At 50.4% G+C, this 70,680-nt stretch overlaps 1 protein-coding gene and 2 pseudogenes across 1 annotated transcript; 1 reads left to right on the forward strand and 2 right to left on the reverse strand.

The window, feature by feature from the left end:
• Positions 1 to 307: 307 nt before the first annotated feature.
• Positions 308 to 1,714, forward strand: LOC119001378 (rhomboid domain-containing protein 3-like; annotated as a pseudogene).
• A 9,281-nt stretch (positions 1,715 to 10,995) lies between these two features.
• On the reverse strand, positions 10,996 to 52,480 carry KCNK12 (potassium two pore domain channel subfamily K member 12). The gene is made up of 2 exons (XM_037066848.1): positions 50,889 to 52,480; positions 10,996 to 13,083 (listed from the first exon to the last, which is right to left on the reverse strand). Exons 1-2 carry the CDS (start codon positions 51,277 to 51,279, stop codon positions 12,182 to 12,184), a joined length of 1,293 nt encoding a protein of 430 aa, XP_036922743.1. The 5' UTR covers positions 51,280 to 52,480; the 3' UTR covers positions 10,996 to 12,181.
• LOC119001414 (40S ribosomal protein S23-like) lies at positions 25,284 to 25,790 on the reverse strand (annotated as a pseudogene).
• Positions 52,481 to 70,680: the final 18,200 nt, after the last annotated feature.

Consider the following 70,680-nt stretch of genomic DNA (forward strand, 5'->3'; position numbering starts at 1 on the left):
GGCCTCCATGGGAAGCTAGAGTCCCTATTCCCAGCTAGGTGCCCCACCCGGCGCTTGGTGGGCTGGGGGGTGAGGGGGTGCACTCTGCAAATGGGCAACCAAGGACCAAGGAATTTGAGTACTTTTCCTAGTCACAAAGCTGAGTCCGACCCACACCTTGGGACTCCCCACTCTCTCCATTACCCTGAAGACTCTCCCAGGTCCTTCCCATTCTGCCCTCCGGCTTCACAATAAGGGCAAGACTTTCTTAATCCCCATTTTACAGAAAAGGAAGGAGAGACTCAGAGTTGGACAGCTTGCCCAAGGATGCACCACGGGAAGAAGTGGATGCTGGAATGTTCCTGTGGAAAGGGGGGCTAGGGCCAGAGGGGCTGTGCTGGGGCTCTGTGGAAGCATGCAGCCCCAAGACTGCCCTTGACCACCTTCAGCCAAGCCATGTATGACAGAAGCCCCCCTTGCCTACTGTCCCCAAGTGCTGCCTCTTGCCTCCTCAGTCCTGATGCTGCTAGTGAGCAGTCTGTGGCTGGTGGGGCTAGCCCCAGGCTTGCCCCGGCCCTAGAGCTGCTGCTGGACCCCTGGCAAACACAGTGGCTGCTGGCCCATGCTGTGGGCCACATGGCCCTACCCAGCCTGTTCTTGAGTCTGTTGCTCCTGCCCACAGTGGGCTGGTGGCAGGAGTGCCACCTGGGCACACTGTGGTCCCTGCATGCCTCCACCCTGCTCAACCTGGCTGCTGGCAGGCCTCAGGGCGTTCAGTGCAGCTGGTGGCTGCAGGTACATGCCTGTCCATCTGGCCATCCTGGCGGGGCAGGGTTAGCACCCTAGATGGCCCCATGGGGCCACCATGGCTGTCTCCATGGCTACTGCTCATCCTGACACTATTGCTCACCTCCGAGCCACCTTTCCCGCATCCCTTCTGTGGTCTCCTTGCTGGCCTGGCTGACATAGCTGAGGTCTTCCAATGGCTCGGAGCGGTGGCTGCAGGTGCTGCAGAAGGGCTTTTTGTGCAGGGTCTTGGCGGAGTGCTGGCTGCTCAGGCTCCTTCCCACCCCAGGCAACGTGGCTGCGCTGCCTTCCACCCTTCCTGGAGTGAGGCTTTCACCCCTGGACCTCCTCACGTGGCCTCCCTAGGCTTTGGTCCCACAGCAAAGATTCAGCCCTATTTCCGCCAGGCCTGGGGCCCATGCAGCTGACCTGGGATGGGTCTGCAGAGGTTGGCCTGGCCTGGACCAGGCCCAGATTCCCCACAGGGACCCTACGGTGGGCAGTCCTAGATGAGCAGATGCTGCAGGAGGGGATCCAGGCCTCGCTCCTTGAGGGGCAAGTCCAGGTTCCCAAGAGCTCACTATGGCTGCCTAAGTCTTCTGTCTCCTCTTCGGGCTGCAGCAGCTGGAGTACATGGGCTTTCCCACAGAGCAGGCAGTTGGTGGCGCTAGCAGCCACAGGTCACATTGAGGGTGCTGTGTCACTGCTGGTCAGTGGGGAGGTGGGTGCTGAGGCCCTGGTGGCTGAGGCCCTGGTGACTGAGGAGAAGGGTGGGCCTGCTCACCCTGAGGGTCCTGGGCCCTCCTAGCCACAGGCCCTCCCTCAGGTGACAAGAGGCCTGGCCTATGTGTCAGTAGTCCGAGTGCCAGCAGGCCAAGTCACAGTGGGTGCAGGACAAGCCCCACAGCACCCGGTACTGGCGCTGCTTGGAATAAAACCAGTTCACTTTCTAAAAAGAAGAAGAAGAAGAGGAAGAGGAAGTGAAAGGAAGGAAGGAAGGAAGAAAGGAAGAAGAAGAAGAAGAAGAAGGAAGAAGAAGAAACTCACAATGGCCTCTAGATTCCTTCCTGTTGCGGTGCTAGATGGCAGACCAGCCCTCAAGAACCTGCGGCCGTCAGAGGGAGGGGTGGGTGCAGTCGTCACCAAAACCTGCTGTACTTACGTCAACCCTTCAGGTCACATAGACAAACACATCAGAAAAATCTATGGCCAGCCTACCTGGCTTCCCAACTTTGGAAAGAGGACCCCACTGCCAGTCCCATCCGGGGTGCTGCGAAGTCCGCTCTCCCGCCACTGCCTGGTTTCTACTCCTCCTTGGGCCTCTCGCAGTTACAGTCCTCCTCATCTTTGGGCCATGACTGTTTAGCCCCCTTCTCAAATTTGTTGCCTCTAGGATACAACAGTTGCATATCACGATGCTGCAGGGATTCTGGCCCATCCCAGCATGGGGAGAGTCACCCAGCAGCCTCCCTGTTCCAGTCTCAGACCCAGTCCCTTGTCTCCCTCATATCAGGCAGGGGCCATGACCCTTGTCGGCAGGAAGCAACTACTGAAGATCCACTGACCAACCTCCCAAATCACCCCTAAAAGACTTCAGGGACGGGAGTCTCTGAGGGGGAAATGCAGGTTAGTGAGAAGCTAGAAAAATGGCTTAGCAAGTGGAATAGGGAAACTGAGACCGATGGCCAAGCAGTTTCTAGCCAGATAGAGAGGGACACCAGGGTAGAAAGCCCCCGGGCCCTGCAGAGGGCAACGCTGGCAAAACAAGGACCTTGCTCCTAGGGTCCCCTTCCCTCCCAGGACTTTCCTTCCTGGAGATAACATCTAGGAGATAACAGGTAGGCAGGCCTCTGTTGTATTTCCCCTCCAGACCCAGAAAAGCAGCCAAACCAGACCCGGGACACCGCAGCTGACCTCAGGAGCAGCTGCATCAGGTAATGACCCCTGCCTTGGAGCCCACAAATCCATTTGAGATCACCACCCTGAGAGGGCTCACCCGCAAAGCTGATGACAGAACTGGATTCAGACCCTCCTCTGGGACCTCCTCTCAGCGCACCACCATTAGAAGATTTTAGGGTGGAGGATCCAGTGCACGCTTTCCCTCCCCATCCTGGGAGCCCACTCACACCTGTCCCCTCCCCTCTTCTCCCACAAACCTGCATCTCCTAAACTCTAGGAAAGCCTGCCAGACTTGTAACCAGGGCAGCAATGGGCAGCGGCAGTTCGTCTGGGGCAACCCCCTGAACCTGTCTCCAAGGCCCCCTTTTCTCTGACTTCTCAGTGAGCTAAAGCCGCCCTGCCTAGGCTCATTTCTTCTCTGTAACATTCCCAGAAAGCCAGGGCAGCCTCGCTTAGGCCCTGCAGTTGCTTCTTCTATGCTAATTCCTTCCTTGTTTCTTTGTCCCCAGCTTTAATAAATGTACCCTCATAATCACCCGGACTCACGTTATGAAATCTTTCTGTACATAGTCAAGAACCCACACACTACCGGAAGGTCCAAGTCAGGCCCCTTAAGGGCCAGGTCCCCCTTTCTAGTAACATGGGAGAGTGGCTGGCCCAGGCTGGAATCTGGCCATGTCCATAGGCTGCTTTTCTGTGTGGCTGTAAGCAGCTTCCCAGCTGGGTGAGCCCAAGCAGGCAATGAAAGGCCAGTGGTGCTTGGCTTACCCCTTCTGTGGCCAGATGGCTTATTTCACCACTGTCTCCGAGGTGCCCCTGGGACACAGCAGCAACTCTCTGGGGTTTCTATTGCAGGAGTGAGGCCCTAAATGACATCAGTGGTAGAGCAGCCAGGTGTGAACCCAACTTGGAGTCTGTGTGCGGCCAGGGGCTGCAGTCACAAGTCCGAAAGGACCCAGGGTGGGGGTGGGGGCTCACAGGAGGCGGGGGAGGTGTTGGTGCTTCAGGGAAAGAGGCTGAGGGGGACTGCAACGCTCAGAGAAGGCTGCACCCTAAGCTGCATCCAGGCCCCAAAGCTTGATTCTGCCACAGCCTTCGCATCATTCTTGTTGGGTGAATAAAATTCCAGAATTATAGTCTCCCTCTTTTTATTGTTTTAATTTTTAACCTTTGGAAATGGAAATCCTTTATTGGGGAGAGTGGGGTGAGGATAAGTGGGCTTGGAGGAGCAGATATTCCAAGATTCTGGAACAGAGAGGCTCTCTGGCTCTAGCCAGTACTGTTGCCTGCTGCCCTCTCGCTGTGGACGCTGCAAAGAGAAGTGGGGGAAGCTGGGATATGAGAGAGGCAGACAGATTGAGAGGCCCCTGCAAATGCTGGGATGTTTGGTTAATAGTGTTGGAAGCTGATGGGGAGGGCAGAGACCCTGTCACATAAATATTAAGTCAACAAATATTAAGCGTTTGTTAGAAATGTGTCAGGGGATGGCTAAAGATTTGTGTTTTAAGGGAAGGAGTGTTCGAGCTTACACTCAGCTTCAGTTCTCTGAATGCGGAGTCAGCAAGGTTGATCCGTGATGTGCACAAATGGCCTTTCCGGTGGCCTCGATCTGGTTATGGAGGTTCCCGTCTCCCTTTGCCGGGAGCCATCAGAAACTCTCAGTCATTTACACTTCGGTGTGAATATGTAGCTGTACTCTCTCCCAGAGCTATCTGCATTCCAGGACTAAACTTCCCCCCCAAATTGCTGTTGCTGTAAAAGGCATTTCAGCCCCCCAAGGAGCAAGGAAGGGGTTTATTTTGGGTAAAGAAACAGTGTTAGCCAAATTTTTCCAGTTGCAAGTTTACCTAATTCAGCCCACAGGCAAAGGTGGAAATTGCTGGCTGACTCACACTGGGGGGGGAAAAGCTGAGGAGGCTCCCGGATGTGGAGGGAGCCCTGCAGGCAGGCAGGCCGGCCTCTGCGTCCCTCCGCACCGCGGCCTCCTGCCTTCCTGCAGGCAGACGCTCCACCCGGCAGAGGGCGCTGTGGGAGGATGGACTTTATGGAGCTGATCTGGGGCAGCTTTTGGTGAAGGAGCAGGGAGGATGGAGAGTGGGTTAAAGAGGTCTAGAAGCTCTGGTGATAACTGGAACACGGGGCATGTGCTCAGTGCGATGGAAGAGCTAAACTTTTTAAAGTATCTTTTTTTTTTTTTAGATTTTATTTATTTTTAGAGAAAGGGGAAAGGAAGGAGAAAGAGGAAGGAAAACATCAATGTGCGGTTGCCTCTCACATGCCCCCTACTGGGGACCTGGCCTGCAGCCCAGGCATGTGCCCTGACTGGGAATCAAACCAGCAACTCCGGTTCGCAGGCTCGCATTCAATCCGCTGAGCTAACCGGCCAGGATGGAAGAGCTAAATTTTGAAGTTTAATTTAAATTCATTTAACATTAAGTAGTTGTGTGTGGTCACTGGCTACTGTAGAGAATGGACTTTATTTGTTCCAGAGGAAGTAGAGACTAATGACAGCAGAGACCTGGAGGTGCAAGGGTTTGGTATGTGTGTGGAATGTGCAGCTTTCAGCAGGGAGCTGGCCAGTCCTCAGTGGGACACATGTCCTTCCATCCTGCATCCAGATGGCAGGTCCTGCTCCGGTTGGTCCTTGGAGAAAGAAGTGGCCACGGAGAAAGAAGTTGTCCCCGTTGGGTCAGGCACTGGGCAGATGTTTTCTAAGGGAAGTTCCTCATAGGAGTCCCCTGCGACTCTCACAGTTCTCCCCGGCTCCCTCCTGAGCCCGAGTGCACATCAAACACCAGTCCCTCATTTTGCTGACATGGGAAGGAGCCTCAGTGAGGGGAAGGGGTCTGCTCACAGCCCCAGAAGGGAGCAGAAGCAACCTCTCATTACCCAGCATTCGTTGCCTTGTGGTTAAGCCTTTCTTTAGAGATTCCACCAACATCCTTCCTGTGAACATTTCCCTCGAAATGGAGTGGGAAGGGGCCAGGAATGTGGTTTTCTTTGCCCAGACTTCAGTTGTTATAGTCAGGGCAGCGCTGTGCAGACGCCAGTCCTGTGGATGATGAGAACTCAGTTCCCGACTCTCTCTCATCCTGCTCCTTCTGCCGGGACACGTCCCGCACTACCCCTGCCCCGTCCCCGCAGCAGGCTCAGGGGGCTCCCTCTCCCGCTCAGCTTGGACAGCCTGCCCCTGAGAGCCTCCCCTGACACCCCGGATAGCCTGTCCTTGGGTGCGGCCCGCAGCCCAGGCTGCCCCTCTCCTGCCTGCCATGCTCACTGCCCTGTCGGCCTCTCCTGAGTCCAGAGTTCAGGGACAGTGAGGGCTGGGCTGGCTTTCTCACCGTCCCTCCAGCCTCTAACACAGGGTGCCAGGCCCCACACTAGACAAACTCCTCAACCTCTCTGACCCAGGACAAAATGGGAGAAAAGGACTGAATCCCTCGGGTTGACAGGGCATAGAGAGGTAAATACGCAAATATCTTGTCCAAGGGCCTCACTGATTATAGGCGAGTTCCTTTTTCTTATCTTCTCATCAGGAAAACCTATTTTCACGGAAAGGTAACTGACTGTGGAAGGGGGAGGGTTGGCAGTCCATTCTGGGAGGCCGGTGGGCAGCCTAAAATGTCATGGAAATCACAGGCCTTAGAAGCTGAAAGGAAGGCAGGCACCAGTTCATGCAGCTGAAACGCCTGCCTGAGCTGATCACACAGCTGGGGCGAAAGACCCAAAGGGAGAAGAGGGCTGATGGGTGAATTGCGCCCAGACCCCTCCGCTGCCAATGAGTCTCAGCAGAAGCAGGAAAATTGAAAGGTTTCTTTCAGAAAGACCGTAGGCCCGTGTTTATCATATTACTGGGGGTGATTCATAGGCAGGTCATGAAATCAGTTTAGTAGCTTTGACCAGCATTACAAAGACCAGAAAGACCAAAAGACCAGAGTGGTTGTCGCTGCAGCTGAAGGAAACCTTTTGGGTTGAGGGGGGGCTAGAGAGTGATTTTGCAGATTGAGGTAGGTTGGGCAGGACTTGAGTGGCCTGCCAATTACTTCTCATCTATAGGGCAACCTGAAGGAAAAAGGAAGACTTGGGGAGGGTGGGCGGAGCCTCAGTGGGGCTTGCCTGGTCATGATGGCAATTAAGGCGGTGTCAAAAAGGAGAGGCATTGTGGACAGAAGTAATCACCCAGGCGGAGCCTTCTCCCCCAGCTGGCCCTGCAGGAAGGGTCTCCACCAGAAGTGACGGGGGCTGCCTGGTCCCTTAGTACATGAAATGCCTCTTACAATGGTGACACTGCATTTATGGAGCACTTTACACTTTTCAGTTCCCGGCCTCTCATTTACTTTTCACAAGACTCCTGGGAGGTGGGAGGGGGATGGGAAACAATATCAGTATCCCATTTTAGAGATGGGGAAACTGAGGATCTGAGCAAGCAGAGTGACTGCCAGACCCAGGCCTAGAGTTCAGACTTCCCAATTTCTGAATGGGTGCCCTTCCCACACAGCAGGATGAGGGCTCCGTGTTTAGAGTGTGGGTACAAGACCTTGGTTGCCCGTTAGAATCACCTTAACAGCCTCCCAAATATGCCAGTGCCCTCCCGCACTCCCCTTAGACCAGTGAAATCAGAATCTCAGGGGGGTGGGGCTGGGGGCTGGGCATCAGCATCTTTAAAGCTGCCTCTGGAACCGGTTGGGAACCAGGGCCACAGTGGGGGCCCATCCCCCAACCACCCCGGCTCCAGTTTCCTGGGCTCTTCTGCCTTCTTTCCAGCCCTGGCTCTCAGAAACTGGCCTTGGCCCAGCCTGGCCAGGCTACCTGTGAGCTTCCTCGGTGGCCTCCCCCTGCCCCCTCCCCCCAACTCATATAGACGTCACTGTTGTTTTGTAGAACAACCCCTCTGGGAGCTGCCACTTAAGCCCGATCCTCCAAGCTGAAGTCCCCTGGGGCCCCTGAGATGAGGTTTGAGCGGGGAGATGGGGAAGCAGGTGGTTCTGACAGACAGAAAGCAAACAGCTCACGGGGTGGCAGGCTGCATTTATTCATGGTTAATTCAGACACCCTTCAAGTCCTCTCTTGGCGTGCTGCTCAGAAAAATAAATGTATTATTTAAGAAACCCTGCAGGCTTGCCCCGCATGCTCTACCCACCCCTCCTGAGAGAACATGGAGCATAGAAAATAATGTGTAAAGCCAGGGGGAGCTTTCTAGGGAGCAGGGGGAGGGAGGAGGCTAGAAGATAGGGGACGTGGGGCTTGGGTCAGGTTAGAGCAGAAATCTCATCCTTTCTCAGTGCACAATGAGACCGGGTGGGTGTGGGGCTGCGAAGGGACCTCGATGGAGCTGTGACGCTGCACGCACCTGAAGGCGCCATAGCTGCTCCAGGGGCAAGAGTCCAGGCCCTGAGTCCATGCTGATGCGCCGTCCTGGGGTGGGGAGTGGCCTCAGCGGCCCTCCGTCCCTTCCCACCCCACAGCATGGAGCGAGCCTGTTACATGTAACCACCGCAACAAAGAAGCCCCAGCTCCTCTTCTGGACTCAGAAGTGCCCTAAGCGATCTGTCTGGATGTGCTTTCCAGACGGTGTGCATGTGGAATTGTGCTTTTTGTTTGTTAAGAAAGTAAAAAGTTACAGTAAGACGAAACCACCTGACCCACAGCCCCTGCGGTCTCTGCCTCCGTGGGCTGCCATCTGCCTGGGTTCCCTGGAAGCTTCTCCTTTGGCCCTGAGAGCTCAGTCACCCCTCATCCAAAGCACGCAGGGAGAGGGCCTCTGCTAGCAAGCCTCACTGAGGGTCACGGGAGCCTGGGTAAATTTAGCAGCCCTTTGCCCGGGCTTCACTTGGGTTTGGACGCGGGCTTCTGTGTAAAACACCATGCAAAGTGTACATAAAATCCCTCAGGGCAGAGCAGAATTTTCCAGGCTCTTGTAGATCTCCAGTGAGTTAAAAATGGAAACTCTTTCTCCTTACAGTGGCCCAGACTAAAATTTTTCCTTGGGGAATGGGGCTAGCTGCTCTTCATAAGGCCGATGAGTGTGTGTTTGCTGTGATGCGTGATTCCCAGGACTGTCAGGCATTTTCCACGAGCTGAGTGCTCAAGGATGCCTGAGACTTCTGCCTCCCTTACCAGAGCAGGAAGCTCTGGCTTCAGTCAGAGGACTAGGGGCGTGGTCAGGAAGTCACCTGGCCTTATTAGCAAGCAAGGACCCCATGGGTAGCTTCTCTACTTCTCTGCTAAGCTCTGAGAAGGCTTGGCTATTCACCAAGACCCCAGCCTCTGCATGGCCACAGCTGGGAGGCAAGGGCTTCTTAAAAGCCTGTGCCTAAAATAAAATAAATAATAAATAATATAGTAAATAAAATTTAAAAAGTAAAATGTAAAATTTAAAAAATTGAAAAAAAGCCCGTGCTGTTTCTGAGGGGTGAGTGTGTGGGCCTAAGGTTAGGAAGCAATGTCTGGCGCCTGGGGAGTTGTAGACTGCACTGAGCAAGCTGCAGGTCAAACCAGAGACCCCCACATGGTGGGCGAGGCCACAGTGTCTAAGAAAATGGAGCCCTTTCTTAGCCTGAGGTTCTAAAGAATCTGCACCACAGAAGGGGGCCCTCATCAGTGTCGCTGTTTCTGAAATGAGAGGAAGCCCCCACCCCTGCTTGTTAAGGAGTTCTGGTTCTCCATGCCCACCCTCAAGCAGGGTGTCATACAAGCCCTTTAGGTGTGGGTCTAGGCTTCATGAATCCCCCTGAACTTGGGAGCCTGACTTTCCCCAGAAGCACTGAGCCCTTTGGCCTGAAGTGATGGACAGTGATGGGGGAGGGACCAGGAGAACTTGGGTAAAAATACACACCTGCCACTGGCTCCTGAGCTACCATTGTATGTTGGAGGTTTGTGTTTCTCTGGGAGGTTGCTGAGAGGGAATGGTCCCTCCCTGCCTCCTCAAACCACAACTCGGGTTCCTTCGGAAGCTTGCCCAGGCTGCCCACAATCACCTCCTTCCAAAGGCAAAGCATTGGAAAGGGAGCGACAACAGCTAAAGCTGAGGCGTGAGCACTTTAGCAGAAACTTTAGGGAAAGCTGCTGACAAAGAAGATTGCCAAAGAAGGTTTTGAGATTTTTCTTCTCGGGAGGCAGGTCCTGTTTCCTCCTGTGGGGATGGGATTCTGGGTAGTCCTGTGTGCCAGTCAACGGGATCACCTGGCCACCTCTTTGGCCCATCTAGTGCAAAGAGCCTTGAAGGCTGGGTCACAAGCCCCCTGTGCTGTCTTGGGGGCTCACTCACTCCTTCCAGGCAGGCTGCTGTTTCGCTTGCTATTGAGACCTCGTGGTCTAGGTGCCTCTATCATGGGGAGCTCTACCTTCCCGCCTGGGTGGCTCAGATCCCCAAGTTATTTCTCGTTGCCTAGGTGACACCTCTAATTGGATGCCTTTTAATCTTTTGCTCTTTTAAAGGGATACATCTGACACTTTATTTAGGTCCTGTGAGAGGACCCTGCCCTAGAAAACATGTGCCTGAGTGTGCAGTGCCTCCAGCGTGACCAGAGCCGTCACTGAGACACAGGCAGGGGGCTCAGGAGCTGGCCCGACAGTTGACAGTTGTGGTGCATCCTCTGGAGGCGCGGCCCCCAGGACGCCTTCCTTTCAGAGGAAGCAGCCTGACTTCTCTCCGGCCACTCTACCTCACTGGCTTTACCCCAATCCCAGGGCTTGTGTTTTCAAACCTATTTCAGCACAAACTAGAAATTACCCAAAGTAGCTGGAGAGCCACTGAGATCCCAACTTATTTTTTTTCTTTCTGCCATGAACTGGAAGGGGAAAGAAGAGGCTGACATTTAAGTGTGACTCTTAATAGTAGTGTGTGTGTGTTCCAGGCTCACATGCTTCCCTCACTGCCACGGAGAGAGATCTCATGGCTTTCGATGCCTTTTGGTGGTGTGAGGTGTCCAGTGCTTTCCTAAGACTTCCTGTCAGAAGATTATATATATATATATATATATATATATATATATATATATATGTGTGTGTGTGTGTGTGTGTGTGTGTGTGTGTGTGTGTGTGCCTGACTAGACTATTGCATTTGTCCTTGGAATCATCATCTTTGCAGATGAGACAATGGGCTGAAAGGGTGTTGCTCTTTCATATTCCAAGATCCTTATCCTTTCAATAAAGGATGGGCATCTGACCTTCCTCCGGGGCAATGTGGCAGAGGGTGAGTCTGGGAGAACCTGTCTGTCAGCTTGAGGATCATTCAGAGCAAAATCTGAATCCTTTGGTTCTCAGGCCAGCGCTCAATCCACTGAGCTACACCAACCAGGGCTAAAATCTGAATCCTAAAACTGCTCCCATCTTGCTGTTCCACCAGCTCCCTCCCTATCATGTGTAGAGGAAACAACTTCACTTAATTACCAGTTGGAGGCCAAATAAGGTTTAGAATGGGATGTGCCCTCAAAACACTATGCGCTCTGGAGCCAAGTTCTCTGACAGTTACAGGACGGCTGCTTTGACTTCCTGGTGCCGTGGCACCCGGCCTCAAGGGTGCAGCTGGCGCAGCCCTGATTTGGAGAAGGAGGGGAGGGCTGGAGGCTGAGCTCTGCATCATCAGGCTCTTGAAAAGGGAAAAACGTTGAACTGATCAATGGCAGTTGAGAAAAAAATACACACTAGCAAAGCAAAATGGATGATGCTCGTGAAAGAGAGGAGGGTTGGGAGATTCAGAGATGTAAGGGGAGCCTCTGAGATCAGGCAGCTGAAGCAGAGCAGGGCTCCTGCAGCCCAGTGCTCCCCTCCCGGCAGGCAGGCCACTCCAGATTTCCTTCATTCAAAGTAGCTGCCCCGTGTGCTGTGCTAAGTGAACCACAGGCTGAGAAAGGCCAGCTAAGCCCCTTACCACTGCAATTTCCAAACCTCGGGGAAACGCCGCAGTCCGCAAGTTGGTTCTATGTTGCATCTCATTGCGTAATACTACACCATTCTGTGTGTAGCGGCTGTGCTATATATACACATCAGGAGGTAACAGATGGCTCTCCCCACCCCCACCTGTCAAAACTGTGACTATATCACTTCTGACGACCAGAAGGAAGCTGCTAGGCTGGGCCAGGATTCTAAATGCTGCGGAGGTAATTCAGAGCCATGTAAAATTGCACCATATGTTTTGGGGTTGCCGACTGCTTATGTGCATGGGGACAGGGTTTCATGCCAGTCTGCAAAACCTAGGGCTGACACTCTCCTCGCTGCGGTATGCACCCGGTGAGGGGTTGGGTGCCACTTTTTCTTTCCCTGGAGGAGAATCTACTTGGGGCCACGGTTCTCCAACAGGGGACCCACAAGTAAAATAGGTTCCCCCCAAACCTGTCACTGATAACATCAGGCCTGGCCAAATAGTATTTCTTTAAAAATTTTTTTTGGTTTCATTTTATTGGATAAAGATTAAGAAAGCGCCAGCGTCTGAGAGAAGAAAAGCAAGCCACGCCTGGTGTGCCGCCAGCCTGGCGAGGGTCTCTGGCGCAGCAAGAAGGGCAGGCGGGCGGGCAGTCTACCTGGAGGCGCTGGTCTCGGCCAGGCGGTTGTTCATGATGCCCAGCGCACCCACGCCGCCCGAGAAGCCGTTCTGGCGCGTGTTGACGCACACGCTGCGCGGGTAGCCGTTGGCCGTCTCGGACAGCTGCTTCTGCAGCAGCGCCAGCGATACCTTGTTGGAGGCGGTGAGGTCGCGCATGGAGATGAGCTCGCCCGACAGGCGGCGACCCTCGGCGTCGCTGTCGGCGGCCGCGGGGTCGACGCCGAGCGCAGCCAGGCGGCGGCGCAGCCGGGAGCCGGGGGTGATGGCGTTGCGCCGTGCCAGGGGTGCGCCAGGTGCGGGGCAGCAGCGGGCGCAGCAGCGACAGCTCAGCTTTCGCAGCATCCAGTTGAGCACCTGCTTGATGAGGATGGAGATAACATTGAAGAGAGAATAGATGCAGCACACACCGAGCAGGATGAAGAGGAAGTTTCCCAGGCGGTAGAGTCCCTGGTTCCTGTAGGCGGCGTGCTGGCTGCTCACCAGGTCCCCGAAGCCGATGGTGCTGAAGGTGACGAAGCAGAAGTACAGTGAGTCCATGTAGTCCCAGCCCTCCACGCTGGTGTACATGGCCGAGGCGCAGCACGACAGCAGCACGGCGAACAGGCCCAGAATCAGCAACACGTGGTACACTGAGGGCTTCCAGCCCGCCAGGCAGTCGGCCTCCGAGAGCGCCGAGCCGTGGCGGAAGGTGGCAGGCAGCAGGCCACTGCGGCGCAGCTGACGCTCCCGGCAGGTGCGCATGATGAAGGCCAGCAGCGAGATGATGCGCTCCAGGAACAGGTTGAAAAACAAGATGGTCCCAGCACAGCCGAAAAGCCCGTAGGCAATGAGGAAAGCCTTCCCGCCCACAGTGGCGGGTGTGGTCATGCCGAAACCTGCAGAGACAGGACAAGGGTCAGCGAGGTCCTGGGTGAAAAGGAGGTCCTTACCGGGTGGGTGCTCTGAGTATGCAGGTGATGACGTGGCTTCTACCTTGGCATGGTGATGACGTGGCTTCTACCGTGGCATGGCTCAAACAGAGAGGAGTTAGTATTTAGACATTTCTCTCCCTTAGTGGCATTAGACATTATTCCTGATTTTGTTAGCCCATAAACTGTTGGAGGAGACATAGCCCCTCCTGTGGGGGAGCTTAAGTTCAAATGGGCAGGCCAAGCCCTGGCTGGTGTAGCTTCCTGAGTTGAGTGCCAGCCTAGGAACCCAAACCTTGCCAGTTCAATTCCCAGTCAGGGCATGTGCATTGGTTGCATCCGGGTCCCTAGTTGGAGGTCTGTGAGAGGCAACCAGTCCATGTATCTCTCGCACATTGATGTTTCTCTCCCTCTTTCACCCTCCTCCCCGCTCTCTCTAAAAACAAACAAAATCTTTAAAAAACAGGTGGGGCACGATGGTTACTAGGAAGGACTGATCAGGACACAAAACAGAAACCACTGCACCCGTGCAAACCACTTGCTTTTGTAGGAGGTGCCTACAAAGCAAGTGTCATCTGCTCTTTGATTCCTCGAATCGGTTTTTTAATGTAGCCAGTGGCACCCTTAGGCCTTATCAGGATAGCATTCCATTAAAGGTTTCATTTTATATGGGACTTCTGGGGACCAGGTAGAGGGTATTCAGTCCAGGGAGCTATATTTGGTGGTTTCTGAAAAGAGGCTTATGGAACCGACAAAAGGATTGAGAGTGAGTCCACAATCTTCAGAGAGTAAACATGGTTTTGCTGTTGAGTGCCAGCTTCTTCTCACCCAAGGACCACCATCATCCCTGCTCTCACTCGAGAATGGAAAGGTTATGGTCCAGTGCGGTCCTGCGCTGCTTCTGTCGTGGCAGATCGGCTCTGTGCCTGGGCAGCCGTTGTTTATTGCTTCGAGCTCTTATAATTAAGTCTTAATTCACCCACGTACTCAAAGCACAGCCTTTAAAGGAGATTCTTTATCAGTTGATTTCTGCAGAAGGCTTGGCTTCCCACCAGTGGGCTCAGCCCATGCCACGCAGGGCAGCCCAGAGAGGTAGCTCTCAGCCTGCTGCCAGCTTTAGTTTCTTTGTGGCATTCACGGCTGCCTGACTCTGGTTCTAAGAGGGGATTTAATCTCTTGGTGGGAAGAGTCACTGCTGCTTGGAGTATGAGTTGAAAATGAATCACCTGCCTGAGTGGCACTATGGCACCTTTCAACACCTCTGCAGCAAAAGGTCAGGGGCATCCCTCTTTAATTCGTACCCGATGTCAAGAGGGCTACCTGCGCACTGCTAGTGGGGTCGGGCAGCCCTGGGAAGGAGGACGTAGAGTTTCATCTCTGGGCTTACCATTTCCTGAAAAGGGCCCGAGAAAAAAAAATTTTCAGACTAATTCCTTAAACCTGTGTGCTAATCAGTCTCTAGATTCCCTGGAAAAAGTGCCCACTCACCTGGCCGTGGTCTTGATCTTCTGCCTAGTGGCTCAAGCTAGGAGACAATGTTATGATCGTGAACCCACATTGAGGAAGATGGATTATATCCCTAGATTCACAATTTGGCCACAAGACAGTGAAAGACCAAATTAGCCATGTAATCAGGACTGTCTTCCCAGAGCACCACAAAAGCCTCCATTGCTCTTAGAGAACCAAACTGCAGTCCTTCAGGGCTGGGGCTCAGTCATGACTCCTGTCCCCAAGAGTCCTCTCTCCTCTTGTGGCTCTCTTCCCGGTGCCTGTTGCTGGGGACAGGGGCCACTGCTCCTGCTTGAACGTTCCCACCAAGGTGGACACATCACCTGTGGCTCGGCACAGCTAAGAAAGGTGAGGCTACTCAAACCAGACTCAATGCAGGGCTTGGGCACAGTGGGAGGAATGAGACGCAGAGGGTATCACTGTTTCTGGCTAACAGTCATCTTGCTAGTTGCTGACAAGCAGGGTTTTCATCTGCCCCTTGGGGTACCCACAGGACTGCCCCTGCCTGACCCACCCTCTGAGTCAAAGGTCACCTCTTCCTTCTCCCAGAGCATCCTCAGATCCCTGCAAACTCCTCCTGTCTGGACTCTTGGATCCCACCCCAGGCTTCCATTTGGAGTCGGGTCTCTTGTTGAGCATGTGTCCCCCTGGGTGTCCCTGAATGATGGAACCAGAGTGAGACCTGTTTCTCTACTCCCCTTTCTCCTTCCCCACAGAGGTATGTATGGCCTTTTGCTAGGGCCTCTACATCGCAGCACCACCAGACACGCAGCTGTGAGACCAACGTCCACCATTCATCCCTCAGCAGACAGTGACAAGGGTTTGGCAGGCTTCCTACTAGGCTCAGGGATGTGGCGGAAAACAAGACAGGCGCCTTCTCTGCCCTCAAAGAGTCTCTGGGCTGCCTTCTCAGAGGTTTTGTGCAAATGCTCACCCCTCTGCTGTAAGCAGCTCATCCCCGGGCCAGGGCACAGCTTTGCCCTTCTGCCTCCGAGGAGAGGCTGGGCCAGGACTTGTCCTGGGGTCTCCTCATGGTCATGACTGCAGGCCTAAAATGAGGCCAAATGCTTGACTGGCAGTGGCACTGTCTTCCCAGAAGTGGACAGGCAGGTCACAAGGTTCTCTGACAACGCAGAAGACACTCGATGCAAATATCCCCCTCACTGCTCCAGGTCTGACACCCGTGCCCACTTTGCCTCCCTCCAGGCCACACTGTCGGCTCAGCTCAGGAGACAGGTGGAGGGGGCACGGTTTCCCCTCCTTCCCCACTAATAGACTCAGAACTCGGGGGGATGCCGAGGCCCCAGGGTCAGGCTTCTTGCTGAGGGGAGTGAGGTCCCTGCCTGGGCTGCTGCCTAGCCAGATGCTTCCCAGAGAGGAGGAGCATCCCCCACGCTCTGATAATCTGCAGGGGGTCAGGCTGCTCCAAAGAGGGGCCTCGAGGCTTCAGGATGAGAGGAGACAGACCCAGCCACCCTGAAAATCCTCTTCTTCCCCAATCACACCCTGCAGAGGCGTAATCTGTCCCCAGCTTTGCACCAAGCCTGCTATTTTGTTTATGCCACAATTGATCTGCCATCCCGGTTTGCAAAGAGCAGACATTTGGGGGCTTTATTATGCCACTTTGACAAAAGCTGTTAAGCTCATTCCCACAGCCTGTCTGGTGCCGCCTTCGCAAATGGGGGCCCTGGTGACAGGGCCTCTGGAGTTTTCAGCTCGAAGAGCCTGGAATTGAGACAGGGAGGCCAGCACTGAACTGCATCATGGGCCGTGGGTGGAGCCTCTGTGACACATCCCTCTGGTGGCACCTCCAGTCCCTTTAGCCACCCTGTGAGGGAGGCATCATCAACCCGAACAAAGCAGGCCAGGACATGGGCCAAGGGCATGGAGGGTACTTGCCCACATCACAGTTTTTAAGCTTTTTCTGAGCTGACCCTGAAGCCCTTCCCGCTGCGCCAGAAGATGGGAAGTCTTGGTTCATCACCTTAGCTGCCTTGTCCTGTTGGCTCTGTAACGTCAGCTCTGAGGGGGAGAGATAGAACTGATCCAGGATACCTGTGAGAGTCACAGGACGCTGCTAATAGTTCCCCAGGGACAGCATGTATAAACCAGGGCTGTTCCAAGCAACCAGATGTATGATTCAAATGCAGATTCCAAGGCAAGTCCCACTCCAGAGGTTTAGTTAGTACATTGAGCTCTATTTCCAGGCTCTCTGCCAGGTCAGAAGAGGGGCCCAGGAACCTGCATTTGGCAAGTGTCTCCTGATGATTCTGAGGCAAATGGCTAGGACGCTTCCTTTAAGAAAGAATGTTGTATCCCTGATGACCCTTCTGGGTGGAATCTGACTCGCACTGTTCTCTTAAAGGTTCATTATTATCAGGACTCTTTCTACTCTCCAGAGAATTAGGCACTGACAGTTACGTGCTGAGCGAATGACGGAAAGTAAACATTTTAAGAACTTCTAAAGGCTGGGAGTTAAATACCAGAAAGAGCAGGAAAACCGACATGTGCTGTCAGAGAGCAGGGGAGGAAAAGGAAGTGTTAGGATTGCCAGATACAATACAGGATGCTGCGTTAAGTATTACTATCACGTCAAGTGATGAATTCTTTTTTAGTGTGTCTCCCATGTGATTCGTTGTTTATCTGAAGTTCAAATTGCACTGGGAGTCCTGTATTTTTATTTGCTAAGTCGGACAATCCTGCCATGGGCCCGTGTGTCTATAAGGTGCTCTCCTCTGAGAAGCCCTTCCCAATATCCCCATCTCCTCCCATCCTTCCTGATGGGCCCGAGGAGGGATTAACAGCCTCTCTTTAACAACTAAGCAGTCTGAAGCTCACACCCAAGGCCCGCTCGGCAGCCAGGCCCGCCAGTGCCCCTCTCTCTCCAAAGAGGGAACAGAGGGAGCTGTGAGGTGGGCTGGGGGGTGAAGGGTGGGGCATTGGGCTGCTCCGTGACTGGAGCCCAGATCCTGAATGCCAGGAAGGAAAAGGGGGCTTCTGGCGACGCTCCATGGAGGAGTGCTGGACTTGAGAGAACACTGGGCTGGAGAGCCTTCCCTAGGACAGGAGCTCCAGCGCCAGAACCTCGGCGCTGTCCGTGTGTCCTTGTGCAAGTCACTCTTCAGGGGAAGACATGCAGCCTAGAGAAGTCCCAGGCCCCTTGGGAGAAGTGGGGCTGGAAGAATGGCTGGGGAGAGTCGTGAGAGCACTCCATGAGGGAGGAGAACGCGGAGGGGGTAATAATAGCTGACGTGTGTGGAGCCCTCGCTGTTTCCAGGCACTTTGCCAAGACTTCACGTCTATCAGTGCATTTCGCCCTCACAACAATTCTGTGAGACACTCATTCATTCTAAGTCACACCTTTTCCCCTTGAATTTCAACCTCCCTGAAATCAGGATGGATTTTACAATCAATGACCCAACAGTTCATATGATAGCATTGTAAATTCTTAATGGTAGGCCATAATGGTACATTTATAATTGATGGAGATTTGATGAATGACAGAGGAGTCATTATCATCCTCAACTGTGAGATGAGTAAATGAAGCCACATTTAATAGATAAAGACACTGAGGTTAAATCACTTGCTCAGACCACAGAACAAGCAAGTGGCGGAGCCCAGACTAAAAAGTAGAGGAAGCAGCCTGTGACGTGATGAGGGAGAAGCCCAATGCATAAGAGCTCAGAAAAAGAAGAAGTGGGTTGCTTCTGGCTGGTACAGCACGTTTTCACTCTGGCTGCACAACAGAATCACCTGGGAAACAAAACCATCCCCAAGGCCCAGGCACAGCCAGACCAGCTCAGGGCAGGGTCAGGGTCAGGGCTGAAGTCCTTTTGGTAGAGTGACTGGGGAAAGAGAGAGAGAGGAAGAGGTATTTGGGTTCAGTCCAGACGGTGGGTGAGATTTTGAGAGGGAGGAGTAGAGACGTGGCTTGAGCAAGGCGTGGCCTGCTGCGAGAGTGCACAGGGCTGGCTGTGTGGGTGGTTCAGTCTGGCCAGTTCCCACCTGCAGCCTGGTGCCTCCCCCACAGACAGTGTGCAGGGGCTGTTGCTGATGGCGTGTGTGAACCTGTGCAAGAAGAGGACAAGGCTGAGGGGGCATCCCCTCCACCCTGTACTGGGGCTGAACTTAGAGGGAGCTTTGTCGGAGTGGGCACTTCACCTGGCACCTCTAGGAGATTTTCCAGCACCTGAACCTGGCATCTGGCAAATGCTTTGCCTTCTAGAAACTGACAAGCACTGGAAACCTCCAGCTGCGAAAGATAAACCCAACAAGTCTATTCCTGCATTTTGGGAAGCGCCAACATCATCTGTCTTGGAGAGTTGAGAGCAGAATCTGGGAGCAGGCCTGTGGACTCACACTCTGGCGCCTCCCCTCACTGGAGGGGCAATGTGAACGGGCTACTTCTCCCCCTAAAAATGGCCTGGGGACTGCCTGCCTGGAAAGGTTGTTGTGAGGAGTAAATGAGGAGGAGGTGGTTCCCACATGCTTCCCACAGTGCCCAGGACACAGTAAGTGTTCAAAAATGAAGCAAGCTCAATTGGAAAACACCTCGGGCAAGGCATGGCCCTTGGGTCACAGCTGAAGTGCATTACAGTTTCACCTGAGGTGAGATACAGACAGGCCATGGCCAGGAATTTGGGTGATAAGCTCCTGCATATACCTCCAAGAGCGAATCTATCGTTGACTTGCTGTCCTTCTTCCTCCCTGGGCCTCAGATTCCTCAGTGGTTCTAGGTGAGTGGCAACATCCCCTCTGAGCTTCCTTCAGGCTCTGGCCCCTGGGCTGGGTGAGAGGCCTCGCTGGCAAGGGGCACCATCTTCTCTGCCTCCTCCAATCCCAAAATTGAGAGTAGCAGCAGGGTGGGAAAGTGGAGCTGTTGTGGAAAGTGGAGCTGTTGTGGAAGAGTTGAAACCAATGGGCTATTGTATGTGTTGGAGTTTGTGGACTTGTCTAAGCTGCAAGCTGGTGGACAGACGGCTCCCTGAGGGCTGCGTGCCTGGTTTCCTTTGCCCAACAGCCAGTGTGGGCTGGGCCCATACTGGATGCTCCATGACCAAGGTCAGAGAGGCAGCAGCCAGCAAGACTCATGGAAAAAGTGGGCCCCTCACCATTCTCCTGTTTGCTTTTGGCTTGTTTTGTGGGGGCCTTTGGGATGATGTTCTCTGTTTGGGGACAGCAGGAGGGCAGGTGGGGGTGGCTGAGAGGGCAGGGGTCTAGAAGCCTGAATGCCACAGGCTGCAGGCTGGTGATTTTTTTGCATCAGGGAAGTTTGGGTAAACCACGAGCAATGGGCAAGTGGCCCCGAGAATCGGCAGCTTTGGACCCGGCACTACTTTCCTCTCCTGCAGGGTGACTGGAACCTCTCCGGACTTCCCGCGTCATCTGTGTGGTTGAAGTCTTTCCCTTCTCACCAGAAATCATTCAGCCGAATGAGTTACTGAAGGCAGGTCAATGGCTCCTGCCTCCAGGGCAGCTCCTTCACCTGGCCGGGCAGTCGCTGTCCATCCAGCTCAGGCCTGGGAGCTGGAGCTTCGGGAAGATGGCTCGTTTACCCAGAGCCCATCCTCCGTCTTGGCCCCTCCCCTTGCAGATCTGTCCTCATCTCCCGGGTGACTAATTCAGAAGTGAGATCACCACTCCCCCTGCCCCCCACAAAAAGAGCAGAGCCCTAGTCTCAGCCCAGAACTGTGGGAGAAGAATAAATCCAAGGTCAGGGACGATGGGACAGTTGCTGATGGGGCAAAGCCCTGGCCAGCAGGAGCTGGGGCTGGCACCATGAGGGGAGGAAAGCCACGATGTGGCCCTGGCTTCTTCCTTGCTCCTCCACCTCGGGTCCCCCACACAGGGCTGTGATAGGCCCTGGCCACCTCTCAGAAGAGCAGAGAGACCTGGCTATGGGAAGAAGGCAGGTCCGTCCACCTCTGCTTGGAATTGTTAACACCATGTCACTTGAAACACTTTTACCTCAAATCATTTATCATAGAGGAGCAGATTTCTAAAAAGGCAACCTGTGGTGGTTCCTATAAAGCAGGGACTCCAGCTGTCATGTGGACAGTTCCAACTTCTCTTGTCAATTTAGTTTTCACACGCCTGGAGAAGCACCCCTCATCCCTGTCCAAGGGAAGGAGGGCCTCTGTGCCCAGGCGGCAGGGAGGGGTAGGGAGAGGGGGCCCAAGTGCTTGAGAAGCTCAGCAGGACTCACACAGGGCCCAGGGGCCTTTCTGAGCTTGCTCTGGGTCTGTCCACGCTGTCCCGGCACTTGCCTCCTCCCCTCCCCTCTTCTCACAGAAGGCAGCCTGGTTGGCTGCCCCACTGGAGTGATAAAGATGAGAAGACAAAATGCAAACAAACCCACACTTTAAAGTTGCAGATAGGGAAATATTCTAGCGGTCGCTGCAGAACCCTGTGTCTGCCCTGGTGGCCCGCTGACAGGCTCCCTGCTGTACAGGCTACTGAACCAAAGGGTCTCAGTTAGGGTCTGGCTGGGTCCAGAGGGACTGGACCTGCGGCCCCTGGACTGAGGCTAAGGGGTGAGGGGAGCCTCCTTCTCCAAATGGGGTGGGAGCCAGTTTCTACTGCACATTCTGCTCTCAGCCACCTACAGGGAAGGGAGGTGGACCCCCAGTTCGCAGGAAGTGAGGCATGGAGGGGCTGGCTTTAGGGAGCCCCTAGCCCAGGCCCAGGCCTCTGACTGTGCTTTCACAGATGTATTATTCCTCAGAGCAACTCCTGGCCAGTGGGGGTCATGCTCATTATTCAGGTGAGGAACCAAAGCCCAGAAGTACAGTGACAAGTGAAAGCATAGCACCAGCATGCAGGCCCAAACCACACACCCACAGCTCTTTCCATTCCTCCTCCTGAGGCCCAGCTCAGCCTTTGGTTCAGAGAACACAACTGTGATTTTGCTCTGAAACCTGCAAGTAATTGCACCAAGCTGAAGACTTGCACAAACAGCCTGCCCTGGGTGTGCGGTGTGAGAGCTCCAGATCTCAGGCAGCAGGAGATGGAGGCTGGGGCTCAGGGGTGTCAACGACCTCACCCAAGGTCACAGAAAATGGAAGCCAGGATTCCCACTTGAGTCTGCCTGACTCACAAGTCCCATGTTCTGCCACTCTTCGCCTTGCTTTAGCCCCTCCCCCTATTTGCACCGGGAGGCCTTGTGGACCAGGATCCCAGACTCACTGTTTTCTGGAAACAGTTTTTCTCCTTCTGGTCTGTTCTGTACATTGTCCCAAATCAACTGTATCAAAGCACAGCTCCACCAAGATCACCCCCTGCTCAAGCCACACCAGGCTCCTAAGTGACAGGAGGAACTACAATTTCTTACACCAGCACCCAGCGCCCTCACCCACTTTGCTGGCATCATCCCTCCTCTTTGAACCTTCTTCAGGGGTCCCCTACTGACTTTTAAAAAATATATATTTTATTTATTTTTAGAGAGAGAAAGGGAGGGAGAAAGAGAGGGAAGAGAAACATCAATACATGGTTGCCTCTTGGGCATCCCCCACCACTGGGGACCTGGCCTGAAACCCAGGCATGTCCCCTGACTGGGAATTGAACCAGTGACCCTTTGGTTCACAGGCCATCACTCAATCCACTGAGCCACACCAGCCAGGGCTGACTTATTCACATATACATGCTCATTTGCCAGGTACAAAAGCCTGCTCTGTGTCGAGCACTGTGGCGACGAGGTGAGCAAGACAAGCAGAACCTCAGCTCTGCGCTCTTGGCCTAATCGCCTCCCAATGGCCTCCTCTCCCAATACCATCACCTTCAGGGTTAGGTCTCAACATAGAAATTTGTTGCGGGGACACAAACATGCAGATCATAGGCCCTCACTGACACACACATTCACCTGCTCATTTCCTTCTATAAAGTCATGAAGTGCCTACTGTGTGCCAGTTATGAGGGATGTTCACTGTGCCAAAGGGCTTCCTCTCTGACCTGGGGTGTGGGAGGGCACAGGCTCTGCCCATTAGGGGCCTTGAACGAGAGCCTGGAGACCCTAAGCAGCAAGTCCTCGCTTGTGAGGACTCTAAATGCTACCTCTGCATTAAGTCAACTCATCAGAAAATAGCAACTGTGGACTCAATCATCCTTGCTCTCCACGGGGACTGAAGTACTGTGATTCAGTGCCTCACCTCCTGCCTTCAGGAAGGACTGTTGGAGGCACCCACTGGAAGATGATGTCTGTGTCAAGGGCAAACATCACTTCCCAGGTCCTTTATTTAAAGATGCACAGAATTCATTGTTCCTTCAATTCAGGGTCTGAAGTGTTGGTTTTCTAGGGGACTTGTGTCCCGGCTCCCTTTTCTGGAGCACTGAGAGCTGGGTTTGCCTGCCCAGGGGAGGAGGCTCAGAGTCAGTGTGGTGTGATCAATTGCTGCAGGACTGCGTCCTGGCAGTTGGTACATTTCTTATCAGTTTTCAATTTTTTTAAAGCTTCCATCACTCGTCCCTCCCTCGATTTCCTGTTCATAAGATCTGTTGAATCCCGACTATGTGCAAACACCCAGCCGGGACAGTGCCTCAACCTCTCAGAGCTTACAGTCAGTTTATTCTAGTTCTATCACTTAAATTTGTTCACATCCTTTGTGGAAGTAAGCTGGCTTTTACTCATATATAATGAGCAGCATCAATTTCCAGAAATCTTCAAGTCATCGTAGTCCCACTAAATATATGGCATCTCTTTCTCCAGGGTGGCCTTTAAAATGCAGACCGACTCTCCTTCGGCCAGGAAGGTCTGATAGGTTTCAGTCTGAAAGCAGAGGGATGGCCTCAATGACCTCTTGCCCCTGTAAATTCATGTGTTGAAGCCCCGACCCTGCTGTACCTCAGAATGGGGCTGTATTTGTTGACAAGGTCTTTAAAGAGTTGGTTAAGGTCAAACGAGGTCACATAACTAGGCCCTAAATATGTCTGGTCCCCTTATAAGAAGAGGAGATCAGGACACAGACATGCAGAGAGGGAAGACCATGTGTAGACACAGGGAGAAGACAGCCACCTACATGTCAAGAAGGGAGGCCTCAAAAGAAACCAATCCTGACACCTTGAGCTCGGCCTTCTGCTTCCAGAACTGTGACAAAGAAGCCGCCCCCACCCCCTGGCAGTGCCACAGTTTCACGGCAGCCCAGGCTGACTAATGCAGCCCGTTGGCTCTCCTGCAGAAGCCCGGCATGCCGCCCCTTGCTCATTCTGTGTTTTACAGCCGCGGTACCAGCAGGGAGCTCAGAAGCAAAGCTTAGTTTCTGAGCCCTGATCAGGAGGCTGTGTTTATATTTATCCTGCTAACTGCAGGGGACTATTTATATCCAGAGCAATAACCTTCCAGGCAGGATGGGGGCAGCCAAGGAACCAGCTGCTTCCGTCAGGCCTGCTGGGTTCCTCCAGCCGGGCGGACACACTGGTCAGGCCCCTGTGGTTCCCAGGGGCCACCTCCCTTCAGTTCCCTCTGATGCCACCTCACCCCCACACTGGGCTTGGGCTCCAGGGCTGGAATCTAGTCTTTAGTGCAGGGTGATTGCATAGAGGCTGACCGCTTTTCACAAGCTCTCCAGAATGTGCACAGCCCAGGGACTGGTACCTTTGTACACGAGTCACAATTCTAGTCTCACTCAGATCCAACACAATACTGGGTATTGGGTAGGTGTTCAATAAGCAGAATAAGAAAGGATTTTGGACCCCGGCTGGTGTGGCTCAGTGGATTGAGTGTTGGCCTGAGAACCAAAGGGTTGCTGGTTCAATTCCCAGTCAGGGCACAAGCTGGGTTGGGGGCCAGGTCCTCCAGTGCTGGGCTTGCAAGAAGCAACCGCACATTGATCTAACTCTCCCTCTCTTTCTCCCTCCCTTCCCCTCTGTCTCAAAAATAAATTTAAAAATATCTTTTTTTAAAAAGAGTTTTGGTGTTTTTAAAATTACAGTTGTCCCCCCTTACCTACAGCTTCACTTTCAGCAGTTTCAAGTTCCCTGTGGTCAACCATTGTTTGAAAATATTAAATGGAAAATTCCAGGAATAATTGATACGTTTTAAATTGCACGCTGTTCTGAGTAGCATGATGAAATCTCACACCATCCTGCTCCGTCCTGCCCAGGACATGAATCAGCTCTGCGTCCAGCACACCCAGGCCGTACACACCACCTGCCCATTAATCACCTTGCGGCCCTCTCGGTTATCTGACTGTCAGGGCACTGCAGTGCTGTGCTCAAGTCACCCTATTTCACCTCATAATGGCCCCAAGTGCAAGAGTGGCGATGCTGCAACTCAGACATGACACAGGGAAGCCCTAACGTGCTTCCTTTAAGTGAAAAGGTGTGTAGGTGCGGGGTAAATCATCACATATATAGCATTCAATACTGTCTGTGGTTTCTGGCATCCACTGGAGTCTTGGAACATGCCCCCCATGATAAGAGGGGGCCACTGTAGCCCAGATTCGTACTTTTATACACTGCAAGGTGCCTCTGCCACTCGTCCTCCCTCCTTGCTTTTTTTCCTGGGAGAGCTGAGGGCAGGATCTCCTGGGAGTGGGGGGTAGCCACCCTGGGCTCGCTTGGGGGTCTTGCAGCCAGGCTGAGCTTTCAGAAGACTGTGGGAGGTTTCAGCTCGACCCTGGTCACAATGCACAGATTTCTTTTTCTTTTTTTTTTTTTTTTTAGGTATGTGAAAATTTATTACTACTGTGTTTTCACCATCAAAACTTATGATCTTGGTCATTCCTTCTTGCCTTTGTATAAGGCCAAAAGAGAGACATTGGCTACTTTGACAACCTTAAAGCGAACTCCAAGAATGTCACCAACAGCATGACCTTTGTGACCAAATCCAGCAACCAGAACTTCATCGTTTTCCTCAATAAAATTCAAGCAACCATCATTGGGGACAAAGGCCGTGATTTTTTTTGCCATTCTTGATCAGCTGCACCCTGACACACTTCCTGATGGCGGAATTCGGCTGTTTGGCCTCCACACCTACTTTTTCCAGCACAATTCCCTTTGCATGGGAAGCGCCTCCAAAAGGGTTGGCCTTCAGGGCTGTGCCCAAATGGGCTTTCTTGTATTGCTTAGCATGCCACTTCTGGTCTCGACGGTGGCTCCGGAGCTTCCTGGCAGTATGAAGACCGCGACACTTGCCCATCTTGCCAGGGCCACAGGCCTGAGCGAAAGCACAGATTTCTTATTTTATTGGGAAAACCACTGCCACCCAGTGACTCCAGGTCCTCAGCGGGGACGGTGTGTAAGGTGAGATTGCCAAAGCTGGGCACTCCAGCTCCTGCTGCCTGCAAGCACTCAGGTGTGCGGGAGGCCAGCGACGCCACAGTGACCAGCCGGAGAGGACACAGAAAAGCGCACAGGGATTCAGCGCTGGCTGGTGGGAACGCCTTACACTCCTGGGCGGGTAAGAGCCTGGGTCAGTCTACACACTGAAATGCAGAGGTGATGTTATTAAAGGAATTATTCGAGGTGGGGACTTTAATTTACTTGAGTAGGTGTGTCAGTTTAACAGAAAAAGAGGGCTACCAGAGCACTGCGTCACAGTCCCTGCCACAGCCACCACCACAGCCACAGGCACAGACGACGACCACGTCCCTCAGCTCTCATCATTGATCACATCGTGTTGCTTTCCTTTCTATTACCCTCAGGTGCTATCATCCTCAGTTTTCAGAGGCACCATCTGAGCCTGTGCATGAAAGCCATGATCTGAGAAAGTGGGGGAGGTGGTGTCAGAACACGACTCGGTGACCCATAGTGGCTGGCCCTCCCCTTGCAGGTCTCTGATCCCTGACAACACTGTCCACGAGGTGCTCCTGCCCCGTGGCCGGACAGACACCCCAAAAGGCAGTGGGGAGTATTCCCCAGCCTGGAGTGTGCTCTTGGGGAGAAAGGACACTGGGGGGTCAGGACGGTCATGCGCTGTGGACGCCGTCCATGGACTGGTCTTCTGGGAGCTGTGCCAGCAAGCTGGGCTGGGGGGTGGGTCACTCCCTCCTCCTCTTCCCTGCTGCTGGGATTCTGGAGGTCTGCAAAAGGATGTGTAACATCTTTATAGTCTTTATTTCTCATCTCTCTGCCAAGGAATGAAGCATCGCCCACCTAGCTTTGATTCTCATAGCTGCTTCTGCCGCTGAAAGGAGGCGGGCAGGGGCTCTTCCCACCACCGAGGCGGGAAGATGTTCCATCACTGCTCCTGGGAGCGGGGGACTCCCAGATGTGGTGCCGAGTCCCCAGGGCCTGCCCTCTGTCAGCTCCCGGCGGCAGCAAAAGGCCATGCAACATTCTAGAAACACTACCACCAATTTCACCTCTATTTCATTCGGACTGACTACTGTTAATGAAGAAAGCAAAGACTGACCTTCACCCCAAGGACAGACAGCACGCCTCCTGTTCCCTGTTCCCTGCCCGCCCAGCACTGCCCTGTTCCCTGCCCACCTTACCATTCACATGGTGTCTCAGGGACAAAGCTAGGCCTAAGGAGTTCTCTTTGTATCGGTTCTTAGTCTGTGCTTCAGCCAGGCCTCCTCACCCTGGGGAAGCCCTGGCTCCTCTGAGCGGGGCCTCCACCTTGTCATCTCTGAGTGACAGGGACTGCTCCCTGGGAAAGCAGCTGGGGAAGCCTTCCTCTTTCAGAGCCCCCTCCCCGGGCCCTTGAGATGGCTACACCATTGCTCCCAGGGCTCTCCCTGAACATGTCAGTCCTGTGTGCCTTCCTGCCTGTGTAACTCACAGATCGCAAAAGCTATAATTTCACAAGATTTGTTTTAAATGCTCTTTGTTGGCAGACATGGGTCCATGAGTGCTCTGTAATTTTCCAGCCTCCTAAATGGTACATGGTAACGAGTACGCTGTAATTTTCCAACCCCCTAAATGGTACGTGGTAACTAGCATGTACCACGTACCAAACAGAACCCACCCTCTTTCCGCCCCCAGACAACCCAGTACTCACTCACTCACTCACTCACTCACATGGTCTTCATCAGGGCCCCCCTTGGGGTCCCTGGGCTAAGTCCTGTGGGGGATGCAGTCGTGTTCCTGACAAGCTGCGGAACACCTTCTCCAAGAACACTGTGCTTCCAACAACAGGGACGCTTTAAAAGTTTATGTGTACATCACATATCATATATGAAAAGCAAGACTCCAAATTTCACCCCCCCAAAAAGACTCAAAGGAAGCTCGCTTTAGTAGTCCTATTTTAGCAGTGGAAATAGGTGTTTTCTTTGACTTCTTTGTGCCTCTCTTTCCAGATGTTCCATGATGAGCAGGCATTATTATCAAAATAATGTCTGCTCATTATAGACATTTGAAATACTTAATTTTGTCATTATTTTTTTTCTATTTTGCTCATTGATTTATTTTGTTAATTAGAGTCCGCATATAAGTGAAATCATATAGTATCTGTCTTTCACAGACGGGCTTGTTTCACTCAGCATAATAATCTCCAGTTCCACCCAGGCTGCTGCAAAGGGTAGTAAGACCCCTCTTTTTTTTATTGTTATGTAGCGTTCCATTGTGTAAATCAGGGGCATCAAACTCATTTTCACCACAGGGGCCACATTGGCCTTGCATTTGCCTTCGAAGGGCTGAATTAATTTTAAGACTGTATAAATGTAACCACTCCTTAACTATTAAGGGGTTGAAATTATACTTGGCCCTTTGTAGGCAACTGCAAGGCTGATGTGGCCCCCAGTGAAAATGAGTTTGACACCCCTGGTGTACATGAACTTCAGCTTTTTTATCCACTCACTTACTGATGGGCACTTGAGCTGTTTCCAGCTGTTACTGTAAGTAATGCCGTGAACATAGGGGTGCATATGTTCATTGAATTGGTATTATTGGTGGTTTGGTATTTTGTCATTCTTTTTTAAAGGCAGAGTCTAACAGTCTGGTGGGGAGGAAAGTCATAAATGTGTGGTCGGAACTTCACTGGCAGAAACAAAATGAAGAAGGTGGATCAGTGAAGCCTGAATCATCAAGGTGGGCTCTGCAGGGGAAGTGGCCCTCGAATGCTATGTGGAACTTGGTTACGTGAAGGGGAGAGGGCGGGAGAGGGTGTTCTTGGCAGAGGTAACGCTGTAAGTAAAGACCCAGAGGTGCACGGTAGCAGGTTTTGCTTGACCAGAGCTGAGGGGAGCCTTAACTGCACTCTGGCTTGCAGAGTCTGGGGCCGGTCTGTGGAATCCTGGAGGAAACCAGGGAGGCTGCTGCCAGAGGGTGGACCCTTTGGGAGGCCTGGGTACAGCACTAAGTCCTTTCCTGATTCAGTCATTTACTGAGCACGTTTTGTCTCTAAATTTCTCATCACTGGGGCAGCACCACCTTTGCCTCAGGGCTCACGAGCCCTTTGATCTGAGAAAGCCTTTTAACTTCTCTTTCCTAGGAAAGAGAAGTTAAAAGAGAAGTCTTTCCTATGACTTCTCTTTTATGACTTCCCTTTGCCTCAGTTGCCTCATATGTAAAGTAAGCACATGAATCGGACCCACTTCCACAGGACGGTGGTGCGGAGTTAATGTGACAAAGTGTGCCAGGTGCTTTGCACAGGGATGGGAAAAGCTGATCCTGTGTCCTGTTAGGGAACAAGGAACAGCATTTCTCACGATAGCAGATAAGGAAGAACAGAGAAGAGGAAAGTGAGAGAATAAAAACCCCAGACTCAACTTTATGAAAGCTTGTTTTGTTTTCTTTCGATAGATAATTTGCTCTGGAGGCCAGCTGGCATTATCTACAAGCCCTCTTGAGGAAACCACCCCACCTTCATCTCCCAGAGAAAGAGGCCACTATGGACAGGAAAAGCTGTAAAGGGAGCAAGCACTTAAGTGACCCCGGAACAGGCCCTGCCCCATTCAAAAACTTCCGATGGCTTCCCAGGGCGTAGAGATGCGAGGCCCAGTTATCTGACTTGGGCTCCTATGACTCTGCAGTTATTGCAAAGGCGTCTGAATGTATTTGTTCACTGAACATACTTCTTAGTCATAACTGTCTCCTACATGCTTGTGCTATTAGTTTCCAAATATATGTAAATGTAAAACCATTAATGCATTTAAAAGTGGTGCTGAATTAATTCAGAGGACTTTCTATCAATATGCACTTTCCCTATTAATGGAAACTGAAACTATATGTAACTCCTAGCATATAGATTGTGTAAAAATATTTCTAGCATTTAAAGTGATCCTCAGATTTTGAAAGGTTGGTAGGCTTCTGGTTCCAGATGGTTATCTCATCGCCTGACTTTATCTGCTCTCCCTCTAAGACCCTGCTACCATGAGGGCAAAGGGGTAAACAGGTGTATAGCAGCAGCAGCACCGAGAACGGGGAGGGAGGGTCCCGGTGGGTGAGGAATTCCACCACGTTTCTGGAAGGCGGACAGCAGGGGGACGAGTGGAGACTGATGAAGGTGCATGCAGTTCAGAGAAGGTGACAGGTGAGGAGGGGAAGGCGATGAGGTGCCCAGGGAACCCAGGGAAGCACCGCAGAAAGAATGGCTGGCTGCTCACCCACAGACCTACGGAGAAACTCGAATCCACAAGCCCCACCTGTGCACACTGAGTTTCCAGTCTGATTTTCCTTTTTTTTAAAAGATTTTATTTATTTATCTTTAGAGAGGAAGGGAAGGAGAGAAGGAGAGAAATATCAATGTATGGTTGCTTCTTGTGAGTCCCCTGCTGGGAACTGGCCTGCAACCCAGGCATGTGCCCTGACTAGGAATCGAACCGCGATTGTGTGGTTTGCAGGCCCACGCTCAATCCACTGAGCTACACCAGCCAGGGCTGATTTTCCATTTTTAATTCCTAAATGTGACTGGACGGCCACAGTGCAGACATCTGAGAAAAGCCTGCCACCTCTCTCTCTCCCCTCTCTCTCGGTTCTCCTCCTAGCATAGCTGCTCCATCTTTCAGACACTAAGGCCCAGTCTTCAGACCTCTTCTCTTCTGGGTCCCACGATGGCTCCCTGGAACCCAGTGGTTCCAACCTGGCTGTACATTGGAGTTATCTGAGGGGTTTAATAAAATACTAATTCCCAGAGAGTGTGATGCAGTTGGAAGGTGAGGGGAGAACTTGGGTATGAAGACTTCTTAAAACTCCCCGAGTAACTTCACTTTGCAGCCCGGGTTGAGAACCACCATCCAGGCTGATCTTTGGCAGGGCTTTAAATCACACTTATGAGTGGTTCTCACCCCTGCCTGCACATTAGAATAATCCGGAGAACTTTTTAAAATATCAGTTCCAAGGTCTGATTCCAAAAGATTCTTATTGAATGGGCTTGGGGTCAAGTACGGATATTGATTTTTTTTCCCTCTAAGTTTCTTGAGTGATTTTAACATCACTGCAGCCAGGGTTAAGAACCAGGGGTCTATAGGCTAACGAGTCCCAAATTTGGACCTCAGCTCTGACCTCTTCCTTAAGTTCTAGACTTGCATATCCAGCTATCCAGCTGACATCCAACTTGAAGTCTAAGGGCCAGCTCAAAATTAATATTTTCGAAACTAAGTTCTTGGTTCTCATCTCCCTCCTGGCCACCCCCCTCCTACAGTCATCCTCATCTCAGTAAATGGCAAATCCATCCTTCCACTTGCTAAGGCCACAAGTCTTAAGAGTCCTTTTTTATTCTTCTATCTGATCCATTAGCACCTCCCGCCAATCTACTGTCAAAGCATACCCAGAATCCAACCACTGACTTTGCTTCGGGCAGTGGATCCAGATGTCCCTTCACCATGAACAACAGGAAACTGGACAAAGTCTACTGAACAAGGATATTCAGATACGGAAAAACAGGCAGTATAGGATTATGATCCGTGAAGAAAGGAAACAAAATAGTTGTGGCCTTTGATGGCCCTGAGTTTCCGCCTAGAGGCCATTATCAGACAGCAGTAGAGGGAGGGGTCTGGCAATCTCACTGAACTGAGGACACAGAGGTCTGAGTTCAAGGACAAGGCGGCTGTAATAAAGGCAATAATGGAAAGGAAGAAACCACCCAGGGAAAGAACTCCAGAAATTCTCATTAGGGGTTTTCTTGAATCTTCGGTTAGATAACAGTCTGTGCAGATATAGGGTGAAACTCCTCAAGACCAAGAAAAAAACAACTTCCAGGAAAGAACAAGTGCTAGAGTTGTAAGCCAAACAATTCTCAGAAATCTCACAGCTCTAGAAATCACCCGAGTCCCCGCCTGCCAGGGTGCCTGGGTTTCACTAAATGCCCTGAATAGTGGAGGCCCCAGAAAGATCACGCCTTAATAGTGTGACCACACTGGTTCCAGAGAAAAGGCTCCTTTAGATCTGCCTGGAAAAGCCTAAAAACTAACCTGTAAAATATCAGCCTTATCTGTAAGTAACCGAACTCTCCACCAGCACAAAGTCCAACCCTTTTTAATGGAGTACACCATAACCAAGAGTCAACAATGTCGAATGTACAATGCCTCTAATAATCAGACACGCAAAGAAGCAGGAAGATGTAATTCACAAATAAGAGGAAAGAAAAATCAGTCAACAGACCCAGACCCAGAAATGCTGAAGATTAGGAAATTAACAGCAAAGACATTTAAACAGCTGTTTCAAAAATGTTAGATATGCTCAAGGACATAAAGGAAAAGATAAACAATAATGAGATAAATGCACAAAATGAGATAGACCTAAGTGGAACTCCTAGAGATAAAAAATATATAATATTTGAAATTAAATTGTCATCAGATAGGATTAACAGTAGCTTAGACACTGTAAGGGGAAAAAAGATTAAACCTGAGGACATAGGAATAGCAATTATCCAAAAGTAAAGCACAGTGAGGAAAAAAAGTCTGAAAAAAAAAGAAAGCAAAGAGAAGAGCATCAATTACCTGCTAGGCAACATCAGGGGATCAAACATGTGTAACTGAAGTCCAAAAAGAGAGGATGGGGTAGCAATAAGAATATTTGAAGAAATAATGGTCAAAAAATGTCCCCAGTTGATAAAATTTACAAACACAGACCCAAGAAGTTCAGGAAGTCCCAAGCAGGATAAACACAAAGAATACAATATCAAAGTACATCAGAAGAAATTGCTGAAAATCAAGGAGGAAGAGGAAATCTTAAAAGCAGTCAGAGAAGAAGAAAGGCACATTATTTATGCATAAGATAAGATAAGAATCACAGACTTCTTGTCAGAAACTATGCAAGCCAGAGGGGGAAAGTCTTAAAAATGCTAAAATAAAAAAAAAAATACTTCACCCTAGATTTTTACACTCAGTAAATACACCTTTTCTGAAGGATATTCTGAAAGATCTCATGGCTCTGGCTGTGCCCATCACATCCTGGTCCAGGTCACCATCATCTCTCACCTGGAGTATTTCAAAAGCCTTTCTTGTTTCTAAACCTGCCACCGTACAGACTTTTTCTTAAACAGCAGACAGAGCGATCTTAGAATATGTCAGATCACCTCACTCTTCTTCTCAAAACCCTCCAGGGGCTTCCCATGTTACTCAGAATAAAATCCAAAGGCCTTTCCATGACCACACACCCTACATAATCTACTCCTTGGCTACTGTTCTGACTTCATATTCTAACCCCCTCCCCCGCTTGAGCCTTCTCCAAACACTATCTCGCCGCACTGGCTCCTTGCTCCTGTAACAAACCATGCAAACTCCTGCATCAGGACCTTGGCATCTGTTGGAATAATCTTCCTCCAAGTGGCCACATCTTTGCTCAAGGGTTATGTCATCAAGAATTTGTTTTTAGATCGCCTTATCAAAAATAGCACCTCCATTTCCACCACTCTCCATTCACTTATCTTGCTTTTTTCTTTTGTTGTATTTATCAGTATCTGATGTTTGTTTATTCATTTATTGAATATCTCCAACTAAAATATTAGCTCCATACAGTGGGGAATTGGTCTACTTGCTCACTGTCGTATGTACAATGTGAAATCGGAAACACACATACAATACAGCATCTACACCTCAAGTTTTTCTGGAACTCATCAGTTCTAGACTCCTTGATGTATAAACGCGTTTTGGTGCCCTGTGCATAGCTCAGAGGGGCTGGGAGGAGTTCTAAATGACACATGTTGTACTACTACAGAGGCCACCGGTCTGGGGTTGGAAACCCTGGAAACATTACAAGGGAGAAGAGCTAGGGCCTTGCAGATGCTGGCTCATTGGATCATGTTACATAGATAAACTGAGCCTCCCCTTGCAGGTTATGAATTGAATTACCTCCTTCATTCCTACTCTGCCCTGGGGAGGGAGACAGGGATGGAATTAATCAGTACTCGGTCTAAGACTGCAGCTAGTGTGCCCTTCAGCTATAAACAGCTATATTAAAAAGAATTTTTAGAGAAAAACATTAAAAAAGAAATAAAGCCAGGATTTAGTTGGAGGCGAAGGTGATTCTGGGGACAAAGATGCCATGAATTAAGGATCACTGCTATTTATATACCAACCTCTATTGCATGATGGCCACCCTCCCCCAGTGCCTTGCGCTCCTGCACGACACAGGGGCTGCCTTCAGCAATCTCCGAGCAGCGGGGGTGGGGGTGGGGGGTGGGGGGTGGGGGGGGGAGGGAAGGGGCTTTATCCTCTAGCTTCAACCTGGCTTCACCCCCACCTCCTGTGTGGCTGTAGTCTCCTCAACTGCCGTTATTGGATGCACAAACAAATCCCTGGATGCGTCATAGAGGTCCCCACACCCACAGTCAGCCCCTTTCCCTGGATCTTCGTATGAGGCCTTGATATTCAGAAATGGGGCAGGAGCAGAGAACAAGACCCAAGATTAGTGGAGGCTGTGTTGTGTTCTGTTGAGTGCCATTCACTCGATCCTGCCATGTGGCTCCGGAAAACATCCCTCGTGGCTTCACTCCTGTTCCTTTCCAAAACTCACAGGATCCCTGGCCCCATTCTTTGCCCCCTCTGCCCAATCACTCTGCATTATAAACATTCAGCATCCTGGGTTTCCGTGTAAACAAATGAACAAACATTTATTGACCCCTCAGTCTATTACGTGAGGGTCCTCCCCATGACCCTGTGAGGCATACGTCATTGTGAGAAAGCTCTAAGATAAAATTATAACTATCATAGAACATGAACCACTTAGAGCTCATGAAGTAACAACACATTGGCAATCCTTCTGAATGAGTTTGGAATCACACCACAGTTCAGTTCAGAGCTGAATATACAAAAGTACACACTCCTCAAGGATCTACTACCCATAGAGACACACAAGCTCCCATGCAGTGGAGAGAACAGCTGGTAGTGGGCTGACTGAAACGCCCGAGGTGGACAGCCAGAACGAGGGATTTCGCAATTATCACCGCATTGTTTCCAGGCAGTTTCTGACCAACAATTTAGACTCACTAGATGCCTGATTCAATGTGTAACTATGCAGTGACTAATCAGCCAGAATGCACTTCTAAAACACTCACCATCACATTACACTCCTGCTCAAGAGTAATAGCTAAGTCTTACTGCTCCTAATGGTCAAGTCAAAACATTTCTGTCTGGCTCTCAGGGCCCTCAGATCTGACCTAAACCTACCCAAGCTGTTTTACCTGTCATTGTTCCTTAACATGCCTGGCTGGTCCCGACCTAGCTCATGCTGTTCCCCTGGCCTACCTACCCTGCAGCCTGAGAGGTGGCATCAGAGGAGTGGAATGAGCAAAGACCTCAGTTCAGAGACTTCAGTTCAGGGTCCAGATTTACCACTCACTTTGTAGCCTCACCCAAATTATTTATTAATAAAATGCCAGCTTGCATCGGAGTGCTTATTAAATGCCGGGGCCAGACTAAGCACTTACATTCATTGTCATATAATTCTCCCAACAACCATGTCAAATATGAGAGGGCACCCCCCCAAAAAAGCCCCAGAATTACCTTCTGGAGGTCGGGCTGCTTGTAGTACAAATTTCCCCCACTAGGTGAGTATTATAGGAACCCATCTGAATCAGTGTACCAGCTGGCATCGTTGTGAGAGGCTGCGTTTGGCTTCAATGAATTTTTTTTTAAGACTCTTTCCACACATTTGGCCATTTCATGATGGGTGATTTATGAGCACACCTGCCCACACCATACTGAGTGCTCAGCAGTTTTTGACCAAAAATGTCATGAGCCCCATGCCCCACCTTCCCTATCTACCCTATCTCGCCCTGAGTAACTTTTTTTGTTTCCCAGGATGAAAGAAGTCTTCAAAGGGAAACATTTGGCTGAAGTGGAAGAGGTAAAACAAAAACGGCAGAAGCACTAAAAGGCATCAAAATCGGCCAACTCAAAAACGGTTGTGAGCAGTGGGAAAAACCATCTCAAGAGGTGTATGGCATCAAATGGTGACTACTTTGAAGGTGACTGAAGTATAAACATGTAGGACTAAATGCACAGTTTTAATAAATTCTGGGTGTTTGGGGGGTCCCTCTGGTAGGCACTATTATTAATCCCACTTTACAGATGTTAAAACTAAAGCTTTCTTGCCCTGGATGGTGTGGCTCAGTGGACTGAGCACCAGACTGTGAACCAAAGGATCGCCAGTTCGATTCCCAGTCACATGCCTGGGTTGCAGGTCAGATCCCCAGTACAGGGTGTGCTAGAGGCAACCACACACTGATGTTTCTCTTTCTCTTTCTCCCTCCATTCCCCTTGGTCTAAAAATAAAAATAAATAAAAACACTCTATGCACTATGGACAGTGGCTGGAAGTGAGTGGCAGATAGTATTACAGTCAGGGTGGTCAGGGAAAGCTCCTCAAAGGGTGACATTTTAGCTGTAGACATTGAGGCTTGAATGCAGTTGAGAAGTCAGTCATGCTAAGAGTCAGGAGGTGGCGCTCTAGGGAGTAGGAACAGCAAGTGCAAATGCCCTGGGGTCTGTAAAGTCTAGTTAAACTGTAGTGAGTTGAGTGAAAATAAAGCAGTGCCAATGAGGCTGAGAGGGAGCAGGACCAGATTATGCACAGCCTTGCAGGCCGTGGTGAGGAGCCAGATTTCCTACAGTGGAAGTCACTGAAAGTTTTTAAGTAAAAGAAGGACTTGATCTGATTTATATTTGGAAAGATCTTTTTGGCTGCTGTGTGGAGAAGAGGTTGTCAAGATGCAGAGAGGGAGATGAGGGTTGGTTAAGAGTCTGATGTAGTTACCCCAGCAACAGAGGATGGTGATGGCTGGAAGAGACCAGTAGCAATGGGCACAGAGACTAGTGTATGGAATTGGAATGTATTTTGCAAGTTGAATTGAGGGATTTTGATGATAGATTGAAAATGGAACATTTGGGAGGAAGAGGAATCAAGACAGTTCCTTTTGTTGGTGCCGTTTATTGAAATGAGGAAGATTGCCATGGGACAAGAGTCAAGAGTACTTACTCTGGTCGTTTTAAGTTTTGACACATATTAGATATCTCCATGAAGATGCCAAGTAGGCAACTGGACCTATGGTCTTGAAGTTGAGTGTGGAGAATTGGGTTAACTCACCCTCAAGTCATCAGCAGGTAAATGAGATTTAAAACCATGGGTGTGAAGGGATCAAAATATGCCAACCCAAAATATACAGCTTTGGCATAAGTATTATTTTGAGCTGAAGGCAGTGGAGAAACGGCAGAACAGGAAAAACTCTCTGCTCTTCCCCTGTCTGCCTAAATGTAGGGAAAAATTTTTCCCTTGCAAAGATGTCCCCCTCCCTTCAACTGTACCAGGAAAAGGAAAACTTACATCACCCCGAGACTGAGTGAGATTAAGTCTAAAAAACAAACCTTACTAAAAATAACCCTTATTTTTTATTAGTTTCTCTATATGTTTACCTTCCACAATTTGCCATTCCTAAGAGCCCCAACTCCCTTTCCTTTGTCTTATAATTTCTCCACAATTCATTCCTCTTTGTTAAGCGGGTAGATAAGCCCCTGACCTTACCATTTCTTTGGGTTTTCAGTTCTTTTCTATAAAGGCTCCCATATAGACATAATAAGACCTTTTTTTCTGTTGCTGACTTTTGTCAGTTTAGTTTGCAGAACCCCAGAAATGGAACCTAAGAGGGTAGAGGAAAAAAAAAGCTTTTCCTCTCATACCCAAGGAAAGAGTCTGAGGAATGAGCATGGGACATTCCAACACTGAGGTCACAGAGAGGGGTGAGTCCAGCAAAGGAAACTGAGGACAGCAACTGGTGAGGATTAAGGAGAGTACGGTGTCCCAGAAGCCAAGAGAAATGGGGATATCAAGGGGGTCACCACTGAATCTGCAGGAAGGAGGCTGTTAGGGACCTTACTAGAGCAGACTCAGTGGAAAGGTGAGGTGGATTCTTTTTTCCATAACATTTTCCTATATGTTTTCTTTTTTAAAAAAACATTTTTTAAATTTATTTTTAGAGAGAGGGAAGGGAGAGAGAAATAGAGGGAGAGAAACATCGGAGTGAGAAAGAAACATCAGTCAGTTGCCTCTTGTATGCACCCTGATGGGGGACCGAACCCACAACACACGCATGTGCCCTGACCGGGAACTGAACTGCCAACCTTTCGTTTTTCGGGATGACACCCAACCAGCTGAGCCACACCAGTCAGGGCTGGGGTGGACTCTTGATTGATGTGGATCCAGGAGAGAAGTGGGGAAAGGGAGATATTGACTAATCTTATGCGAAGTTTTCCTGTAAATGAAAGCAGAGAAATAGGGAGGTAGCTGCAGGGTGATACAGAGGTCGAGAGGGTTCCATTAAGAAGAAAGAGAATACAACATGTCTGCATACCAACGGAGGACAAATAAACAAGGCATGGGGGGTAGGCAATGACAAGGACGGAGTCCTTGAGAAGCTAGTGGGGATGGGACCCAGCGAAGCAGGCCTTTGAAAGTGGACACTTCATCTGCTATCATAAGAAAGAAACCACTCCACAGGATGAGTGGATTTGGGGGTGTGAAGATAAAAGCCCTTGTCTGATTACTTTCATTTTCTCAATGAAGTCTGAGCAGAGAATGAGGGGTATGGGAGGCTGGAGGTGGAAAGAGGGGGTACAGAGAAGGAAGGTAATCAGAGGGCCTGCCACTTGGAGCATCTAGCTGGTACCCAGGGTCACCGATTTAATTCTGGACCAGTCGGCATCTTTGCATGATTTACTGCAGCCACGTTCAGCAGCCTGAGTGCCGGTGAGGTGCAGGTGGAAAGCTGGCATTCTGATGGCATTCTGCGAGCAGAGTAGGGCTAGAGGTATAGCACAGGAGAGAGGGGCAAGGAAGTTAAGGGTCCTTGCAGAGGAAATACAGTAAATCTGGATCCGAAAAGAAGTGAGGGCCCCCAAAAGATGAAGGAAGCATAAAAGTAGGAAACTGCAGGTCTTGAGGTCCAAGGGTTGTTGCATTGGGGAGCTGGAGAGGTGGGAGGGGGCAGTCAGAAGGAGAGATGTTTGGAATCCCAAACACTGAAGGGAGTGCAGTTACTGGTCAGAGCAAAGACAGAGGTAGTCGGGAGTACTTCGTGGAGTGGCACGGAGAGAAACACTGCTGTGGGTGAGATGGTCCAGGAACTTGAGCTCCAGGTCCAGGATGGGCCACCATGGGAGGCTGGAGAGGGGCAGAGGGGAGGCAGAGAGCCCGACTTCTGCTCTGGCAGCCCTGCTCATCAGTGACAGAGCTGAAATTCAAAGCCAGGCCCAGGCTGCCCACCCCACCCCCAATGCCTGCACCTCTTCTGAACGGCTGTGTCACACTGCAATTTGTCTCTTGGTGATGCAGATGTATTTCTTCTTAACATGGAGGTAAGAACATCACCCACCTGCCTGGCCTCTGTTCCGGCTTTACATTAGCATACAATCCAGTCTGCAGGTCTGCTCTAGCTGCCTGACCATCTCCAGCCAGTGTGGGGCACTCCACCGACTTGAGCTTTTGTCCTATACGCTTCTAAACTGCCTGCTGAGTCACATGTATTACTTACTAATTAGGCCACAATCCCTTGACATTAGGGATTGTGTTGCCTTAGGGAATCGAGGTTTGTGTGAAGGCGGCGATGGCCATCAGGGGGACTATACGCGGCTGCTGCGTGTCTGACACACTGGTTGCAGGTTGCACCTCCCTTGGGCGCCTGGCTACTTACAGAAGTCCTGGAATGAATTCTTCCACCAAATGAAGCTTTTTTACAAAGTGAATCATCATATGATTTGTAAATGGGGATTTTCACATTTTACTTTTTCTTAAACGGGTACCTAGGGAAAGTTGAGAAGCTGGGAAACAGACATTCATCCACAGAAATTCCTGGAGCCCCTTCCCTATGCCAAGCCGTGTGCCAGGCACTGGGAGATACAGTAGAAAACAGAAGAGCCAGCATCCGGATGCTGGGAGGGTCAAGCCCTGCAGTTCTGCCTCAGGGCTCACAAAGGCAGAGTCCTCTTTCCTGCCTGCCTCCTGGGGCTTGCAGACTTCCCTCAGAACTGGCTCCTGCGCCATCTCAGCTTTCCTTCCTCCCTCTCCATTAAAAATAGAGTCCAATAATGAAAAACTGCATGGTCTCCAAAATGCACCCTGCCCCCATAGGAAATGCCAGCAAACTCAGCATGGGCAGAGTGTGGTGGTTTCCTTCCCCTCTGAGCCTGGGCAGTCCCTGCAGCACTTCTGGCAGGTCCTGGTGTTAGCAGCTCAGAATTCAGAGCACTTGGCAGCCAGGAATGAGACTGTGGCCATTTGGAAAGGATTCGGAAGAAGTCACACAGAGTGGGATTCGGTGTTTGTGTTTATCTCAACTGTAACTTTCCAGAAAGCTGGGACACCCAATTCCAATAAAAGCCTCCCCAAGTATTTTTGGAGGCATTGTGGTGGTGCTGGGTTGCACGGGTGGAGGTGGTATTTCCTGGTTTGTGGAATTGTGTTTAGTTATAAAACTTCTGTCCAATTCGTGAGCCAACATCTGGTTTCTGAGGACAGGTGAGGGACAAGGTGGAACTGCTGGGCTAAGGTAGAACTCAGCAGGCTCCTTAGGGCTGGGGGCTGCAGCCAAGGCCTGGGCCAGATGTGGACTCTGAGTTGGCGGGACAGCTGGGACCAGAAGCCTGGCCTTTTTCAGGACTTTTCCCACCACTCCTGGGGCAATAGGGGCTGAGGCTCAGAATTATTGGCATGGTTTCACTGCAAGGATTCTGCTGGGCCCCAGGCAGGGTGGGACAAGGACCAGGCTGACTCAGAGAGCCACGGAGACAGCACTGTCAGCCAGGGGAGTCCCAGCCAGAGCGAGCTGCCTGCCTGCTGCGCACCTGCCAGCAGCTGAGAGATTGTTAAACCAACTGTCCAGCAGAGGGGCCAATGCACAGCCCCTCTGGGTCCAGGGGCCCAGAGGGAGAGCGAGGTGCGGGGAGGTTCTTGGAGCCCAGCCTAGGCCCAGCCTTTTCCATTCTTTTAAAAATTATGTCCAGCAGTCACATTCGTTTATTTATTCCAACTATTCAGCACACGTTGATTAATCACCACTTTGTGCCAAGCATTATGCTCCATGATTTACAGAAACTATCTCTTTGCTTTAATTATCTCCATCACTAGACACAGGGCCCACTTCATAGTAGTCATTCAGTGCGTGGCTGCTGCCATTAGGGCTGCTCTCGTTATCGGCTGTGGCAGGGACAGACGCTGCTGAGACTGGGACGAGGAAGACAGGAAAGGAATTTCTGACACCTACGATATGTTGGGTCCTGCACCAGCTATTGACATACCTTACCCCATGGAGCAGGGGCTTGTGTGGTTGCCAGGGAAGCTGGCATAGAAACAAAAAATTACCATAAGGAATTCATCGAAGCTCTCTCTACTGGCCCCATTTGAGCTGTGCCTTGAAGATCAAGTTCACTCAGTAGAAGATGGAGAGAAAGGGAAGGGCCATCCAGGTGGAGAGAACAGCATGAGAGATAGCCTGGTGGATTAAAGCGCCCAGAATCTAGGGCTGGGGGTGTGGAGTTGGCTGGGAGGGGTTGGAGTGAAGGGAGGATGTCCAGAAGTTGAGTGATTAGAGAGAGTGGTACATGGGCAGGTGGTTGGTTTCCTATGTTCTCCTAATATCTGGGCAGGTTTGCCTTCAGCACCCAACCTTGGGCAGCATCTCTCACAAACCAGCTGGCCACTGGGAGGCCCAAGCCTGAGCTGGCTGGGTCCCCAAACCTTCCTAGTTGGTATGCTCAAGTGCAGATCTCCTGGTTACTTGGTTTTCTGTTCCTGCCTCTTCATGTCCACTGCCGCTACCTCAGATGCATGGCTAAGAGCCCTTAGTCACAGTCCCTCCTCTGGGCAGGAGCTCGGTGCGGCGGGCCTCCAAAGCTCGTTTTAGCATGAGCTCCAGAGTGCCAGCGAGCACTGCACAGGGCACCACGCTCTTCCACCCTGTCTCATCTGCCTGGCAGCCTCCCTCACAGAAAGGTGCAGGGCTGTAAAGGATGGGAAGAAGGCAGCCTTTGGTTCAGTCTAGCCACTGGGGCTGCAAGGGGCACAGCACAGCCAAATCCAAGTCCCTAAACTGCACTTGAGCCCTCGTTTCACACCCTCATAGTTCCCCCACCCCTCCCAACCAGCAGACCTGATTCTGCCCCCTCTGTGGTAATGGTCAGGGGCAGCAGAGAAAATTCTGGGCATCCTGAATCCTGTATCCTGGCGTTGACTCACTTGCTGTGTGACCCCAGGTGAGTCATTTAACCTCTCTGAGTCTATCTCTTCATCTGTAAATGGGATAACAGAATCCTGGTTGCTATTCCAGGAGAGGTTCCTGAGTAAACATAGGTGAAAACTCAGTAAACTGGCAAGCCAGACACACATGTATGTATGTGTGTGGGGGGGGGAACAGTCTATGAGACCATTGATGCTTTGGTCATTCCTTCTGCTCCCCAAAATAAATGCCCTGCTGCTGGTATGGCAGAATCTGGAGAGGGGAGGTGCTGGCAGGCCTTTCAGCCTTCCCACCTCTGCCCCAGAAGACCTCTGCCTGGGGGCCATGTTAGTCCCCCAGGACAAAGGGTGCAGGGTGAAGTCCAGGCCTGGAGGCCCGGGGCCAGCACCTCAGCTCCCACCCCAAGGGGGCTGTTTGCCACAGTGCCATCCTCCAGCGACCTCCACTGCAGTCCCAACACCAGATCCACCTCAGAGGCGTGGTAGGGCCTGGCCTCAGCCACCTCTAGCTTCTCTGCTGGTCTCAGCTCCACAACCTCCCCTTAAGTCCAAGCACAGCCGAGAGGCCCCAGCCCACCTGGAAACCAGGAGGGTGGGTGGGGAGTGGGGCTCTCAGGGCTTGGTTCTGGGGGTGGAGAACAGAGAAGCACTGGGGGACACTGGTTTTACCCACCACTGAATCACTCATCAGCTCTTCGCCAAATATGTTCTTTAAAGAGATAAAAGAGCATACACATGTGAGGAATTATTAAGACATTCTAGTTGACGAACCAAAGAAAATGCATTTTTAAAAGCACTCTCCCAGGCCAGTTATATAACAGCATACGACAGCAACATGCCCCAGAGACAGTGCCCAATGAGAGCACAGCAGATGCCACATTGCAGGGGTGGCCGAGACCCAGAGGGCTGTGCACAAAGTGGTGTGACCGGGGAGCTACAAGGGGGATGAGCAGTGCCTCAGTTTCCCCCATGCCGTGAGGTGGTGCAGGGCTCACCGACGGGGCTAGCCCAGCTCTGAGCGGCTAGCACTTACTGAGGGCTTGCCAGGCACTGCACATGGATTAGCTCATTCAGTCCTTAGAGTTACACCTGGGGCAGGAACCACTGTCACCCTTATTTTGCAGAAGACAGCCAGGGGAGGGTAGGTACACCCACTCACCAGAGCACACGGCTTGTAAGTGGCAGAGTTGGGACTGGACTCCAAGCCCAGGGAGGAGGTGACATCCACAGACAGGGTCCAGAACACCCTCCAACAAAACCACAGGCGGATGGCAGAGGAAGCCTAGATTCCCCTGAAGAAGATCCAGACTTGTGGCTGCCTAGGGAATGGCAGGGTTTAGGACAGAACCTCTGGGGCCGGAGCCTGATGGCGGTGGGAGCAACCAGGAGCTGGTCTGAGCTGTGGCCGCCCTCTCCCACACCTGCCCTGTGCTGTGCAAAGGCTTTTCTCTACCCCACGGAAAGTCTTATGCCTTCCTGAGACCCTCAAGACCCTCTTCTTCCCAGCCTTCCCTGCACCAAGGTCCTTCCACTCCCAGGGTGAGGTCAGAGGCCAAGACTGCCCAATGTACTCACCTCAGCTCCCCCATCTCCCCACCACCCACATCCTGGTTGGCTGGCTGGCAGCCCCTGTCCCAGCCCTGGATCCTGAGAGAGTCAGTGGGGCGGGGCAGAAGTGAAGGGAGGGCCAGAAGCCTGAGGGAGACCCAGGGTGGGGGGTAAGCACAGAGACGCAGTGGCCTTTGCTCTATCTCTCAGCTCCTCTAACTCTGAGGCAGCCACATAATGGCAAGGAGATCCCATTGCATTTGACAAAGTGGTGTGGGTACCAAACTCCACTTCCAAACAAACCTAAGGCTCTGCCACCGCCTTAAGATGAAGCAGGAGCTTTTCACTGACTACTGCTCCTCAGATGCCCTACTTACCATCTACAAGCTCCTCCCCTTTCTCCTGGTTGTCTAGCATAATGCCCACCCCGGCTGGGACGCCTGGAACCTGCTCAGAAGAACCACGGCTGGGTCTCTAGTTCAGGACACTCTCCCAGGGCAGAGTGAGAGCTCAAGCCTTGAGGTCAAGGACCTCAGAATCCACAGGGAGTTTCTGGGTAAGCTCCGGATTGCAGCAAATGCAACTGCTATGACTTGCTATGTAACCTTGGGCAACCTATCCTCTTCTCTGAATCTCTTGTAAAACAAGGAACAAAGCTTAGTTAGGCTCTTCATATTGGTCTTGGAGGATCTCTACTGCTCCTCAGGAAAGCCTTTGGGGAATATGCAGCATGGGTAGCATGGGTGGCATGGGCGGCATGGGCGGCAGCGGGGAGCCCGGTGGGCAGGGCTCTGGCCCATACCCCCAGCCAGAGCAGCTCTGCTCCCATGTGTTTTCTCAGTGGGCCACGTGCTGGCTTCTTTCTGTTGACAAAAAGGCTCAGTGGTATCCAACCTGTGGCCTCTGGGCCACACTGGAAGAAGAGTTGTCTTGGGCCACTCATTAAACACATTGTGACACGTAATCACAGAAAAAAAATCTCAATAACATTTTAAGTGAATTTATCATTTTGTGTTGGGCTGTATTCATAGCCATTCTGGGCCACATGTGGCCCATGGGCCACAGGCTGGACACCCCTGGTTGAAATGCCTGGGGACATTTCTGAAGGATTCCTACAGTGCTGTCCAGGTGGAATATTTTAGGGGTAGATGAGGTAGATCTTTTCTCCATCTGGCACAATTCTGGGCTCTTCTAGGCTGGAGCACCTGGGCACGGTCAGGACCGAGGGGAAAATGCTTTCCCTCAGCTGGCATGACCCAGGAGTAGGGACAGATTAACCTGGAAGCACAGGTGGCAGGAGGAAAGAGGGTCTTGGTATCCTTCTCTCTCAGTTTGGTTGGCCTGGAAGCTGCTCCCGTCTGTTGCTCCTTCCTGTCCTTCTTCACTCCCCAAAACTCCCCAAATGAAGCGGCTCTCACTAGAGCAAGGAAGGCTGAGGAGACTGAAGCCACAGCCTTGTCGGGGATGGGGTGGAATGAGGGGCAGCTCAGCCCCTGGGGCTGAGTGCAATCCTGGAGAGGACGGAGTGGCTCTGTGGCCTGTTTCCCTGAAACATTTGGCTGGGTTATCTGCTCAGTCTCTGCTGGGTTTTGTAGAGGTACAGGCTCAGCTCCGGAGAGACCAGGAAGTATCTCACTTTAAAGGGGCCGGCCACAAAAGTTATGAAGACAGCAGTATCCTTTGACTCAGCAATTTTCCTGCTGGGAATTCAACCCAAGGAGGTAATACAGAAAGAAAAGGCCATCTGCATAAAGATGATCATGGTGCCATTACTAAAAATAGCTCCAGGGGAACTGCCCAGCTCCGCAGCAGTAGGGGTAGTAAATTATAGAACATCAACCAAATGGAATATGTATTATGCACCCACTAAAATTAGTATGTGAAGGCCATGTGGAAACATGGGAACGTTGATGATGAAATTTTAACAACTCAGGGCCCTGGATGCATAGCTCAGTTGGTTAGAGCATCATCCTGATCTCCAGCCAGAGAACATATAAGCATTAACCAATGGCTGTATAAATATTTATATGGAACAACAAACTGATATTTCTGTCTCTCTAAACAATTTTTAAAAACCTCCCATTAAAAAGTTTTTAACAGCTCGGTACAAATTCGTTCATTCCCTCCTGTTTTTTTACTAAAGGTATGCCAGACAGCTGCAGGGGAGCCTGCAAAAATGAAGAGCTGGGCTGGGGAAGTTGGGTTATAAGTGACTTGTTGTCTCATTCAGTGAACACATCATTATTGTGTGTTTACTTTGTGCTGGGTCCAGTGCTGGGCGCTGAGGATGGAGCAATGAATGCGAATGCATTTCCTGCTCTCAGCTTCAAATCGAACGCTATAGTTTTTTCCTAAATGTCCTTCAGAGTTGTCATAGCATCACCTTTCAATAAAAAAAAAAAAAGTTGATGAGGGAAATAAGCCAGGAAAGGTGCTCCTCTCCTTCTGGGCAATGCATTTCACTCTTGAGCCACTTCCAGCTGGATTCCATATGTGTTAGAACAAAGTCCAATGTAAATGTGGTAGTGACATTTTGGTCTTATAATGTTTCCTTTGAAGCAAAAATATTTTTTTAAATCCATGGTGTTGTTTTTTTAAAGGAGCCCTTGGTGATGTGGCTCAGTGGATTGACTGCTGGCCTGCAAACCAAAACATCACTGGTTCAATTCCCAGTCAGGGCACATGCCTAGGCTGTGGGCCAGGTCCCCAGTTGGGGGTATGTGAGAGGCAACTGATTGATATATCTCTTGCACATTGATGTTTCTCTCCCTCTCTTTCTCCATCCCTACTCCTCTCCCTAAAAATAAATAAATAAATAATTTTTAAAGGGAAAAAAGTTAGGACTTGTTACTAATCTCACAGTTGAATAATTAAGTGTGCCTAATTCTGAAAGTAGCAAGCTAAATTATTCAGTGCCGAAAGTGACAAGTCTCATACCTACACCATCCCGTCTATAGAGCCACGGTTTTAGCTTTATAGCTGAAATATGCTGCCAGAAAACCTAATAAAAGGAAGCAAAAAGATTTCTGTTTATATCGAGCTGCCATTTGAAAAGGACTTAAATATGTTCTTCCCTGTGTGTAAATCTGACAGCAGTTGCATAATTAAAACCCCAGTGGAGAGTTTCATTTTAATCTTTTCAAAGCAAGCCAATATAACATCCTTTAGGGTGTCAAGTGATGGATTAATACTCTTCAGATTGTTTAAATATCTTTGAGCAAGAGCACTGTCTCTCAGAATATTGCTTAGTACTAAAAGAACACAAGCCGCCATCTTTATCTTCAGGAGTTCATATGGTCACAGGGCAGGCAGTTAAGGACATGCCAAGGGCCACACATGCATCGATGATGACTTACGCTTTCTTTGGCTTTTGTTAAATGGGGGATGAACAAATGGATACCTTCCTGTTCAAGTAAAATTGATTTTGACCCCTTGGGAGTATGTGACCTGGCATAAGTGGGAGAAATAATATTACCCAGGATTCCGGGTCTGTGTAAGTAATCAATATGAATAATTAGACCACAAAGTGGATTTTTATTTTGCTTGAACTATTCAGATTAACTTTCTATATAGTCTTAGCTACTGGTGAATAATCAATGGCAAATGTTTGCTTTGGGTCCGTGCTATGTGGACACGCATATTGTCTATACAATTGCAAATGGCCTCATTCTGGATATGGAGCCCGTTTACAACAAATGCCGGGACAAACACTCCATCTCATCACGATGTTCCCTCCAACCCTCGGTACACACAGCCGTACCTGAACTTTTCTTCTGTGTCTCCCTCTAGACAAAGGCGCATTCCTGCCCCTCTTTCCCTCCCCCAAACACACACACCCATTATTAAATACTTCACCTCAAAAAAAGAATGTACCCACCAATTATATGCATGGAGCTGGTAGAACAAATACTGTATAACTTGGATTCTGGACCCAGCTACACACATAATTAACTGTGACCTAAGACAGGTCCTTTAACATTCTAAGCCACGTGGAATTGGCCAAAAGGTCCCCCTTTCCGTGTTCTAATCATCTTTAGTAAGGGCGCCAAGACATGCTGCCCAGAAATGCCACACTCGGTGGCCCACATTGGCGCGTGCTTTCACTTTTGCCTCATAGAATAAGCTTTCCCTATTCAAAACCGAGCACTGGACCTGACATGCACAGGTCATTTTTACGCAATGAATAAAGGACGGGTTTTTATACTAAAGTCTAGATGAATCACTGAGAGGTGCCTACACAACATACACACACACCGCAAAGTTCACACGGCTGCACGGACCATTCACTGTGATAGTCACTGATGGGATATAATTGAATGCATGCTAATTTTCCTCTTCACTGGGTGAGGGAGCAGATAAGAGAATCCTGATGCCCATTTTGGACTTAGTTTGGCTCCCTGAGCTGCTGAATCCATAAAAGCACCAGAATAGTAATTATTGTCTCTGAAGACACAGGGCATTTAAGGGAAAGGAACTATGTAAGCAGAAGAGAAACTAATGTAAGTAGGTTTTTACTTAAATCTCATCCAACTACACTTTGCAAAAGAAGGCTGAAATGACAATCATGCTATTTGGGACTCAGCAGAACTTATCTGACCAGTTTGAACCACTGCCCTAGACCATGACAGGAGGTAGATCACAGAGACCCTGCTACTCCAGCTGCCATCTTGGCACCTCTGCAAGGACTAGTTCAATGCAGAGCTGTCCATAGGCTGGTTCTGCTCCCCGAGTGCAGCTCCTCTCAGAGACTCATGTTTTTTGGTAGCTGATTTTGGAAAACAATGAGTTGGGTCATTCATAACACAGCCACATGCTTCAGTGTAGCCCTCCTACACTGTTTGGCGATGTCCAAAAAACACAAATCAAGAAAGAGAATATAATTCTTTTCCACTTGACTGAAGAACAGCCATTCCTGCCAGTGGATTAGAGGCTGGGGCTTGGAACAATTTGCCAACGCACTGACTTGATTTTTGTGCAAAGACCTGAGAGAAGCTTTAGAAGCTATGACTGGGCAGTGAATGAACAAAACGATGGGAGCTCATCAAAGAGGCACAAAGACAACAGGTCACTGGAATGGAGCCCTGTCTGCATGAACTCATAGCCCACAGGGGAGTTCCAATGTGTGCACAGGTGTGCATCTAGGTGGAAGAGAGCAAAAAGGTGTGTTTACAAAAGGAAGAGCCCAAGTCAATAATGAACTAGGAACACATGATGTCATCCTTCAGGACGAAACGTCCTTAGTACTTTAAAAGCACTTAAAAAAAAAACTCCTCTAGTTGCTATGGCAACTTGATGCAGCTCTTCAAAGGGGATTTTTTGAGGGGGTCATTTTATATCTTCAATCACCATAACAACATGATATAGCTTTTAAAGGGTATTTTAATCCAATTTGTGCTTTGGAATTGGGCCACATTTGCCTTTTTTAATTCAAGACAATCAGATCACGCATGACAAATTAAAAATCATTGAAGCAAAGGAAGCCCCTTAGTAAACTGTACACACGCACTCAGAGACACCTCTAGCTGCCCATACCCTGCACATGGACACAGTCTTTCTCTCAGCCTCCCAGCAGCCATCTGTGACGGCTCACGCCAGTCAGTCAGTCCATGCTCCTGTCTCTATGCTGGCCTACCAAGCCAGAGCAGAACCCACTCATGGAGGTGTGTCTCTGAAATCCCTCACTTCTCAGCCCAGTGAGTCCAGCCCCCTTCTCCAAAACTATCACCAGCCTTGGGGTGGCTAGAAGTCTGAACAGCTGAGTGCCTTCTCCCACAGTGGGACTCCAAGCAGGAGTGGACGGGACACTCACAAAATGTTGCCAAAGTGAAAAAATCTTGTGTTTATTCCATACTCTGTACAGTAACTGGGGAGGGGGCCTATTTCATGTGACACCCAGGACCCAGGGAGAAAGAGGGATGGGGAACGTGGGTGAGGGGAGAAGGGAGGGTAGGGGCAGAGTGGGGAGCAGTGGTAGCTTTAGGATCTCTAGGGAAGAGGCTCAGAGGAGGGGGGCCCAGGAGTGGTGGGGAGAGGGGCTTCAAGGAGTATTTACAAAGCATTTTTTGTAAGGTTGTGAGACCATGAACTGTTTACACCAAAAACAGAAGAGATGATGGAAAGTATAGAAATACTTACCACTACTGGGCCTAAGTTACCCCATTCTGCCACTATAGGTTGGAAAAAATGGCAAGGTAACAAAAAAGAGAGGTCAAGAAATTGGAGGGGAAGGCGATGTGGAGGAGGGGGAAAAAACCAAGGGGGGACCAGAACAGAAGCAGCTGAAGTCCAGGCCTCTAGGTCTTTCGGGCTCTTCTCTGAAGAGGGGCCGATGTAAAAACTCTAGGAGAAGCAGGTGGGAAGGGAATCTAGCAAAGAGATTCTGGGGAAGTGGTTGCACTCTCTCGGGTAAAAGGGCTAGGAGGGGCGTCCAACCTGCACCCCGAGGGTTGCATGCATCCCAAGATGGCTATGAAAGCAGCCCAACGCAAAATTGTTAATTTACTTAAAACATTGAGGGGTTTTTTTTGTGATTAAATGTCGAAATGTATTTACTGTGTGGCCCAAGACAACCCTTCTTTTCTAGTGTGGCCCAGAGACGCCAAAAGGTTGGACACCACTGGTAGAAGATGCTGAGGGGAGAACAAATGGGAAAAAAAATAAAGGAGCCGTAAGAGGAGATAAAAAAACGCCGTGAGTGGAGAGAAAGGGCTTTCCAAATCAACTGTGTGAGGAAACTGAGGCTCAGGGGGCGTGAGAAATAGGAGGGAAGCAGAAGGCCCTTGACACATCTGCTCACAGTTCCTTTTACAGAGGAAAAAACCGAGTCACCCAGAGGTTCAGTCCTGGAGCTGGCAAGTGCGGGAGCGCCGGCGGCCCCCCGGGCCTGCCCAGCGCCTGGGTGAGGGTTCTCCCCATTTGGCCGCACTGCCAGGCGAGTCACCGCTGGGTCAGCACCAGGAATGGGCCCTCTGGTCACTTCCCGCACTGAATGCCAGTTGAGAGAGAGAAGGGGCCAGAGAAGGGAGACCGCGAAGAGGAGAGGCCAAGAAGAAAGTGGGCAATGGGGTATTAAAAGAGAAGGTAGCCGATGGACGCGGACCCAACTACCCAGCAAGGAAAAGGGCTCCAGGTTAAAGGCTCCGAGAGGAAGCGCGCGCACGGCGTACCGCTCACCTATGGTGGATACCACGGTGCCCACGAAGTAGAAGGCGCCGGGGAAGTCCCAGCGCGGACGCAGCGCGTCGGCTCGGACGCCGGCGGCCAGCGCGGCCTCGTAGTGCCGGAGGAAGGCGCGCAGCTCCGGCTCGGCCACTCCGTGCGCCGCGCTGAAGTTGCGCAGCGTGGCGCCCCAGCGCGCCCGCGCCTCCGCCTCGCCCGGGCTCTCCAGCGCGGAGAAGACTGTGGCGCCCGCCACCAGGTAGAGGCCGATGAGCGCCGCCAGTAGCACGAAGCGCCCCGTGTCCTCGTTGAGGTGCGAGCGGCGGCAGCAGCAGCAACAGCAGGAGGGGCGCGGCAGGCGGCGGCGGCAGCGGCGGGGCGGGGGCCGGGGGCTGCGGGAGGACATGGTCCGGAGCTCAGCCCCGGGGCCGGGGCGGCGCTCGTGGCCCGGGCCGCGACATCCCCCCCGCGGGAGCAGAAACGTGAGGATGGTGGCCAGAGGTCGGGGGCGCCGCGGAGCCCCTCACCGCCTCCCCCAAATGGCGGGGCGCCTCCACTTCCTACTCGGCGCTCAGGCCGCACACGGCTCCCGCAGCCCTTCCAGCGCCCGGGCTGGGGCGCTTCTCTCCGCGCCCCGACGCCTCGCCGGCTCCCGCGGCTCTCCACTCGCTGCCCTCGGGCGCGGGGGTCTGCAGCTAGGCCCCTGCCGCCCAGTGGCCGGCGTCCGCGGGGCCCTGGGCCTCATACTCCTGTCCAGTCAGGCCGCGGGCTGCGGGCGGGCGGGCTTTGAGCCCGGGCGCCTAGGACTAGGACTGGGACTGGGTAGCGGGGCACGAACAGAGCCCCTGGGGGCGTCCCATGAGGGGTTCCGAGTTGGCAGCTCCCAGGCGCAGGCTGCGCGGGCAGTCCGGCTCCCGCCCCCGGGCCTGAGCTAGCGGCGTCGGCTTCGGAGCCTCAGAACCGAGCGGAGTCCGGGGAAGCGCACGGGTTCCAGCTCCAGCGGGAGAGCCGCCGGGCACGGAGAGGCGGAGTCACCAGCGCCTGGGGCGGGGTGTCGGAGAGGGGGTGGGGGGAGTCGGGAAGGGAGGAAAGGAGTGGGGAGCTGAGCTGCCGCTACGCCTCCCGCCTCCTAGTCCTCCTGGAGGCACTAACGCGGGCATCGAAGCAGGCGTCGGGATGTGGGGCTTGCTACCACCCCGCCAGGGAACCCGGTCCGGCCCCTCACTGCGCCTCTGCTCCAGAATCCTTCCCTTATCTCCCAGAGGCTGCCAAACTTTGCTCAATTTGATGATGCCCTGCGGTCTCAGGGGCTGGAGGCCGCCAGACACGCGTCTCCGAACCTCGGGTTCTCGGGCTCCAGTCCGAAGTTTAACTTCCCCCTCGCTCGCCGCCTCTTCCTGGGTCCATCCGCAGTGCTAGGTCTCGGAGAGTTCCTTTGAGGAAATGATCCTGCTTTGGAAGCAGTGGGGGTGATCCCGCTTGGGAAGGCGTCGGGGCGACAGGAACGAGGGCGCCTCCACCCCTCCTCCAGCGAACGGGGCGCCGGCGTCAGCACCGCGGACAGCGCATCGGTGCGGCAGCCGCCGCGGGGCGGGCGACTCTGGGGCTGCGGGGGCCCACGGCGCAGGGCGAGGCCAGTCGGCCGGCGGCGCTGAGCTCCCCAAACGCTCTCTTTCTCTTTCCACCTCCTGCGTCTCCCTCCAATTGGGAGCAGGTGCGGTCGGTCACTGAAGCGGCGCGCTGGCAGGGCGGGGATGCTGCGGTATGGAGACAGGGGAGGAGTCAAGAGCGGGTCGGACCGAGGCGCCCCGGGAGGAGGAAGCGTCCAGGCCCACCCTGCGGTTCGAATCGCCTTTCGCCACCCCCGCTCCCTGAACCCAGCAGCTCAGGGTCGGGGACTCTGGATAAGAACGTGGATGTGGCAGGTTTGGTAGAGGAGGTGTAGGGGGAACTCATTCACTGGCTCCCGCCCACACCCCACCTACAGCGCGCGCGTGCAGGTGTGTGGGTGGGTTTGCTCTTGAGCTGGGGGGAGATCGTCGCCCCCTACGCCCTACTGCCACCGGAAAACAGTGCGGGTACTCCGCGCTCTTGCAAGAGCTTCTCTGCTGATGGATCGTAGGCTGGGCCACCAAGTTCTGTGGTGAGGAATGCCCTTGGTACAAACGGAACGCAGTCCTCTTTCGGCAGCCAACCTCCTTCCCTGTTCCCCTTCCACAGGACAGGGGGACCCTGATGATGATGAGATGACACAGATGACAGAAAACAAATGGTGACTGCTTAGATACCCTGGGTGGGTGAAGAGCGGCAAAATGCAGTCCTGGCCTCCCACCCGAATTACCTGGTTATCTGGCCCCCAACCTGGGAGCACTCGAGCTAAGATCCGCCCAAAGTGGCCACACAGCGTCAGTCCCCTAAGGCTCAGAGTGTCCCAAGCGGCCCCTGAACAAGCGCCCACCACCCACTGGGCCCTCTGACTCCATGCCCCAAGTGGAGACAGTGGGGCAGGAACAGAGGTGGTCTGAGAGGTGAAAGGCATCTGACTTGGGATGTTGACTTTCCCAAACCAGGGCCCACTGGAGTCTTGGGAAAGTCAGGGAAATCATCCTAGAAATGCTTTTCCAGTTTGCAGATGGAGCAGGCTGCAGTCTCCTCTGTGTTAAGGAGGGGACATAGGGGGAGAGACTTCACCACTACCATACTCAGAACTAGCCTTCTTGGCACTCGGCGACCTGTGACTAGTTTTGCACCGATCTTCCTAGGAAGGGGCAGGGGAACATTTGTGTGAGGGGGGGAACATCTCATCCAGGGTGGGAATCTTGTACAAGCACAAATTCTTGCCATTGTAGACTATTGTTGCTGTTGGCAAATGTACTTCTCTCTTTCTTTTCTCTCTGCCTCTCCAAGGCTTTGCCTCCCCTAGGCTCTCTGCTGGAGTCACCCCAACCCGTTCCCCATCCATGCGTACCTCCTGTCTTCAAGCTCCTGCAGCAGAGAAGATAGCCCAGCCATGGACCTCTGAGGCCAGATTCCACCTAGCCAGTCAAGCTCTGACAGAAAGCCCTGAGAAGTGTCGTTCCAGGAGTGTGCTCTGGAATCTCCAGAAGGACACTGCCAGACCTCTCAGTGGCTTTCTCTGCCCAGACTCCCAGGGCAGGGACAGAGTGCTTCTCTGCAGTGTTCTGTGTCTCTGGGCCATCTCCTTGCCCAGTTGGCAGAGGGCCTGCCTGTCTTCTCCCCCAGCTTGTTATTCTAGGCTGATTAGCAGCAAACCCCTGGCATCAGTCTCCACTCTGAATGACTGAATCAATTTTTATAATAGCAAAATGATGACTTCCCTGCACATAGGCATGGGTCCTTTGGGGAATCAGCCCCATGATGAATGCCGCTTTTGTCCACTGAATCAACAGTTAAGTCACCGAATTCCAGCTGGCTATCCTTAATGTCTTTGCTTCAGCCCTGAACTGCTAGTACAGCTTCCTAAGGATAGGGGCTTATTCTCTCAGTTCTCTCCACTTGTAGGTCCATCTTGCCTGGACCTGCCAGTCATTGCTGTGATCATGCTGTTTGATCTGATTATATGATGGATGTCTCTGGACCACAGTCTCCAATGGCTCTCCCAAAGCTATACAAAATTCAGTCTTTAAACCCTTGAGGCTGTGCTTCCCAACAAATCACTGCCTCCTGTTATCCCCACATACTCCATACTCAGACCAATCAGCAGCTCTCTGTTTCTTTTATGGCCCCTGCTGGAATGCCCTCTTCTTTCTTCTCTCTGGCTCTTCAAATGTACAGCTCAACTTAGGTTAGAACTTTTTGCCAGGACACTTTTTCTTCCTTTTTTTTTTTTAAATCCTCACTTGGTGATTGCTTATTGCTTTTAGAGAGAGAGAGGAAGGGAAGGAGAGAGAAAGAGAGAAACACTGATGCAAGAAACATCAACTGGTTGCCTCTCCCATGCTCCCCGACTGGGGACCAAATCCATAATCAAGGCGTGTGCCCTCACTGGGCATCAAACCCTTGACCTTTCGGTTTATGGGACGATGCTCCAACCAGCTGAGCCACACTGGCCTAAACCTTTTCTTTGTAGGATATTTTGACCCAATCACTTTGATGCTATCATTGCGACCCTAAGATCATTTCATTTGATTCTGCCATGCCCTAAAGTACTTCAGATGTGACACTTAAGTAGTTACAGCCTCTCTCTCTCTCTTCCTCTCTCTCCTATAAAAGAAAATACATTGGCAGGAGTCTTAACCAGGAAAAAGGTAACATCAGATGCAATCAACTGGCAAGTCTGTCCTAGATATATACCCAAAGTAAATCAAAATACACATCACACAAAAACTTACACATGGATATTCATTGCAACGTTATTCATAAGTATACTGTTCTTGGTATATTTCCAAATATAGCCAGTCTTAACCAGGAAAAATATAAAGTCAGATGCCATCACCTCTTGGTATATCTCTAAATAATTAAAGAATAGATATTTATTGAGAACTTATCAGGTACAAAAGAGTGTGCTGTAAACTGTGTGTGTGTGTGTATGTGTGTGTGTGAGAGAGAGAGAGACAGAGAGAGAGAGAGAGGAGCTCCGCTCTTTCTGCAAGAGCTTGAAGTCTGGTTGAAGAGACCAGACACACATGTATGAAGCAGCATGGACTGTGACATAACAACTACAGTTAGGAGCTCTGTGGAGCTGATCGTGAGAGGTCAGAGAAGGCACCTGTGGTGAGGGCTGTAGGAGTCAGAAGCAGCTTCAGGCAGAAGGCAGATGTCAGCTGGCCCTGAAGGCATGACGAAGGTCAAATGGACTGGAAGAGAGAAGGACTATCTCAGTCAGGAGAACTGACGTGGGTGCGAATGTGGAAGCATGTCGTGTTCACGTGACTGTGGCAAGCAGTGGGTGGGTGTGCATGAGAGGAGAGGGAAGAGTCTCTGGCTTTTGTGACCCATGACCTCACGGGCTGGCCTCTCCGCCTCTCAGTATGACCTCAGTGCATGCAATCATGTGATGCCCAGTATGCTTTAGGCTTACTTTTAAATCTAATATTATAGGTTGTTCAAAAATATTTCAATTAAAACATGTTTGTTGAGCACATACTATGTGCCGAGAATGGTTCCAGGTACCAGGGATTGAGTCATGATCACGGATCTTACATTACTTTCATATGTAGAGAATTATTTGCTGGTGTGATGTCTTTCCAAAGGAAGTTTTAGCTGAATTTCACATTGCAGCCAGTCCTGGATTTTTTTATGTTCCTTCTCTTCTTTCCTCTCCTCTGTATTTTTTCTCATTACTCTTTTCACCCCCATGGAAGTGTCAGTAAGTGTTTGGGTTCGTCCTCTCAGTGAGATTGCTAGCTCCCACTCAAATCCGTTCTCCATTTCTGTTTCAGCAACAGGACACCCATTTCATTTGGGGTGTCAATGTGCCCAGTTAAAAGACTCCATTTTCCAGCCTTCCTTGTACTTAGGTGAGACTGTGTTTTTAAGTTCTAGTAAAATATTAGGTGGGACTTTCAGGAAGGCTGTGTAAAGGAGGCTAATTCCACAGGAAGAGGGGCCCTTCTGCCCTTTCACCACTTCTCCTTCCTCGGTCGTGCTTACTGGAATATGGGTGAGATGGCTTGGGGCTCCAGCTGCCCTTTTGAACCATGAAGTGACTTTGAGGACGCAAGCCACGTTGTGGAGGAGCACGATGATGACATGAGCTTGTATAACCGAGGAAAGCCTATCTCTAGTTTTCTTTTATGGAGGAAAGTTAACCTTGATGTAGTTAATCCGTTGCTGCCCAATCTCTTTCATTAGTATCCCAAATATTTAGAAGTCCCAACTTAAAATCAGTCTGTGATAAGAATTTAGACCTTCACATGTTGTAGGACAGGCCTATTCCTTCATCTATTTCAATTTCTCCCTCTCATTCTCCAACACCCTTACTGCCGCCCCCCCCCCCCCCCCCCCCCCCCCCCCCCACANGTCCTCCCCCCCCCCCCCCCCCCCCCGCTGCTTCTCTCTGGTATCTGTGCCCTGTGGTCTCATTATGGTTGACTTTTTTGTGAAGTCTTTTTTTCCTCCCCACCTGATCCTTCCATATTCTCACAATTGGGAGAACTGAAATGTCAGCGACTTTTAAAATTTGAAAACACCAGGTTACCAGAAATAAAAGCATAAACAAAGCAGCAGGGGGCGGGGCACAAGGAGAAAGATGCTTTGGGGTTGCCAGCTAATATCTCTTTGTTCAAATGAGTCAGAGGTCTAAGAATATTTAACTGATCTTTGGGATTAGAGCTTTTGTTTCAGCTAGGCAACTCTAAGAAAGAGGGCTGAATCCAAGAGGAGAAAGCAATGGAAGGCGGCATTGGAGGCCAGGCAGCTTTTGGAAGCAATTGTTTCTTTACCCAGACCATCCCTCATATTATTAACTTGTCTATGGATTGTGAAACACGCGCAAAGACAAGAGATTTGTTCATTAGACAAAAATTAAATCTCCCATGCTGAAGTGGATCACAGCATGGATTACATTCAACTTTAAGGGTTGACAGGGGAGTGAGTCAACCATTTCTCTTGTTAATATCCCAGAAATGAGCCTTGGTGGGTAGGGAGATTGGAGGAGGGGTGAGATGGAGCTGGTGTCCAGAGAGATAGGATTAATAGAGTGTGGGGATGGGGTGGGAAAATAGTCTTAGAGATCCTTTTCCAGGTGTTATGTCAGTCAATAGGGCTTTCTCAGGGAGGTGGTGTTCCTTGTGGGAGAAGGTCTTCTCTGGAGATGAATGTGTGAGTGTGGTCAGCCTGCTTTTATTCCTCCCTCTTTCTCCCTCCCCTCCCCTCCCCTCCCCTCCCCTCCTTCCCCCCTCCTTCCCCCCTCCTTCCCTACCTCCCTTCTTTCACCTATGCAACACATATTTCTAAACATTCACCCATTCACCCATATTGCCAGGCAATATGCTATTAAGGACTGTGACTCATTACAGATTGCCTTTATTTGAGGATGGAGCAGGAAGGAAGGTGGGAGTGCCTTGAGGGCAGTTGGAGTTGCAGATAAGGAAGCTTAGGCCCAGAGAGGCCCTCAGAACTGCTCACAACTGTGCATTTGCAATCTTTTTTTTTTTTCCCCCTGTATTTGCATCTTCACCAACCCAAATGCTCACTGGATTGGCTGGGCTTGAAGTGGACTGTATTTACTTCTATGTGGTTCTGGGCCTTCTGCATCCAAGTTCCCCGGGGCTCTTACTGAATATGCAGTGCCTAGGGCCCCAGCATAGACCTGCAGAATCCCAGTATGTGGGCTCTGGTCCTGGGAACTTGCAGGCTCAGCAGACTTCCCAGGTGAGTCTCCTGCACTGTGTGGCATCTGTGGGCTTGGGACCTTGGATCAATTAAAATACGCCTTACAGGGTTAGAGTCTGAAAAAATACTTGTCCTGAGGAAAGGTAAAAGAAATGCGAAATGAGGTCCAGGGCCAGTTTACCACTCACTTGCTATGTGACCTTGGCTGGTTGCCCTCCACCCTCCCCTCCTTCGTGCCACCTGTGGGTTATTGTTTGAACCTGACATACCAACCAATCTTCCCTTCCTCGCTGCAGAATCACGATTATGACCAGGTGACCTGGATGCTCAACTCAGGGGCAATGAGGCGATATCATTAAAAACCTTTCTTTGAGTAACTCTACAAGATTCCTCTTCAGAGTTTGAAGAAAATTCCATTTCTGTTCCAGACTCCCTTGGCCCGCTATCAGGGAGGTTCCCAGAGGCCTCGGAACCTGGGGCTTTGGCTCTCCCAGGAACCCAGCCGCAAACACCTGGCTGCCTGTTCCCTCCAGGGCCCTGGAGCAGGGTGGCCTGCCGCCCCAGGGAGGGAGCCTGACCTCTCAGTGGCGGTTTGCAGACTCTTCTGTTCTGCATTTAGCTGCTCAAGCCCTTGTAGTAGAACAAGTGAGATTTGTCAGGCAGAGAAATGAGGGAGAAGGAAAGAAAAGAGAGGGACTAGCACCGGAAAGGATTGCCAGAAAGTTCCAATCTCTTCCCTATGTGTTGAACTGGAAGGAAAGTGCTGAATAAATGCCCTCTTGCAGGTTGATTACCCTCTGGGAGGTGTTTTCTCATTATATGAGTCCTCATTATGTTGTATGTAGAGAGCATAACACCTGAGAGTAATAAGCCAGTGACGCACGGCCTGGATTCATCTGGGGAACTGAGGCTGCCCTTGACATTTCTCACAAGCAGATTTTAGCAGGAGAAAAGCCCATGTGGGGGTGGAGCAAGCCCCCATGAAAATGCCAAGATTCTGTGACTCTTTCCTCTTCCCCACTGCCCCTGACAGAAACTGTATCTCAAAGGGTTCGTTTGCTCATTTTTTTCCCCAACAAGTGTTACAGGGCATCAACTACATGCCAGGTGTGCTGCTGAGTGCTGGCTGCAGGAGACAAATTGTTCCTGCTTTCACAGAGCTTCAGGCAACTGGGGAATCAAAAATCAAACACGTAAATGAAAAGCAAACATGTGACAAAAGCTATGAGAGAAAACTGCATAGTTCTGTGAAAATGCATACCAGGTGAGTTGCCAAGACAAGGCCAAGATGTGCAGGCATTGACCAGCAGGAGGGTATGTGAGTGTCAGAGAGAAGCCACGCAGAAAGAACAGCATGTGCAAAGGCCTCTTGGCAGGAGGAAAGAACTGAAGAAGACCACTGTGGTGGTGTATGAGGCCAGGCTGAGGCCCCACCCTGCAGGGCTTCAGAGGCCCTAGCAAGAAGGCCTAGGAAAAAGGGGAAGCCACTGTGCTCCAAGCTGAGGATGCTGGATTTAAAGGCGGCCTCTGATTCCTCCCAAGGAAAAACTTGGTCCAGAGTTCTGACTCCTCCCTCTCGCTAGCTACATCTAAGCAGACACCCAATTCCTGTCTATTCCACCTTAGAAATTGCTCTCAAGTGGACCTTCTTCTCCGTAAGCCCACTACCACTGCCTCAGTGGGAGCCCCAGCCTTCCCTCCCCCTGGACTGCTGCAGTTCGGGCTTCTCCACCAGAGAATCTTCCCTCTGCAACCCACCCTCCACAATGGCCTCCTTCCGTCCTGAAATGTACACCTGTCCTCTTCCTGGCTTGTGCACCTCTGTGGCTCCCTGGAGCCTAGAGGAGCAATCCCAGTCTCTTGGAGCAGCCCTTTAAGGCTCTGTTTTTCCTGAGCTAACCTACCTGCTAGTCCCCCTTGTCTCCTTACTCCCCGGCATCCTCCTACTTCCCTGCATCCTCCTACTTCCCTGCAGACCAGATGCTATAGACCAAAGGAACTCCTTGTCCTCCCACAAACTCACAGGCACCATCACTCTGTTGTTTCCTCTTCCTGGAATGCCATTCCTTCTGCACTGGAAACTCCAGTGTCTTTGTCAACTCTGCCAGGCACCATCAAATCCCCCAGGCAGGAAATTGCTGCTGCTACAGCTCCTTCTCCCTGGATAGGGAGAGCAAACCTCTCTTGAGGGCAAACACTCCTATAACATCTGGCCCATGATGGATGCTCAAGAAGTGATGGGAGCCAAGTCCACACGTTATGTGATTCCATTCATATGCGATGTTCAGCACAGGCAAATTCATAGGAGACAGACAATAGGTTAGCGATTGCCAGGGTCTGGGGGAGAAGGGAATTGGGAGATACGAGGTTTCATTTTGGGCTGATGGAAATGTTCTGGAATTAGATAGTGGTGAGGGTTGTACAACACTGTGAATATACTAAAGAACTGAGTTGCACATTTAAAAATGGTGGATTTTCTGTTATGTGAATTTTACCTCAACAAAAATTTTTATAAAAGAAGTGATGAAATGATGAATGAATTACAAAACACTTTTTTTATTTTCTGATTTCCTTTTATCCCATATCTTTCCTCCATTCCCCAGCTACTTGCCATTGGCAGCCATTTTAATTTAAATGATAGAATTTATCCAATCACAGACCACATCTGCATTATAATAAAATACCAATTAGTAGCCCCAGATCATTGGGGTGTGACTCTTTGATGGTTTGTCTCTCCAACTCATGCAGAAACTGTGGAGGGGGAGAAGCTATCTTGTCCTGGTGTTGCCACCTTCAACACACCCATCATCCACCTTGCCGAAGACCAAAACTGGACTGATATCAATAATAAAAGTCATCATTAGGATTGTTTGAAGTTGCGCTGTGATTAAAATAAATTTTCAAAGCCCTTCATCCCATGGGCTCATGGGTTCATCAAGAAAACCTTCTGGGGAGGGGCGTCCTTTTGGTGGAGAGTGAAATGTGTGCCCTTCCTGGCTAGGGAGTGGCCCAGGGGACTGAGCTGAGTTCTGAGCCATTGGTTATTTCTGCTCAACTTTTCTTTAAATGTGTGGGTTGTGTTTGCTACTCTTGCACTTGTCACTCGAATCATACTTGTCACTCTAGAGCCAACATCCCTGGGAACATCAGAAAACACTAGAAGTTACAGGCATTGAAGACATCACTGTGGCCATTTCAGCAGAAAATGACAGAGACGAGCCCCAATTAATGAGGTTTCTTATGTTGACTCCACTTCTTACGACTGACTCAAATTCTCATCTGCAGCCCCAAGAGGCCTATGAGACACACCATTAAGTGGAAATTACTGCAACCCCCTGCAGCCCACAATCTGACAAACATCCTTGTGATCAGAGAATTCTCAGCTGAGAAACTTAAGATACGATTTTCAAAAATGGATTGGGGAACCAGTTAATCTATAAAAAGTTTTATAAATAGTCCCTGTGAATTAATAAGAAAATCCTGCCCTGACTTGTGCCTCAGTGGGCTGGGCATCACCCCCCAAACTGAAAGGTCGCAGGTTTGATTCCCGGCCCAGCTGCAGGGGCAGTGGAGGCAGTGCGTGCAAGAGGCAACCAATCAATGGTTCTCTTTTTCTCCCCCCTCCCCCTGTCTCTAAAAATAAATTTTAAAAATCTTTTTAAAAAGTAAAGAAATCCCCACTTATATTACAAAAGAGAATTTCAACCATATTGCAGACAAATTACGTGACTAATTTGTTACAGGTTAGCATTTTCTTAGCGCATACTATATTGCAAGTACTACTCTAAATGCGTTAGGTAGATTAATGCATTTAGTTCTCATAACAATCCTATAAGGTAGATATCACTATTGCCCTCACTTTATAGAAGAGGAAATGGAGACACCGAGAGGTCAGGTCATTCGCCCAAGGCTGCACAACTAGCAAATGGCTAAACTGGAATTCGAAACCAGGCAGCCTGGCTCGAGTCCATTTGACAGACGAGGCCGGTTGATGGGACAGGCAATCGATGTGAACACCCGGTTTGGGCTGCAACAGTCCTGGCAGAGGACACAGAACAGGGAAGTAAGTCTGCATTTAACAGATCTCACAGGAAGTTAATCTGTAAAACGCGTTCCATTGTGCAGTTTGCATTTTTCTCCCCGAGAGGAAACAGTCTCTGTGGACTATTTTCATGTGTTTGTGAGCTGACCTGGTGGGCCAGGTTAAAGGTTGGGAGCTGGTGGGGGATGGAGTGAAGGGCAGTGGGCTGGGCTCAGTGAAGGAGGTGGGTCAGCCTCCTTATTCAGCTCCACCCCCATACCACCCCCCATGCCACCCCCCATCCAACTAAGCACTCTCCAAAACTATAGTCTTCATCTGCCTCCTGTCCTTTCACTACATTCCTCCCACATCACAGAAAGACTGCAGATCAGCTGCCTTGTCCTCTAGAGACAAGTGTCCTGCTTCTAAGGCAAAGAGCTAGACAGTGATGGTTAATTAAAATTTCAAGTAGGCAGTGCCTTCCTTGGTTCCCTGATGCGAGGGTCAGCACCAATTATTTTCAAAGAGCATTGTAGAGAGTCTGCAAGACACTTGGCTGCTTGCCTGACTTGGGCCCAGAAAAGGGCCTGGTACCCACCTCTCCCCGCCCCAGTGCTACTCCCACATCCTTACTTCTCGGGAAAGGGCACTGAAATCGCTGCCTTTTACATGCTGCAGGTGTTGGCCAAGGAAGGAGGGGTGGAGTGGGGGCGAGGGGGCAGCTCCCCAACCCCTAGGCAGCTCCCACCCTGAGATCCGGAGCTCTGTGAGAAAAGCCCTTTAGGACAGCTATGTGGCTTTTGTGCCCTGTGACTTCCCCCGTTCCTGGGAGATACTCAGACTCTTGTCTCTAAAGCCACGGGTATCTCCCCCCCAGACACACCCTTCCCTGCAGAAGGTGGCCCAGGGTAGGCACACAGTGTCGACAGAAAAAGCACTCGCTTTTGATTGTTTCATTGACCGAGTGTGGCAGTGTCAGGAGTGGGCACATGTGCAGGAGGTCCCTGTCCCAGCACTATCTTTGTCCCTCTGGCCTCCAAAGAGCCTGCCACGTGCAGAGCAGATTAAAGACACAGAGAAAATGAAATTCTGTGTGTGTGTTGAGGAAAAGGGGTTGGGGTACCCATCCATCCATCCGATGCAGGCTCCTCTCCGCCCCCTCCCTGCTCTCTGTCCTTTAGGCCAGGGATATGGACTGACCAGGGCCAACTGGATCTCTACTAATAGGAAAGAGATAGCAGAGTCCACCAGAAACTTCCTTCTCATTCTCCAGGGAGTCAGGGGTCTGCCCAGTGGAGAACCCCTTGATCGTGCCAACCAGGAGTCCAAGTTGTCCTTTCACAGAGACAAAATAGACAGCTGCCTGCGCAGCACAGATTAAGGCTTAGGAAAGGTGCCACCCTCAATATTCTTATTTTTTGAGCCTGATACCCCAGCATCAGCAGTTCTCACTGTTGGGTTTCAATGGTTTAAATGCTTATGAAAAGAGGAGAGTGTTACACTTGAAGACCCCTCTCCTCGCATTGAATTTCTCCTAGGAGAGAAAGGCCCTGGGGTGGCACAAATCTCCCCCTCCCCCAGGCCTGGAGCAGGGTAGGGGTGGAGGTCCCTCAGCCAGGGCAGGTGTACAGAAGAGCAGCGTTCCTGACTTCCCTATTTTGCTGTGAGCTGTGCAGCAGTGCATGAAGGAGCGAAAGGCAGGGAGAAGGGGTAGGCTTGTTGTGAGTGGCTGCTGTGAAGTTTAATTCAATTCAGTCTAGCTGGCTTGTTGAATCAATGTTGGGAAAACACAGTGCTCTCCTGGGAAGAGAGGTGTTTGGTATAAATAGAAGGTATTATCACTGCAAGGCAACTGGGGGACGTCGTGTTGCTCAGCAGAGCTGAAGGCAGTCAAGAGCCCCAGCCGTGGGCTGCTGGGCTGAGAGAAACCTGCTTTCATTCGCTTGTTCCAAGAGAAGAAGCCCTTCCTCCCTTCGGGGCTCACCATCAGGGTGACCTGAGCGAACCCAGCACCCTCCGGGGAGCCTAGGCCCCTTCTCTGCCGGCACATTGTGTGACCTGCGTTCTCAGGGGGCACTTGGTAGGGCCCTAACTCTGCCTACGACCCGGCAGGAATCAGAGATTACCTCTCTCCACTCAGACTCTGAACAAGGGCTGGGCCTTCCCCTGACACCACCCCATCTTTTTTATAAAATAGCTTTACTGAGATACAATTGACACACCATACAACTCACTGATTTCACCTTGTGGTTTAATGTTCTTTAGTGTATTTACAGATACCTACAACCATCACCAGAATTTTAAAACATTTTATCACCACCAAAAGAAACGCTGTGCTTTTTAGCTTTAACCTACCCCAGCCCCCATCGTCCTACCTACACAACCGCACACTAAGCCACAATGCTTTGTTTTATCTCTATAGATTTATTTAATCTGGGTGTTTCATACAAATGGAATTGTATAAAGTGTGGTCTGTGTGTCTGGCTTTCTTCGCTTGGTGTAATTTTTTAACGGTTCATCTATGCTGTAGCATGTGTTAGTGCCTGGTCCCTGTTGATAGCCAGATAATATTCCATTGTAGGGTACACTACATTTTATTTATTAATTCACCACTAGATGGGCATTTAGTTTGCTGCTTATCTTTTGGCTGTTATCGATGACTTTTATGTATGTACATTCATTTTCATTTTTCTTGGAGCTATATCTATGTGTGAAATTACTGGGTCATGTGGTAACTTCGGGTTTAATTGCTTGGGGAACCCCACCTTGTTCTTAGCAGCTGTTGTCAAACAACTGTGATTTAAGGAGGGCCTGCTAGGCAACCCTTCCAGAACCCTTCCTGAGCCTTTTCTGGGTTCCAAGCACCGTTGTGGAAGCTGGGGAAACAGCACTGAGCAGAGGTCAGACAGCCGGGTGGCTTTGCCTCGGCGTGGACTTTGGCTTTTACTTTGAATGAAAGGCAGTCAACTTGGAGGTTTTTTTCCCCCTAAAGGTGTATCAAGGTATAGTTTACAAATAACAAGCTGTACACTTACACAGTGTACAATGTCAGGACATCTAACATGTGTATTTATCCATGAAGTGGTCACCACAAGATAGAGAACATCATCCCCCGAATTTCCTTTGCAATTCCTCCCTCCTGTCCCTTCTTCTCCACCTACCCCCAGGCAACCACCAATCAAACCACAAATTAGTCTCATTTTCTAGAATGAAACCATGTGCTCTCTTTAGCATGGCCTTCTTTCACTTAGCATAATTATTTTGAGGTTATCTGTATTGTTGCTTGTGTTAATAGTTTATTCCTTTTTATCGCTGGATTTGTATGGATTGTCCATTGTGTGGATGCTTGACAATGTGTTAATCCACCCCCAGCTGGTGGACATTTGGGATATTTCCAGTTTGGAGCTATTATAAATAAGGCTGCTCTAAATATAAGTCTTTGAATGGACATATGCTTTGGTGTCTCTGGAGTAAATACCTGGGAGTGGGCCAGATCATATGGTTTAACTTACAAGCAACAAGCTGCTTTCTAAAGCGATTGTACCATTCCCTGCACTCACTCTCACCAGCAGCATGTGAGAGTTCCAGTCACTCCACTTCCAACACGTGGGACGGTCAGTCTTTTTCATTTTACCTCTTCTAATAGGTAAGCAATGATAGCTCATTGTGATTTGAATTTCCATTTCCCAATGACTAGTGATGTTGAGCATCTTTTTATTTGTTTATTTGCCATCTGTATCTTCTTTGGAGAAGCATCTGTTTAAATCTTTTACCAATTAAAAATGGGTTGCTTGTTTTCTTACTATTGAATTTTGAGAATTCATTGTATATATATTTTCTCAAATATATGATTTATAAATATTTTCTTTCAAACTGTGGCTTACCTTTTTATTCTTTTTTATAATATATTTTATTGATTATGCCATTACACTTGTCCCATTTCCCCCCTTCATTCCCCTCCACCCTGCACACCCCCTCCCACTCACATTCCCCCCCTTTAGTTCATGTCCATGTGTCATAAGTTCTGTAGCTTCTACATGTCCCACACCACTCTTGCCCTCCCCCTATTTTCTACCTACCATCTATGCTACTTATTCTCTGTACCTTCTCCCCTCTCCTCCTCCCACTCCCCTGTTGCTAACCCTCCATGTGATCTCCATTTCTATGGTTCCGCTCCTGATCTAGCTGTCCTCTTGGTTTGCTTTTGTTTTAGGTGTGGTTGTTAATAACTGTGAGTTTGCTATCCTTTCACTGTTTATATTTTTCATCTTCTTTTTCTTAGATAAGTCCCTTTAACATTTCATATAATAAGGGCTTGATGATGATGAACTCCTTGAACTTGACCTTATCTGAGAAGCACTTTATCTGTCCTTCTATTCTAAATGAAAGCTTTGCTGGATAGAGCAATCTTGGATATAGGTCTTTGGATTTCATGACTTGGAATACTTCTTTCCAGCCCCTTCTTCCCTGTAAGGTCTCTTTTGAGAAATCCGCTGACAGTCTGATGGGCACTCCTTTGTAGGTGACTGTCCCCTTATCTCTTGCTGCTTCTAGAATTCTCTCCTTCATTTTAATCTTGGCTAATGTAATTATGATATGCCTTGGTGTGTTCCTCATTGAGTCCAACTTCTTTGGGACTCTCTGAGCTTCCTGGATTTCCTGGAAGTCTATTTCCTTTGCCAGATTGGGGAAGTTCTCCTTTATTATTTGTTCAAATAACTTTTCCACTGGTTGCTCTTCCTCTTCCCCTTCTGGTTCCCCTATAATTCAGATGTTGGAATGTTTAAAGATGTCCTAGAGGTTCCTAAGCCTCTCCTCATTTCTTTAAATTCTTGTTTCTTTATTCTTTTCTGTTTGGTTGTTTCTTTCTTCCTTCTGGTCCACATGGTTGGAGCCACAGTTTTCTGCCCATCTCTCTTGGTTTCCTGTGTATTTTCCTTCATTTCACTTAGTGTAGTCTTCATTTTTTCATCTAATTTGCGACCAGAATCAACCAGTTCTGTCAGCATCCTGATCACCAGTATTTTGAACTGTGCATCTGATGGGTTGGCTATCTCTTGGTCACTTAAAAGTATTGGCTCTGGGGCTTTGATCTGTTCTTCCGTTTGAGCCATAATTTTTTGGTCTGGTCAGACCTGTTATGTATGAGGGGTGGAGCCTTAGGTATTCACCAGGGTGGGGCAACCCAGTGGCTGGGTTGTGATGCTGTATGTGGGACCGGGGTCAGAGAGGGAACAATGGCATTTGCTTCGCTCTCTCTTGGATTTCAGTCTCCTCTGCCAGTTCCCACAAGCAATTTGGGCCCTTCTGGTGCTGGTTCCGGGGTGGGTGGGCTTGTGTACATTCTAGGACCCTGTGGATCTCTCCAATGAACTCTCCTGTGAGGCTGGGAGTCTCTCCTGGCACCTCAACCCCCACAAGTGTTTTCAATCGGTGCTTTTAGGCTTTATTTCCCATCGCTGGGGCCCGGGTTTCGCGGTCTGTCTTGCTGCCTATTTTTGCCTAGTTTATCTGCGCATAAATATGTGACTGCAGTCAGCCAACCGCCTTGCACACCTCACTGAGTCTGCTCGCTTCCTCCCTGTACCCAGCAGGGTCTGCCAGTCACTGCTTTTTCCTGCCTTGACCCCTCTCTGCCAGGCACTGACTCCGCCCCCTTACTGGTCTGGATGAATGGTTGTCAGACTTCCGTACAGTTCAATTTTCGGTCTGTTCTGGTTGTGTTTTTGTTTCTGAATCTTTGTTGCCTTTTATTTTGGTAGTGTGAGGAGGCACAGTGTTTCCACCTACACCTCCATCTTGGCCAGAAGTCTCACCTCTTTTTTTTTTTAAGTGTCTTTCAAACAGAGGAAATTTTTTTTTTCTGATGAAGTATCATTCATCAGTTTCTTTCTTTTTTGAGTCATGCTATTGGTGTCATATCTTAGGAACCTTTGCCTAACCTGAGGCACAAGATTGTCTCCTGTTTTCTTCTCCAAGGTTTATAGCTTAAGACTTTATATTTAAGTCTATAATTAATGTTGAGTTTTTTTTTAAATACATGATGAGGAATATGGGTCAAAGTTCATTCTTTTGGGACATTAATTGAAAAGACTATTCTATCTCCTCTGCATTACCTTTGCACCTTTGTTAAAAATCACTTTTCCATGGACATTCGAGTTTTTTTCTGGACTTTCTATTCTGTGCCATTGATCTGCTTATCTATTTTTATGGCAATACTACCCTGTCTAGATTAACTTTACAGTGAACTTGATGTCAGGCAATGTTCCTCCAGGTTCTCAAAGTTGTTTTGGTCATTTCATGTAAATTTTTTAGAATCAGCCTGTCACTTTCTACAGAGGCACCTCCTAGAATTTTGACTGGAATTTCAATGACTCTCTGGGAAAATTCGGACGATTTGACATCTGGCCAATGCTGAGTCCTGTGAGCCAGGAACGCAGAATGCTCCTCCATTTATTTAGGTCTCGGTTGCTCTCAGCAATGTTTTGCAGTTGGCGGTGTCCAGGTCTCTGCAGGGTGCCTGTGCGCTCAGCTACTAGGGGAGCTCCAGATCTGTAGCAATTGTTGTTCTGGCTGACTCATAGAGCAAAACGCCTCCTGGGGCCACTTGCTGGGAATAAACATGTGGTATCAGCAAATGCCCACTTTCTCTGCCAGAGAGCACCCTGTGGCTGCTGCCTGGGGATTGATGAGGCTTTCTGGCTGCCATCCTGCAGAACTTGCAAGCTCAGACTAAGTTCCTTGGAGCTTCATACCCACCTCAAGCCCGGCACTGAAATCCACAGAAGCAGGGTTGAGTCTGTCTTGCAGAAAGCTGGCTCATTCCTCACACTGAGCTCTGTGCAGGTCTTTCCTGACATGGGCTCATCAGCTTGGATCTGCATATGTCCACTGAATCATTTTCTTGGAGACTACTCTAAGTTTTTCCAGGAAAACACCCACAAATGAGAAATAGCCAGATCGGTGCTACTGATGCCAAAAGCCAAGAAATAGTGGTGTCAGGGTGAGTTTGGAGCTCAGAAGGACTTCTGTGAATTCTTCCACTGGGTGTTTCTAAGATTAGTCAGTTCCCCTCACCCAGGTTCCATCACTGCACGCTGGGTTAAAGCCATAGATGCCAGGCTGGCCTCTTTGCCTCTAGACTCTAAACAGCAAATAATTTCTGCATGGGGTGGGCTAGATTTATCCTTATACATCATTATATGCATCAAACTGATCTCCTGCTCAAGAACCATCTGTGAGTCCCCAGTGCCCTCAGGATGAGGTCCAAACCCTTTGGCCTGGTATTTAAGCAAGGCCAACACCTGATCTTTCCCTGTGCACCCCAAATACTCTGTTCCAGCTAGACCAGTCTTCTTACTGGCCCCAGCATGCTGCCACCTCTAAGCCTTTCCTCCTGTGTGCCTGGTCCTGCCCATCCCTACACTCAACCACTCAAATCTCTTTAAGGTTTGGCACACAGGGGCTGCCACCACCACCCCAGCTGCAGTCCCTGCTCAGCCTTCTGCAGGCAAGCACTTCAGTGTCAGTATCTTCCCACATGCCTGCTCTGTGGGGCTCAGGCTTGCACCCTCTCCAAGGCTGTGCTGCCCTGAACTGGGGTTTTCCTACTCGTGAAGCTGGAAGAGGCACTCCTTAGCTGCTTGACTTCTCCTCCTACTCTCTTCTGATTCCTCAGCTTCCATGTGGAAAGTGTCACCTACAGATGTGAGGGCTGATTAGCTTCAAGTCTGGGGCTGGTGCTAGTACAGACACAGAGACTAGACCCTGGGTTAAATGGCTGCTGAAGGACCCCCAAGGGCCTTCAGGAGAACACCGTCTGCCCAGGGCGAGCTTCCCTTTCAGCTCGCCTACCTGGAAAGCAATTCCCAGCCATTCCTGCCAACCTGTTCACTCACTGAGCCAGAGAACATATTTTTTGGTGAGAGATTTGAGCATAATTTTCTGCTTTCAAGGGACCTCCCACGTCAAATCCAATGTCCTATTCCTACCTCTGGCACCTAAACCCCACCATTAGACAATAGAAGGTCTTTTTGGTGGTGTAAGACACTGACCTCCTCACGCTCATGGTCTAAGTGCCAACGGGTATCTGTGAGGAGGGTGAGTCATAATCTTCCTTTACAAATAAACACACTGATACAGCTTCTACTCAAGTCCTCCAGCTTCCTCTTCAACCAGAGGGCACTCCCAAGCCCTTCCTATACAGACGTCCCAGGGCCACCTCCAGCCCTTAGGAGGAGTGAGTTTATCTGGCCTCCCCCTGCGTGGGAGACAGCTTACCAGCCTGTTCTAGTTGGCTTTCTGCACCTCAAGCTCTGGGTGCAGATATGAGGGAAGTTCTTCATCTACGTCCTGTGCCTCTGTGTGCCTGCGAACAGGTGTGCGAGGAACAGACACAGGCCACTGCTGTTCGCCCTCTTGGGCAGCTGGTAGACGGCGTCATACATTCAGCACTGGCTGAAGGAGCTGTGTGGGTTACCGATGCCAAGT

The sequence above is a fragment of the Sturnira hondurensis genome, unplaced genomic scaffold (genome assembly GCF_014824575.4).
Source record: "Sturnira hondurensis isolate 20B ecotype Veracruz unplaced genomic scaffold, ASM1482457v3 Scaffold0016663, whole genome shotgun sequence".
NCBI lineage: Eukaryota > Metazoa > Chordata > Mammalia > Chiroptera > Phyllostomidae > Sturnira > Sturnira hondurensis.

Excerpts from the sequence above, each read along its gene's own strand:
- KCNK12 (XM_037066848.1), bottom strand. The coding sequence starts at position 51,279 with ATGTCCTCCCGCAGCCCCCGGCCCCCGCCCCGCCGCTGCCGCCGCCGC. Across the intron at positions 13,084-50,888 it reads CACCGTGGTATCCACCATAG|GTTTCGGCATGACCACACCC; the intron begins GTGAGCGGTACG and ends CTGTCTCTGCAG.